The 71,239-nt window shown below is 45.7% G+C and overlaps 5 protein-coding genes and 1 pseudogene across 5 annotated transcripts; 2 read left to right on the forward strand and 4 right to left on the reverse strand.

Annotated features, from left to right (window-relative positions):
- The first annotated feature begins 7,178 nt into the window (after positions 1 to 7,178).
- LOC125133291 (olfactory receptor 10A4-like) lies at positions 7,179 to 8,171 on the forward strand. The gene has a single exon (XM_047791397.1). It carries the CDS (start codon positions 7,179 to 7,181, stop codon positions 8,169 to 8,171), a length of 993 nt encoding a protein of 330 aa, XP_047647353.1.
- A 10,836-nt stretch (positions 8,172 to 19,007) lies between these two features.
- On the forward strand, positions 19,008 to 19,946 carry LOC125133292 (olfactory receptor 5-like). The gene has a single exon (XM_047791400.1). It carries the CDS (start codon positions 19,008 to 19,010, stop codon positions 19,944 to 19,946), a length of 939 nt encoding a protein of 312 aa, XP_047647356.1.
- A 5,730-nt stretch (positions 19,947 to 25,676) lies between these two features.
- Positions 25,677 to 26,653, reverse strand: LOC125133293 (olfactory receptor 5-like; annotated as a pseudogene).
- An 8,542-nt stretch (positions 26,654 to 35,195) lies between these two features.
- Positions 35,196 to 36,134, reverse strand: LOC125132851 (olfactory receptor 5-like). Its single transcript, XM_047790650.1, has one exon. The coding sequence runs from the start codon at positions 36,132 to 36,134 to the stop codon at positions 35,196 to 35,198; it is 939 nt and encodes a 312-aa protein (XP_047646606.1).
- Positions 36,135 to 42,069: 5,935 nt separating this feature from the next.
- LOC125132852 (olfactory receptor 5-like) lies at positions 42,070 to 43,008 on the reverse strand. Its single transcript, XM_047790651.1, has one exon. It carries the CDS (start codon positions 43,006 to 43,008, stop codon positions 42,070 to 42,072), a length of 939 nt encoding a protein of 312 aa, XP_047646607.1.
- A 5,680-nt stretch (positions 43,009 to 48,688) lies between these two features.
- LOC125133294 (olfactory receptor 10A4-like) lies at positions 48,689 to 49,684 on the reverse strand. The gene has a single exon (XM_047791401.1). The coding sequence runs from the start codon at positions 49,682 to 49,684 to the stop codon at positions 48,689 to 48,691; it is 996 nt and encodes a 331-aa protein (XP_047647357.1).
- Positions 49,685 to 71,239: the final 21,555 nt, after the last annotated feature.

A 71,239-nucleotide genomic window follows, 5' to 3' on the forward strand; every position in this document is an offset into this window, starting at 1 on the left:
GTATAGATAACGACATGGATATGGCTGAAACGTCACCCATCCTTCAGTCCTGGGACACCGATATTCTCTGTTCTACTCCATTTTGTTTTGTTTGGTTTTTTGTTTTTTTGTTTTTGTTTTTGGCCTGTGCCTGTGGCATGCAGAAATTCCTGGGCCAGGGATTGAACCCAAGCACAGCAGTGACAATGCTGGGTTCTTAACCTGCTGAGCCACCCGGGAACTCATGGTCTATCCCATTTCTAATACTGTTTGTGACTTAGTAAACTGACTCACAGTTGGTAAAGCACTTAAATAGGCACCTGGCACATCCTGGGCAATCAACAAATGGTTAAGTTCACTCATTCATCCTACAAACACATATGGTGCCCTCTCAATATGATGGGGCTACTGCAGGGCCTGGAGAGGTGGCATTGTGGTCAGGCACGCAGTTATAACATACCGAGAACATTTCCAACTTTTTTTTTTTTTGAATGCATTCACTGGATGTGGAAATTCCTGGGCTAGGAATCAAACCTGCACCGCGACAGGTATCCAAGCCGCTGCAATGACAATACTGGATTCTCAACCCACTGAGCCACCAGGGAGCTCCTGGAGAATGTTTCTGGAGCCAGGCATTGTGCTAGTCCCTTAGAAGTAGGAGGTATATTGATCATTATCTCACACACACACACACACACACACACACACACACACACACACACACACCCCATTAGGAGGTAGGAACTATTTTATGCCCCTTTTATAGAAGGGAAAACTGTATGTCATGATGTTCAAACCCTTTGTCCAAGCAAGCAAGGCTGGGAAGACTGGTTGCAAAGGCCACACACCCAACCGCTGTCATCAACAGCTAGTACTTTCATTTTCTGTAATAAGGCCCTTAAAATGGGTATTTTTATGGTTGAAGTGTGGCAGCCCTAGAGGAAAGAGCATGAATCCTAAGCACGGAGTTCCTTTCAGCTCCCCTGACATAACCAGGAGTCATGGGGGTGTGGGGAAGGGTGGCATGGCCATGATGAGACATGAGGGTGGGGGTGTGGGGCGCTGGGGGAATTTGGGGGGCTCAAATGCCAGCGTGAAGAACGTGGGCTTCTTATGTGAGTGATAGGAGCAGACAGAATCCAGCTCCTCCGGGATATCCTGGAGGCGGGAGGTAGGAAGGACCATGGGATGGAGAAGCCCAGGAGGAGGGAAGAGGGACCACAGCCTCCAGGGAAGTGGAGGCTCCACGGTCCCCACTTCCCTCTGCCTGCACCTGGCACACCAGCATGGAGTTAGTAATGAATTCTCTGTGGGCTGAGTCCTCAGAGCCCTCATTCCGTGGCCAGAGCTGAAGACTGAAATCTCTGTTTCCTAGTCAGGCCCAGGAGCATCTGGATCAAGAGAGGTTGTTCCGTGCTCCAGACAGATCAAAAAGAAGGTGAGTGGGTCTTCAGCAAAGAGGAAGGGGTCCAGGGGGAGAGAGGACTGGGGCACCTCTGCCTACTTGTGTGATGCTGGGCCCATCACAGCCCCTCTCCCAACATTGGGGATAATTTGTAACAGTGCATCATGGCCTTGTCATTCTGCGATGGTGATGATGGTGGTGGTGGAGGTGACAGTGAGGGTGATGGTGATGGGGATGAGGATGAGGATGATGTTGATGGTGGTGGTGGTGCTGCTGATGGTGGTGGGGGTGGGGATGAAGATGGTGATGATGGTGGTGATGGTGGTGGGGTGGTGATGATGGTGATGGTGAGGATGATGGCGGGGGTGGTGAGGATGAGGGTGATGGAGATGAGGATGATGATGGTGGTGCTGATGGTGACGATGATAGTGGGGGTGGTGAGGATGAGGGTTGTGGAGATGAGGATGATGGGGACGAAAATGATGGTAATACTGTGATGAGGACATGGTGATGATAAGAAAGGGGTAACGGTGATGGACATAGTGGGGATGGAGCAGGGATGCTGATGGTGGTGATGAGATTGATGATCATGGTTATTGAATGTTCACTGTGTTCTCACGCTGGTACATGATCTCAATGGATTCTCATGACCATCTCATGGGGTGGACACCTTGGGTTTCTTTCCATCCAATTGGCTTTGCAGTCAGCTTCCTGAAACTTTGGGGGGCATGTACACTTTGCCTGGCCTTTCTCCTCCACCAGCCCAGAGCCATCAGTGTTGTTACCTCGCCTTCTCAGGTGAGGGATTGGAGGCTTCACCCAGGTTAATCCACTTGCCCAAGGTTGCATGCTTATCTGACTGGACTGTCCTCACCCTCACATGTGGTGGAAGAGTTAAGCTCTAACTCTAGCCTCCCCTACCAAGCATGCCCCCATTAATAGTGCTTCATTAAACCTCCATTTAGGAGAATAACTTCAAGGCAGAAGGTCCCTTTCCTGTCCAGAGGTGAGTGTCTTAGGTGCCTCTGGGGCTGCGTGGAATGAGGCGCTGGGTTAACAGAGGCTGTTGTCATTCTGCAGCCTGAATTTGGTTCACCTCTGCCATGGCCAGGGTAGGTTGTGGGAGGCTTCAGAGGGACATTAACAGCCAGTGTCTGGAAATCATATGGCAAGTGGAATTATTCCACGAGAGGGTGTCCTCAAATATAGACTTCACCTCGATGTGCCAGGAACTGAGGATTCAGTGGCAACCCAGGCAGAGAAGGTCCCTGCTTCAAAGGGGATAAGGTTTTGTAACCTCAGGAGTTCCTGCCATTGCTCAGCAGTTAAAGAACCAGACTAGTATCCATGAGGATGGGGGTTTGGTCCCTGGCCTCGCACAGTGGGTTAAGGATCCAGCGTTGCTGTGAGTTGTGGTGTCACGGCTTGGATCCCGAGTTGCTGTGGCTGTGGTGTAGGCTGGCAGCTGTAGCTCCAATTCGACCTGTAGCCTGGGAACTTCCATATGCCAAGAGTGCAGCCCAAAAAAGAAAAAAAAAAAAGCGGTTTGTAAGCTCTTCATATCTTGTGGACCCAGATGAAGAATTTGTGAGCCCTTTACTAGATAGAGAATATTTCTATTGGTCCAAGAGACCAGTGGTCAAAGCGCCGGATATACTTTTCCAGTTTTACCAGGATTTTAATGATTTCTGCCTCTAAATTTCTATTTCTCTCTCTTTGTTTCGCTCTGTCTCCTTTTTCCTCTCTGTTTCTCTTTCTCTCTGCCTGTCCCTCTGCCTCTGTCTTGCTGTCACTCTTTCTCTAAGAAACATGGAATTAATTACCTGAGGACCAGCAGCCGTTGTTTGTAAATGAGACCCCGCCCCCCACCCTGGGCGAAGTGTGGATCCTTTTCTCATTAAAAACACTGACACACAAGTGCAACCAATGAGAAGCAATGCAGCTGAGAGCACATGTGAAACATGACTGCCCTCTCAGCCAACCCAGACCTCCTGTTAAAAGGCAGATTCTTTTTTAAAATCAGATGAATTTATTAGGGTAGACGTAATTTACAATGTTAAGTCAATTTCTGCTGTACAGCATAGTGACCCAGTCGCATATATACACATATGTATGTACACAGACACACACACACACACACACACATTCTTTTTCTCCTATTATCTTCCATCATGGTCTCTCCCAAAAGACTGGATATAGGTCCCTGTGCTGCACACAAGGACCTCATTGCTTATCCACTCTAAATGCAAAAGGCTGTGTTTCTAAACAGCCTGCTGTCGAGCACAGCCTGAGGAGCCAAGATCTAGGAAATCCTGTTAGAGCCCTAGCAAAACCTCTTAAATCACCACCAGCCACTCCTGGCCAAAAGCAAGAATGAGGATGATCAGGAAAGACCTTGAACCCAGACCGAGGGTGTGGCTGTCCTCTTGGGCAGTCACCCAGGCCAAGGTCGGAATCAGCTGACCTCCCCGTGAGCTGCGGGGAGCTGGCAAGTTGCTTAACGTTTTGAGTCTCTGAACAGCCAAATGGGCCTGTGAGTACTTAGTTTGAAGGACTGTCACGAAGATTCCATAAAGGCGGTAAGTTGCCTAAAACAATGCCTGGGACAAAATAAGGCCCGTATAAGTGCTTGGTACATATAATATTGAGTCCTTCGCTTTCCCTCCGTGGGCATAACCGCCAGCCTGAAGGTTCATCCGTGTCATTCCCAGGAGGGCAAAGAAAATGATTTCACAGAAAGAACAGTAGATTTTGCTAAGTTTAGACAGGATGGGTGTTGGGCAGAGTTTGGAGGTGGGCCTGCTGTAGCAGTTGTTCAGGGGGTGAGTATTATAGGAGAAAGATTCTAAAAACTGTCAGACTGTCAGTATTGTATTAAAAATAACATCAGGGAGTTCCCATTGTGGCACAGCGGAAATGAATCCAACTAGTATCCATGAGGACTTGGGTTCCATTCCTGGCCCTGCTCAGTGGGTTGGGGATCCAGGGAGCTGTGGTGTAGGTCACAGATGAGGCTCGGATCCCGCGTTGCTGTGGCTGTGGTGGAGGCTGGCAGCTGTAGCTCTGACTTGACCCCTAGCCTGGGAACTTCTATATGCTGCAGGTGTGGCCCTAAAAAAAAAAAAAAAAAAAATCAATCAGTCAATCAAGGAGTTCCTGCGTGGTGCAGTGGGTTAGGTATCCAGCAGTGGCTTGGGTCATTGCTGTGGTGTGGATTCCATCCTGGCCTCGGGAACTTCTGCGTGCCATGGGTGTGGTAAAAAAAAAAAGAAAAGGGAAGAAAGAAAAGAAAATCAAGAGTCCAGTGGCAGCAGCAAGAGGCACAGTCAGTCCCTTGTTTCCTCCAGGAGTTACTTGCACTTTCCATAGATCTGACGATACTGCCCCAGACAGGGATTCATTAAATGGCTGAGTCCTTTATAAAACAGATGCAATTTATAAGCTGCCTTAGATTCACCACCAGCAGCCCCCCCCCCATGCTACTGTCTTGTTACTTTTTTGCAATATTCAGAGACAGTGTTTCTTAGCCTTAAGTGTAGCTCAAACAGGAGGTCCCAGCAGTGCATTTTCCCTTAAATAAAAAGCCATTTCCATGCTGGTGTTTCTCAAATTTCTTTTGATTATGAGAACTAGGTAGAAATAGTTTACTTCCTGGGTAAGTACACAGACATGCAGACACCTGAAAGGGAAGTTTCATGAACCAATTCTCACCCTTACTATGTACAGTCGACTTAAAAAAATATGCACAGCCTAAAAGTGGAGAGATAAATTTTTTATTTGGGGCAAAATGAGGATTGTAGCCTGGGAGGCAGCATTTCAGATAACTGAGAAACTGCTCTAAAGTGATGGGGGAAAACTCATCATAGACCTGATTTTGGTGGAGGCGGGGGTGGTACATGCATCGAAGCACACATTTGCTAAAGGCGGCTGCTGGTGGTCTCGTGAAGGTTATTGGTGGTCACGATGAGCCAAGGCCCCGTGAAGAATTTTAGTGCTTTTCTAGATACAAGGAGATGCAAGAATTGGGCTCATAAAATCTCCTGAAAAAATCTCACCTCAGAAGACTTGTTCTGCCTGTTTTCCCAGAGCACAGAGGGCTTCCCTCCTGGTCTCCACCCTGAGCTCCGTTCAGGGGTGCTGAGGGCCAGCAGCGGCCGTGGCTCAGGATTCAGTCCTTGTAGAGGCAGGTGGCAGGTGCCAAGCTCCAGCTCACAGTATCATGATCTCATTTTAAAAAATGTACCCTACTTCATCATAAGAACGCGGGCCACATCCTACTAAATTTATTTCATCATCTATTAGTGGATCACGACCCGGATTTTGGAAAGTACTGCTCTGTGGCACAGAAAGAATCCATGCCTTCTTTTCAGGTGCTGGGAAATTGGAGTGAGAAGGCATAGTAGGAGGCAGCAATGTGCCCTGATGTGCCACCTCTTCTTCATTTAATGGGTCCAACCAACATTAAAAAATTCAGATAGAATAGATAGATCCAAACCAAACAGAATAGAAAACACTGTGTGGGGAGAAAGACCATTATTTTTGTCTTCTGTTTACTGGAAAAGAGGCAACCATTTAAAGGACTAGATTTTATGGAGCACCTACTGCGACCCAGGCAGAAGTCCTCATGGATGTAACACTCCGTGGGGCAGACAGATGATAAACAGGTGAGCAAATAAACGGGCCACTTCAAAGGTGCTTTTATTTTATTTTTGTCATTTTCTTGGGCCGCTCTCGCAGCATATAGAGGTTCCCAGGCTAGGGGTTGAATCAGAGCTGTAGCCGCCAGACTATGCCAGAGTCACAGCGACGCGGGATCCGAGCCGCGTCTGCAACCTACACCACAGCTCACGGCAATGCCAGATCCTTAACCCACTGAGCAAGGCCAGGGATCGAACCGGCAACCTCGTGGTTCCTAGTCGGATTCGTTAATCACTGAGCCATGATGGGAACACTTCAAAGGTGCTTTTAGGAATGAGATGATGACACAGAGAGTGACTGGCGTATGTCCATGTTAGGGTGTGGGGAGGGGCTCCCTTAAACCAGATTATTGAGAAACAACTTCTCACAAGGAGGAGCATCCTAGCTGATATTTGAAGGAAGAGAAGGAAGCAGTTATACAAACATGCAGTAACCTGTGCGTCTCAAGAAGCAGTAGTAACAAGTGCAAAGGCCCTGGGGTGAGGGGAAAAGGCAGGTATTCGTGGATCGTGAGTAGGTCTTTGAAGCCGGACTTAGCAGGAAGCTCAGCAGAAGAGGATGGAGAGGTGGCCAGGAACCAGTCCACAGGACCCCATAAAGGGGAAACAGTGTCCTAACACCCAGGAGAGGGGATGGCAGTGCAAAAGCCCTGAGGCAGGACAAGGCCTTGAGGGTGGGCGGGGCTCCGTGGAGCGGAGTCGGAGGTGGGCGGGGCTCGGAGGAGTAGAGTCAGAGGTGGGCGGGGCTCCGTGGAGCGGAGTCAGAGGTGGGCGGGGCTCCGTGGAGCGGAGTCGGAGGTGGGCGGGGCTCCGTGGAGCGGAGTCGGAGGCGGGCAGGGCCAGGCCCGCCAGGGCCTAGAGGACTCCAGCAAGGCCTTTGGGGTCCCTGCCACGTCGACCGGGTCTGCAAGGCACGCCCTGCGTGTGGCCGGGTCTGACTTGCCTTCTAATAAGATCCTTCCCTGCTCTGCAGAGCGCGCCCTGTCGGGTCAGCGGCCAGGCAGGCGCCCCTTCCCTCTTCGTGGCTGCTCCTCACCTCTTCCCTCCTCCAGGCCGCCTCGCCCCGGGGGGCCGGGTCCCCACGCACCCCTGGGTCCATGCCTGCGGCCTGGGCTCCCCCGGGCGCCCCCGCTGCCCCGCCCTGGGCCAACCTGAGCTCGGCCGGCCAGTTCGTGCTGCTGGGCTTCGCGCACGTGCCCGCGCTGCGGCCGCTGCTCGCCGCGCTCTTCCTGCCCGCCTTCCTGCTCGCGCTGCTGGGCAACGCGCTCATCGTGCTGCTGCCCGCCCTGGACGCCGGCCTGCGCGCGCTCATGTACTTCTTCCTGCGCCAGCTGGCCCTGGTGAAGATGTGCTTCTCGCTGGACGTCGTGCCTCGGCTGCTGGGGACCCTGCTGCGGCCCGGGCGCGGCGTGTCGCCCGCGGGCTGCGCCCTGCAGCTGCTCCTGGTGCTGTCCTGTGTCTCGTCTGAGTGCTTCCTCCTGACGGCCATGGCCTGGGACCGCTACGTGGCCATCTGCAGGCCCCTGCGCTATGGCGCCATCGTGAGCCCGCGGCTCTGCCACCGGCTGGCCGCCGCGTGCTGGCTGGCTGGCGCGCCCGTGGCGCTGGTCTTCACCGTCTGGCTGTTCCGGTTCCCCTTCTGCGGGCCGCGTGGCATCCGCCACTTCTTCTGCGACATCGCCCCTCTGCTGAGCCTGGTGTGTGCCGACACCAGGGTTTTCGAGGACAACGTGTTGGCGGCCACGGTGCTGGTTATGATCGTTCCCTTCTGTCTGATAGCCACGTCCTACGCCCAGATTCTGGCCACCGTGCTGCGGATGCCGTCGGCCAGGGGGCGCCGCAAGGCCCTGTCCACCTGTGCCTCCCACCTCATCGTGGTGGTTCTGTTTTATGGCACCACGGGGGTCATCCACCTGCGACCCAAGGCCAGCTATTCCCCGGAGAGCAAGCAGGTGGTGTCCCTGTCCTACACTCTGGTGACCCCCATGCTCAACCCCCTCATCTACAGCCTGCGGAACAAGGAGGTGAAGGCTGCCCTGCGGCGGGTGTGTGTTCGAGGTAGAGGGACGCATATTCCAGGAGCAGTCTGATTCCAGAGCCTTTCATCCAACGCCTGGCTGGTCTTTAGACACCTCTCTGTGCATCATACTGAATTCTTTCTGTTTCTCCTCCTTGAATTCCCTGCTTTGGCACAGCACCAGCATCTCCCTAATGGCTGTCTGGAGCGGAGCCATCATTCACGCACTTGCCTTTGTTGAGTAGGGTAAGTTTCTGTTCCTGATAGTGGAGCATGATCCGTACTTGTGTTTAAAAGCACGGTAAGGAGTTCCTGTCGTGGCTCAGTGGAAACACATCTGACTGGCATCCATGAGGATGCAGGTTCGATCCCTGGCCTTGCTCAGTGGGTTGGGGATCCAGGGTTGCCATGAGCTGTGGTGCAGGTCCCGTGTTGCTGTAGCTGTGGCATAGGCCAGTGGATATAGCTCTGATTCTCGACTCCTAGCCATATGCCGTGGGTGTGCCCCCTCCAAAAAAAAAAAAAGTACAGTGAAAGCACAGTTCCTGTGGAAGTGGCAAATACAAATGCAGGACAACCAGTTAATGTGAATTGCTGATAAGTTTTGAGTACACCTGTGTCCCGTGCACTATTTTTTGCAGTTGCTTTTTAGTATATGTCCTTCTTCCTCATGGTCGAATGTTATTGTTTTGTGTGTGTGACATTTTCTTCATCCCTGTATTCGCTGATGGACATCCAGGTTGTTTCCATATTTTGGCTCTTGTGAATAATGCTGCTGTAAACATGGGAGTGGATATATCTCTTCAACTTTCTGTTTTCATTTCCTTTGGGTGTATAACAAGAGGTGGAATTCCTGGATCATACTATAGCTTCATTTTTATTTTCTGGAGGACTCTCCTACTGTTTTCCATGGTGGCTGTTGCACCCTCTGTAGCGATACTTGTATACAAATGTTCATTTTAGAATTTTTTAGAATGGTAACAAAAAAAAAGTGAAACAACCTAATTTTTTTTTGTCTTTTGTTGTTGTTATTGTTGTTGTTGTTGCTGCTGCTATTTCTTGGGCCGCTCCCACGGCATATGGAGGTTCCCAGGCTAGGGGTTGAATCGGAGCTGTAGCCACCGGCCTACGCCAGAGCCACAGCAACGCGGGATCCGAGCCACGTCTGCAATCTACACCACAGCTCACGGCAACGCCGGATCGTTAACCCACTGAGCAAGGGCGGAAGGGCAGGGACCGAACCCGCAACCTCATGGTTCCTAGTCGGATTCGTTAACCACTGCGCCATGACGCGAACTCCGAAACAACCTAATTTTATAACATTGGGATTGGTAAAATAAATTATGGTGCCTAATATACAGTGAAATACTAAGCAGCTGTTAAAAAGTTATGAGACAGACCTGTATGTAGAGATACGGAAGGATGAACCATGATTAGGAGTTAAACAAAGAAATCATAAAAGAACTTGCACAGTATGATCCCATTTGTTAAAAACAAAAGTATATATACAATAATACATATATAAATCAATAGCAGCTCTTTTCTATTTTACTTACAAAGAGCAGATTTGAAATGGGAAAGGGAATGTTTACTTCCATAAGATTCAAACTTCTTATAAAAAGAAAATATTTGTTTCCTAATTGAAACACGTAACAACTTCCTTCAAGTATTTTGATACCTCTCCAATCTTTTTCTTTTGGTAGAAAATCCATACCAAGCCCTTGACTTTTAAAAAAAAATTCTATTGGAATATAATTGATTTACAAAGTCGTGTTAATTTCAGGTGTGCGGCAAAGTAACTCAGTTTTACATAGACATACATTCAAGCCCTTGGCTGTGAAAGCATGAAGATATCACCTAAATTCAGCAGAAAATACATAGTTATAGGAGAAATATTTTCACACAGCTAGTACCTGACATTATTAGGATTTTAAACCCTGTCTGCCACTGAAGCTCTAAGTCTATGGTTACCTGATTTATATATGTGGTTTGCCGAACGAACATTCATTTTATCTTTCCTTCCTTCCTTCCTTTCTTCCTTCCTTCCTTCCTTTCCTTCCTTCCTTCCTTCCTTCCTTCCTTCCTTCCTTCCTTCCTTCCTTCCTTCTTTCCTTCTTTCTTTCTTTCTTTCTTTCTTCTTTCTTCTTTCTTTCTTTCTTTCTTTCTTTCTTTCTTTCTTTCCTTCCTTCCTTCCTTCCTTCCTTCCTTCCTTCCTTCCTTCCTTCCTTCCTTCCTTCTTTCTTCTTTCTTTCTGGAGCATATGGAAGTTCCTGGGCTAGCTGTTGAATCGGAGCTGCAGCTGCTAGTCTATGCCACAGCCACAGCAATGTGGGATCTGAGACACGACTGCAACCTACACTACAGCTCATGGCAATGCCAGATCCTTAACCTACTGAGTGGGGCCAGGGATGGAACCCATGTCCTCATGGATACTAGTTGGGTTCATTGCTGCTGAATCACAAAGAGAACTCCGAATATTTATTTTCTTGACCCACCTTGCTGAGCTGAGTCAGCCCTGTAAGCCCCTGATCTAAAGACATCCAACTAGCTCCAGGCAGCTTTAAACAAAGGGGGTTGGGATCCCAATGGGAAGTGGGGTCTCAGAGAGATACCTACACATCTGTGTTTATAGGAGTATTACTCACAATAGTTAAAAGGTGGAAACAAGTGACAGATGAAGGGATAAACAAAATGTGGTCTCTCCATACCATTGGATCTTAGTCACTTTAAAGAGAAAGGACAGGAGTTCCCGTCGTGGCGCAGTGGTTAATGCAGCTGACTGGGAACCATGAGGGTGCCTTGCTCAGTGGGTTAATGATCCGGCATTGCTGTGAGCTGTGGTGTGGGTCACAGATGTGGCTCGGATCCTGCGTTGCTGTGGCTCTGGCGTAGACTTGGCAGTTACAGCTCTGATTCGACCCCTAGCCTGGGGACCTCCATATGCCGCGGGAGCGGCTCAAGAAAAGGCAAAAAGACTAAATAAATAAATAAATAAATAAATGGAAAGGACATTTTGATCCAGGCTACAACCTGGATGAACCTTGAGGACATTAAGCTCAATGGAATAAGCCAGTTACAGAAAAAGATACTGTGTGATTCTGCTAATATGAGTCAGATCCATAGAGACAGAAGGTAGAACGGCGATGTCCATGGGAGGAGGGGATAGGGAGTTAGTGTTTAGTGGTCACAGAGTTTCAGTTTTGCAAGACGAGAAGCGTTCTGGAGGTGGACGGTGGTGATGGTTGCACCACAGTGTAAACGAAGCTCATATCACTGAGCTGTACACTTAGAACCTGACTAAAATGATGGTTTTTATGTTATGCATATTTTATCAATTAAAAATCCATAAAATAAAGAAGAGGGGATAAAGGGGGCTCTTGGTAGCTTTTCCAAACAATGCAACCTCAGAAGATGACTCATTTCTGCAGGAGAAAATGACACAAGGGAAGGTACTCTTGGCTGATGGATCGGAACAAGCCAAGAGACAGAAATATGAAAGGAAACTGGGTGTTACAGGCATGAGGAGGAGTCCACATAGTGTAGGGACATATAATGTAGACCCTGAAATGTCACACTAAGGAATTCTACATTCATACAGAAGACCCAGAGGAGAGCGTTTAAGAGAATCATGCAAACGACCTGGCATGTGCTTGTTGTACATGTGGAGTGTTTCTGGTGCTGAGTGAGGCTGATCTTCAGAGTCTGTCTCAACCTTCAATTCAGTTACTACATTCTCTTGAAAGTCTCCTGTAAGTCCCCATAACTAGACTAGTCTCCTTCCTCCGCTTCCTCAATTCCCAGTCCTCATCTAGTTCAATATTCACCTTGATGACAGACCTTGGACAGAAGTGAAGTCTGATTGGTTTTTGTGTTCCCAGCAGAACACATTCTAACACACAGTAGGGTATCAGTGCACGCTTATTGACAGGGCCTAAAGATGTATTCTAAATTAGGGGTGTCTTTGCCCTCTTCCCTCAAGCCCAATTGTAATTCAGAAAAAAAGAAAAGCCTTTCCCTTCTGTCAATTCCACAGAGATTAGGGGAGGGAGGCCTCAGAGATCCTTAGCTTTGTTGAAGCTGGTTTCTCTGCATGTTGGCATGGAGGACAGAGGTGGCGTGGCAGTGCCCAGACAACACCAGGTCAGAGTGTGTGCGGGGTGAAGACGTGAGGTGGGTCTGGTGGGAGCTCCTGCTCAGCACCATGGTCAGCGCCTTCCAGGTTGGTGTGAATTCAAGGAGCTCTCCCTGTCTTCAGACTACCGAACTCTCCAGTCCCATTCCCGAAAATTCTGTCCCTGAGTGCGAGCTCAGACCATCTGGTCACTGGCCAGAGACATGTAAGATTCCTCTTACATGAGCTATTCAGGTAAGGAGTCTGGGTCGTTCATCTGCAGGGGGCAAAGGAGGGACTTATCCAGATGAGAAGAGAGGAAATAGTACTGGCAGCAATCTACCCTATGACGGATGCTTTGTGAGTGTTTTCCTTGTATGACCTCCATTAAGTATCTCAATAATCCTATAATATCATTATAAATACAGTTCCTCTTTTATGGATGAAGAAACTGAGGGTCAGTAAGAGGAGTAAAATGCTAGATTTGATACAAGTAAGCAGTAGAGGATTTGGAATTGGAGTTCAGGTACCTTATATTCTAACGCCTGAATTCTCTCTGCCATACCGAGATGTCTCTGAGGAATGGTTCAAAAGGAATGGCTGGGAGTTCTGTTAGGGCTAAGTGGTTAAAAAAACCGACTAGGAACCATCAGTTTTGATCCCTGGTCTTGATCAGTGGGTTGATGATCCTGTGTTGCCCTGAGCTGTGGTGTAGGTTGCAAATGCAGCTTGGCTGGCATTGCTGTGGCTGTGGTGTAGGCTGGCAGCTGCAGCTCCGATTCGACCCCTAGTCTGGGAACCTCCATATGCCATGGGGTGCGGCCCTAAAAAAGGCAAAAAGACAAAAGAAAAGAAAAGAAAAGAAAAAAGAAAATGAATGGCTGGGATGGGAACTGAAAATCTGAGCAGAAGTTTTGAACTTGCAGAGTGACTTTGATTAAAGTGTAGTCACATCTTTGCACCTCCGCTGGTGAAGTTCCTTTCCCTAGGTGGCTCACACTCTCTCCTTTTTCTAACCTTAATAATTCTACAAATCCTTCAAGGCTCAGTTAAAACGTCATACCCTGTGCATGCAAACTATGGCATTTAGAATGGATAAGCAATGAGACCCTGCTGTACAGCACAGGGAAATACATCCAATCTTTGGGGGTAGGCCATGATGGGAGATAATATGAGAAAAAGCACACACATACGTATATATAGGTATGCCTGGGCCACTTTGCTGTACAGCAGAAACTGGCACAACATTGTTAATCAACTCTACATCAATAAAATAGATTTTAAAGTGTCAGACCCTGCATGAGGCTTTCCCAGTCCTTCCTTGTAGAAATAAATACCCCTTCATCAAACTCCTACTCTGCCTTGCTATCCTCACGACTGCCTGCTCTGTTAGCATGGATTATGCTAACTTGCCAGCCCTGAAATCCAGTTTGGAAGCCGGGTCAAAGGTTGGCTTTGTTGTTTAGACTCAAACATGAGCAACTTCTTCTTCATGGAGAGGCAGCCACGTCCGGAGAAATGATCCCTGGCTTCAGTATCAGGTAGACCTGCACTGGATAGCAGGATTTGCCAGGAACTATCTATGTGACTTGGTCAAGCTTCTTCCCCTCTCCAAGCTTTAGTTCCTCTTCTGTGATGTGCAGTGCATAATCTTCACTCACAGGATGGTGAAAACATCTATTAGTGAAGTAATGTGTACCTCTTGAAATTATTAATTACGTAATAAGTAGTCATTATTATGATAAAGGGTCATATATATTTTTTCATGCCATACTATTTATTTTTTTAAATGATTTTTATTTTTTCAATTACAGTTGGTTTACAGTGTTCTGTCAATTTCTACTGTACAGCAAAGTGACCCAGTCACACACACACACACACACACACACACACACACACACACACACCCCTATATACATTCTTTTTCTCACATTACCCTCCATCGCGTTCCATCATAAGTGACTAGATATCGGTCCCTGTGCTATACAGAAGGATCTCACTGCTTATCCACTCGGAATCCAACAGTTTGCATCTATTAACCTCAGGCTCCCAGTCCTTCCCACACCCTCCCCCCTTGGCCACCGCAAATCTGTTCTCCTAGACCGTGAGTTTCTTTTCTGTAGATAAGTTCATTTGTGCCAGATATTAGATTCCAGATATAAGTGATATCATGTGGGGTTTGTCTTTATCTCTCTGGCTTCTTCACTTAGTATGAGAGTCTTTAGTTCCATCCCATACAATTTAATAATAATAGATAACATTTATTGATTACCCCGTGTCAGAAACTTGGCACATGGCAACCCTTTTGAGTACCCTGTAAGTACTAAAATAATTCCCACCTTGCAAATAAAGAAACTGAAGTTCCACCAGGACTTTGCCCAAATCTTGCAGTTATTCGGTGGAAGAGTGACTATTCAGAGCCAGGTCTATTTGACTCTTATTTAATAGTGGAGTTATTACAGACGTTGTGATGAAGATAATTATATCCATCTTTTTTTTTTCCCAGAAAAGGCTATCAAGGGTGGGACAGGCTATGTAAGTGTGTCCAAGTTTAACCAATAAAGAAGAATAATATTGGAGTTCCCGTCATGGCTCGGTGGTTAACAAATCTGACCAGGAACCATGAGGCTGCAGGTTTGGTTGCTGGCCTTTGTTTTTTTTAAATTAAATTAAATTAAATTAAATTTTTTGCTTTTTAGGGCCTCACCCATGGCATATGGAAGTTCCCAGGCTAGGGGATGAATCAGAGCTACTGCTGCCAGCCTACACCACAGCCACAGTGATGTGGGATCTGAACCACATCTGAGACCAACACCACAGCTCACGACAACACCGGGTCCTTAACCCACTGAGCGAGGCCAGGGATCAAACCCACACCCTCATGGATCCTACTTGGGTTTGTTTCCACTGGGCACAGCAGGAACTGCCCACATCCATTCATCTCTGTATCACCACTGTGCTGAGTGCATGTTGATGCTACAGACACATGTGCCAAGTACATGTTGAGAAAGAGAATCATGGAAGAAAAAAGCCCCGTGGGAGACACCGAGGGAAGAGGGCTGTTGAGGGGTTCTTGTCTGGAACTAAGAGGCGCTCCATCATTCAGCGTCAAGGGGTTTGTCTGAAGAGCCCTCTTCAGGGCCACCGGCAGCTTTGACTTTGGTTTGGGGCAGATGTGACCTCTTTGCTTCCGGACTAGGGACAGCACCACCTGCTACTGGATCAAAGAGAACAGACATCAGTGGAGCATGAAAGTGTGTTAATTCTCTTGCTTCATTTAATCATCTCTGAGGTTAGGTGTATAATCAAGGGGATTGATGCCCAGAGCAGTGAAGTTACCAGGTAAATATGACCCTAGAATGCAGCTCTTTACCTGTAATTTTTTTTTTGTCTCTTAGGGCCATACCCTCAGCATATGGAGGTTCTCAGGCTAGGGACTGAATCAGAGCTACAGTTGCCAGCCTACACCACAGCTACAGCAATGCAGGATCTGAGCTGCATCTGTGACCTGCACCACAGCTCACAGCCATGCCAGATCCTTAACCCACTGAGTGAGGCCAGGAATCACATCCTCATGCATCCTGGTCAGGTTTGTTACCACTGAGCCACGACGGGAACTCCCCGTAAATCATATTTAATTGAGCACCAGCTTCATAATTTGCTGAGGGACCTTGAGCACAAGGCTTTTACTCTCCAAGTCTCTGGTTCTTCATCAGTAGAATGGGACTAAGAGGGCTGACTGTTTGGGTCATTGGGATGATGAAATAGGATCCTACCTATAAAGTCTTTGTCCAGGATCCCAAAGATGATATACTTGCAGGTACTTTGCATCTGGTATTTTGGGAAACTCAAATGCATTCTATGTAATCGTATCGTCAACTGCAACCATTGCGTCTGTGTAGGTATTTTCAATTTCCTCCTATAAAAACTGAGAATGTCAAACTGAGGGCCTTCAAGTGGCCCTTCTAGCCCTAACATTCCCTTCCTAGAGCAGAAGAATAAATTTCTTTTCCTCTTTGGCCAAAGTGCTTCAAAAAAATAAAATGAAAATTTTACCCCAGGAGTTCCTGTAGCAGCTCAGTGGAAATGAATCTGACTAGCATCCATGAGGATGCAGGTTCTAACCCTGGCCTCACTCAGTGAGTTAAGGATCCGGCATTGCTGTGAGCTGTGGTGTGCTGTGGTGTAGCTGTGGTGTAGGTCACAGATGTGGTTTGGATCCGGCATGGCTGTGGCTGTGGCGTAGGGTGGCAGCTACAGCTCCAATTTGACCCCAAGCCTGAGAACCTCCATATGCTGAAGGTCAAAAGACAAAAAAATCCTGCTTTTGTTTAGCATCCTAGGAAAAATTTACCCCAAATCCCAAGAGAAAAGGAAGAAAATAATGAATATGGATCCAGTCACACCTGGAATGTCAAATCTATATTTTCTACTTACTTTTGGGAGGTCTTATGGAAACTAACTGACTCTCTGATCCTTAGTTTCTAAATCTGTGAAATGGCAATATTAATGCTTACATCTCAGTGATGGGAGGGGGATGAAATGTGAATAAAAATCACCTGACACAGCATCTGGCATCTGGTGAATGCAGCTACATGGGAATTATTGTTATTCAATCTCCACTCTGGAGCTCAGGATGCCAGAATTTATTTATGAGCCAACGGGGATTCAGAGAGTTTAAGTGACGTTCTTGAAGCCCTCTTAAGGGGAACGTGGCATGTCGTGGATTGAGACATGCCTGTGTTATTCCAAAGAAGGTCCCTGTAAAAGGCAGAAGACAGACGAGGAGTAAACATCATCTGTGCTGTGTAGTTGGGACGGCCGTGGCTGCTAGGCTGTGCAAAGAAGGCTTTGTGGAGGAGGTGAGGCTTAAGGTAGCTCCCTAACAGACCAAGGGCAGGTTCCATGAACAATACCACCTCATTTGCACTGGCAGGTAGTAAAATCAGACAGAACCTACTTGAAAACCCCCAGTGCTCTTACTTCATATTGATAGCCTCTGGGAACCACAGTTTCTTCACCTTTACCAATAAGGGAAGTGACGCCTCCTTTGCTTGGTATGGAAAGTGAATGAAGTCTTTTGTTCCATGACCCTAACCTGGACGTAGGCACATGTAATACATGTTATCTCCATCTTTATAACAAGAGATTTGCGGGGGAGAAGGTTGGAGATAGCCTTCTCTAGAGGAAGTCAGGAATCAAATGTCTATGTGCTTGTTTTAGAAAATTACACAGCTAACTCTTTTCTCTAATAGATAGTAAATCCTATCAATACATGTCCTAAAAACAGTAGAGGAATCTCAGATTAGGGAGATGAGGAATATTCTCCACTCTAAGATACCCAGGAGAACCACTGAAATTCATGGGAAAATTGTTGCTTTTTCAGAAAATGTCCCCTAATTTTATCAAAAGTAATAACTCTTTTGCATATAACTTATGCTTCCATTTTCTTAAGCAATCTCCATAACATCTCACGGGAAGCAATATCATCCTTCCTATTTCACAGAGGAAAAAACCTAAGTCTTGCATAAATCAAGCAACATGCTAAAGATGGTAACAAGCAGACAGGCTAGGATTTCTGATCCCAAGATGGGTACCTTTCTAATCACCCTATATTGACTCCCTTCCAAATCACCAACCATCAGAAATTGAAGGGAAGGTCACCTAGGCAGAGTCCCACCGCTCCCAGCCAACTCCTCTGTCATTTGTTGCTGCATCTCCCAGAAAGTGTGAGGCCCGGAAATCCAACTTTGACGTACCATGCACTGAGTAAACATGCGTTGAGTAGCTGTAAGATACTGGAAACACACTCTTTTGCTAGATACCAAGAATAGAGCTGTGAGTAAGGCAGGTCCTGTTCCCTCCTCAGGGCTTACAATCCAGTTGGAGAGACCTGGAATGATGGAACAAACAGACAAGTAATTTTTTTTGTCTTTTTGCTATTTCTTGGGCCGCTCCCGTGGCATATGGAGGTTCCCAGGCTAGGGGTCGAATCGGAGCTGTAGCCGCCGGCCTACACCAGAGCCACAGCAACGCGGGATCCGAGCTGCGTCTGCGACCTACACCACAGCTCACGGCAACACTGGATCCTTAACCCACTGAGCAAGGCCAGGCATCGATCCCGCAACCTCACGGTTCCTAGTCGGATTTGTTAACCACTGCGCCATGACGGGAACTCCGAGTCAAGTAGTTTAAAAGAATAACAGTCTCTCTGTGATAGAGAGATAGAGAATGATGACACAGGGCTTGATAGCAGATTTTCAAGGAAGGCTTCTCTGAGGATGTGACATTGAAAAATGTATGCCAGGGCTGTCAGGGATTCCCAGAAGTGGGAAAAGCACAAACGGGGAGAAGAGTGTTCCAGACAGAAGGAATGTCACGTGGGAATTCTTCAAGGCTTGAAGAATCTTGGATCATTGGAAAGAGTGAAAGGGTACACATGGGGCTTAAATAGACAGGAGGAGAGGAACTATGGCATGGCTCGAACCTGAAGCAGCTTGCAATGCTCAGAAAATTGGGGGGCTTGGAGGGCGTGATAAGGAACATGATGTTTATTCTAAGAATAATGGAGAGAATGTCAAGTGTTCTAGGCAGAGGACTGACCCTGTATGATATATGATTTTCAACGACTCCACCAGCTGCTACATGGAGAAGGATTGCAGAGGCAAGAACAGACATAAGGAGATGAGATACGGGGTTATTTCATTTACTTAAGTGAGATAATGGCTTGGATCTGGGGTGAGGTAAGAGGTAAAGAGATAGATGTGTGAAGTCTTTGTAGACGTATTTTGTTCTTAGATGGAGAAGTCCCCGAAGGTGGGCAACATGACCAGAGTCCAGGAGTTTGTCTTGCTGGGCTTGTCCACAAGGTTGGACATAAGGGATGTCCTATTTGTCGTCTTCCTGGCCCTCTACCTGCTGACCCTCCTGGAGAACACGCTCATCATCTTCCTCATCTGCCGTCACACCGACCTCCACAAGCCCATGTACTTCTTCCTGGGCAACATGAGCTCCCTGGAGATGTGCTACATGTCAGTGACCATGCCCAGCCTGCTTGTGGGGCTGTGGACGGGACCCTTTCACATCTCCTTCACAGCCTGCATGACCCAGCTCTTCTTCTTCATCTCTCTCATCTGCACGGAGTGCACCCTCCTGGCCTCCATGGCCTATGACCGCTATGTGGCCATCTGCTGCCCACTCCACTACCCACTGCTCATGAGGCCCCAGGTCTGCCTGAACTTGGCCATGGCCTCATGGATTGGTGGGTTACTGGTCTCAGTGGCCAAGACAACATGCATCGCCAGCCTGTCCTACTGTGGCCCCAATGTCCTCAACCAATTTTTCTGTGATGTCTCCCCTCTGCTCAACCTGTCCTGCACACACGTGGCCCTAACGGAGCTGGTGGACTTCATCTCTGCCATCGTCATCCTCTGGGGTTCCCTCTTGGTGGCCATAGCCTCCTATGTGGCCATTGGGAGGGCGGTGCTCCGCATGCCTTCAGCTGCCGCCCGCGGCAAGGCCTTCTCCACCTGCGCGTCCCACCTGGTGGTGGTGGGCATCTTCTACTCAGCGGCCCTCTTCATCTACTGCCGTCCCAGCCGCATCGAAGCCATGGACCTCAACAAGGTTCTCTCCGTCATCTACACGGTGGCCACGCCCCTATGCAACCCCGTCATCTACTGCCTGCAGAACAAGGAGGTCCAGGCAGCGCTGCAGAAAATGCTCCGCTGGCGCTGAGGCTGCCTAGCGACAGGCATGGGAGAGGTCTCAAGTTACCATACTTTATGTTCACATACCAAACCTTTCATCTTTAAACATGTACAGTTCCATGGAGATTTAGTGCATTCACAGAGTTGTGCCACTGTCACCATTATCGAATTCCAGAATAGTTTCATCACCCCCGAAAGTAACCCCTACGCACTAGAAGTAACTTCCCATCCCCTGCCCCACCCCCCAGCGCTAAAAACCACCAATCTTCCTTCTGTCTCTATGGATTTGCCTGTTTGGACATTTCGCATAAGTTTAGTAATATATAGAATTTTGTGTGGTCTCTTTTGCTTAGCATCATATTTTCAAGGTTCATGCATGGTGTAGCCTGTGTCAGTATGGCATTCCTTTTTATGGTTGGATAATATTCCATTATATGGGGAGTTTCCATTGTGGCTCAGCAGTGAAGAATCCGACATGGTGTCTGTGAGGATGCGGGTTCGATCCCTGGCCTCATTCAGTGGGTTAAGGACCTGGCGTTGTTGTGTGCTGTGGTGCAGGTCTCAGATGTGGCCTGGATCCCAAGTTGCTGTGGCTGTGGAACAGGCCATCAGCTACAGATCTGTTTGACCCCTAGCCTGGGAGCCTTCATATGCCACAAGCCTAAAAAGAAAATAAATTTCCATTTTATGGTTACACCATATTTAGTTGCCTATTTGCCAGTTGATAGATGTTTGAGTTGTTTCTACTTTATAGCTATTAGGGATAATGCTGCTGTAGACATTTGCATATAACTATTTGTGTGGTGAACAGTTCTTTTCCCTTGAGTATGTACCTAGGAGTGGAATTTCTGGGTCATATGCTTGTGCTATACTTCATGCTTTAAAGAACTATCAAACTGTTTTCAAAGCAATCAGTATCTTACTTCAACAATATAGGTATGTCAGGGTAAGGAGCTCCATTATAAATGGCCATTTATGGATGAAATAACACAAACGATTCTAATAAATCCCCTTAATGCTCAGGAAAAAATGGTAGTTACAATCTTGCACCATCCCTGTATCAGATCAGGAAAAATTCAAATGATTGTTAATAGCCAGAATTGATGTGGCTTTGAAAAAATAGGGACTCTCTTATATGGCTGGTGGTGGAATAAATTGTTAAAACATTCTTGGAAGACAATCTGGTATCCCCTATTAAGATTCGAATTGTGCCTACATTTTGACCCTGAATCTCCACATCTGCAGATATCTCACAGGGAAATTAAAGCACTGATCTGTAAAAATACATGATAAAGATGTTTATTGTAGCATTGTTTTAAGTGGGCCAATCTGGAAAGAACGTGACTGTTCATCAATAGCATAATGACTGAGTAAATTACGATGCCCACATATTATGAAACTTTATGAAGCCGTTTAAAAAAATTATATCTCTATATTGGCATGGAGACCTAATATAGTTATGGATCAAAATGTAAAACATTAGAGTAAATTCTCAATAGAAATTTAAATTCAAAAATGTGAAATATAAAAATTCTAGATATGTCTTCATATGTTTGCTTAGATTTATTTTGAGAATGCACACTGCAAAATTTTTTTTTTTTGCAATTTTCAGTAATCATGAAAAGTTATTATCTGATATCAGTACAATGTTTCTGGAGGGCAATTTGTTATTATGCAGTAAAACCTGAATGTCCCTGGCCTTTGAAAGAGTATCATTTTAAGGATTTTTTTCCCAAGGAAATAACGGGATGCCTACAACAACACAACTGTGAGAATATTTATTGCATTTTGCTCTTTCACTGGAGCACTGTTGGGAGAAACCTCCATTCAACAATAGAGGAGTCAGTAAAACAAACTGCAGGGAGTTCCCTTCATGGCTCAGCTGTCAATGAGCCCGAGCAGGAGCCACGAGGATGTGGCTTTGATCCCTGGCCTTGCTCAGTGGGTTAAGGATCCGGTGTTGCCCTGGGCTGTGGTGTAGGCCCAGATGCGGCTCAGATCTGGCGTTGCTGTGGCTGTGGTGTAGGCCGGCTGCTGTAGCTCCAATTGGTTCCCTAGCCTGGGAACCTCCATATGCCACAGGCGGGTGTAGCCCTAAAAAGGCAAAAGACAAAACAAACAAACAAAAACAAAAAACTGCATCACAGCTATGCAATAGAATCCTACCATGCCACAAAAAGTGAATTTTGTAAGTATATTTACTTCCATGAAATGTGTCAATTATATATCATGATGTGGAAAATTCAGGTTATAAAACAGCATGGACAGTGTAATTACATTTTGACTTTTTTTCATTTTTTAGTTTTATCGAAGTATAGTTGACTTACAATGTTATGATGTTTTGATTTTTATTGCACTGTGTATATACGTATATACACATTGAAAGAATATGAGAGAATTTGAAAACCAGCACTATAAAATGCTAATGGTGAAGACTTTGCTTTCATTTTCGTGTCATTATATTTTGTCAAAAATTTTTGGTGGCAAGTATATATTGCTTTTAAAATGAAATTATTGTTCAATATTAAAAAATCACTTTAATCTCTCCCTTCTGTCCATGAGATAGAGCCAAACGTGACCCCCATTCTGCTTTGTGTTCAGTTTCCTTCTGCCCCACTGACTGACACAGTGCCCAGAAACACTGGGAGCTGTTGGGTTTCCAGTTTTCTTTTTTGTTGTTAAAGTGTAGCTGATTTACAGTGTCCTCTATGTATCAGTGTCCTCTATGTAGTTGCTCTATATAGCAAAGTGACTCAGTCATATATATACATACTTTCTGTATTTTTTCATACTCTCTTCCATCATGTTCTACTCCAAGAGACTGGATATAGTTCCCTGTGCTATAATATAGGATCTCATTGCTTATCCATTCTAAGTGTCATAGTTTGCATCTGCTAACTCCAAACTCCCCGTCCATCCCACGCCCTCCCCCTGTCCCCTTGGCAACCCTGAGTCTGTTCTCTACGTGTGTGAATCTGTTTCTGTTCTGTGGAAAGGTTCATTTGTACCAAATTTTTAGATTCCACACAAAAGTGATGTCATAGGGTATTTGCCTTTCTCTTTCTGACTTACTTCACTTAGTGTAAGAGTCTCTAGTTGCATCCATATTGCTGCAAGTGGCATTATTTTGTCCTTTTTTATGGCTGAGTAGTATTCCATTGTATACGTGTACCATGATTACTGTCAATAGCACTGCCCAATAGCGCTGCAATGAACATAGGGGTGCATGTATCTTTTTGAATGAAACTTTTGTCTCGATATATGCCGGAGAGTGGGCTTGCTGGATCATATGGTAGTTCTATATTTAGTTTTCTGAGCACCCTCCATACTGTTTTCCATAGCCATTGTACCAATTTGTGTTTCGTACAGCTTTCTTCTTTCCGCCTCCTTCTCTGTTCTGTGATCCATTTCCTTCATGGAATCACAGCTGCCTGATATTTTCTTGACACCACATCACCTAAAGAGGTGTCTTTTGTGACACACCCTAATGTTCCTAGGGAGAAACACTACCCCACCCTCCATCCTTATGGCTTGAGTGAGCTGGCAGCCTCTCCTCTTAGCTCTAGGGGAAGGCAGGTGACACCAGCTGGCCAATCAGAGCCTCCTCGCTGCCCTCCCCCCAAAACACGTGACACCACACCAGCTGGCCAATCAGAACATTGCCCAGAACATTGCTCTCCTCACAGCCCTCTACCCCAATGGGAACTCGTAGTGAATTTTTGTGACCATTTTAAAGGGTATTCTGCTAACCATGGTCAGGTGGAAGGGGCCAGTTTTGAACTTTGCGTGGCACCTCATTTCTTTGCAGGGACAGAGAAATGAGGTCTGGAGAGTCTCACCCTAGGAATTAAATAATTTGGTCCGGAAGTGACACAATGACTTGGTGGCCAGGAGCACTCAGGTGATCCTACCCATGTAGCAAAGAGCCCAGAAAGTGCAATCATCTGTGTGCCTGGAAGGCAAAGGGCTGGAAACATCAGCAAAGATAACTAAAGACTATCTCAAGATCAATAGCATGAAAATAAAATGATAATTGTTGTGTGTCCAACGTGTATGTGACTATAAAATTTGGCAAATATTGGCAAATTGTTTCCCAAAAACACTGCTCAGTCTGCATTCCCACAGCAGTCCTAGAGGGTATCTTTCCCCCACATCCAACCGACACTAGGTTTTCTCAAAGGATTTCTTTCTTTCTTTCTTTTTTTTTTTAATTTGCTATGTGGAGGTGCATTTATTGAGCTCCATTTCTTTAGTAGTCATGGACATTGGACATTATTCTATAGTTTATTGGCCATTTCTATTGCATTTTTGGGGGACGAACTTTGGGTTATTTGTACAAATAGTCTGGAATGGATATCATTGTATGTCAGCTTTTGCCCGCATCTTTCACTTTCTTCTCCAGGACAAATTTCCAAAGAAGAACTGGTGGATGTAAGGCCATTCAGATCTCAAGGCTTTTTGCATGTATATCAAACAGCCCTTCTAAAATGTACTAACATATACTCTCACCAACAACCCCAGAATATGCTCATTGCCCTTGAGGCTCTGTCAGCATGAGTTTTTATTACTTAAAATAAACATGAAAAATATCCTGTTACAATAAGTCATTCCATTGAATGTAATTCTTTGAATTTCAGTTTTCCCTTGTAACATGCTCATTTACTCAGTTATAAAGGTAATACATGCTTATTGCAAAATATTCAAAGATATAAAATAGGAAATATGGTCTCATGCCTCCAAACATAGCTAATAACTCTTTGATACGTACCTTTTCAGATTCCTTTCTAGGCACAGGTTAACACAAATAACCACTGCAATTAGTTTATTTATTACTCTCATTTTACAAATCTTTGACATACTTTCATAGTGCTTCTTTCGTTTTTAACTCAACAACATACTGTCTCCTCATGACAGTACCTGCGGGTCTGGTTTGTTGTTGTTGTTTCGGCGGTGCCCTCGGCATGCGGAAGTTTCTAGGCCGGAGATCAAACCCAAGCTGCAGCTGTAACCAGAGCCACAGCAGCGACAAGGCTAAATCCTTAGTTCATTGAGCCACGAGGGAAATCCCTGCAGGTCTGGTTTAATCGCTTTAATGAATGTGTGTGATTTCATACTATGCACATAACATATTTAAATAATTTCGTATCAGTGGACATTAGTGTTACTTGCAAAATTTTCCAATAAAATGTTTATTCCAAATTACAATGTTGCAATAAAAATTCTTGCGCTTACACTTTGCATTACACACACACACACACACACACACACATACACACACATATATTTTGTCTTTTTGTCCTTTTAGGGCCACACCCATGGCATATGGAGGTTCCCAGGCTAGGGGTCTAATCAGAGCTGTAGCCCCGGCGGCCACAGCCACAGCAATGCAGGATCCGAGCTGCGTCTGTGACCTACATACATCACAGCTCACGACAACACTGGATCCCCAACCCAGGGATTGAACGCTCAATCGGATTCATTAACCACTGAGCCACGACGGGAACGCCACATTTTTTTTTTTCAGTAGGCAAGGAGTAAATTTGCATGTCTTGGGTTACTGGAGAATCTTTTTGTAGGTTATCGGCCACTTAAATTTTTCCTTCAATAACTTCCTATTCATGACCATTTTTCTTCTGAGGTGCTCATATTATTCTCTTTATTTTAAAAAGTCTTTTTACATTATGGCGCGAATATCTTCTTCTGGGTTTCTATTTGCCTTTGAAAGTCGTGTATACATTTGGCCATGAACGTTTTAAAATCAGGAGCAGGAAACGTGAGCGCTCGCTGAGGAGACTCGGGGCGGGTGGAGGGTTTTCCGGAGCGCTGCGTGGACCTCCCTGTTCCGCAGGCAGTAGACAATTGGGCTGCATATGGGCGTGGCCACCGTGTAGATGATGGACAGCACCTTGTTGAGGTTGGTGGGTTCCACCCGGCTGGGGCGGGAATACACAAAGAGGACCACTGAGTAGAAGATGCCCATCACCACAAGGTGGGAGGCGCAGGTGGAGAAAGCTTTGCAGCGGGCGGTGGCCGAAGGCATGCGGAGCACAGCCCTCCCAATGGCCGCGTATGCGCCCAGAGCCACCAGCAGTGTCCCACAGAAAGTGAGGATGGCAGAGATGAAGTCCACCAGCTCCGTCAGGGCCACGTGGGTGCAGGACAGGTCGAGCAGGGGCGAGACATCACAGAAGAAGTGGTTGAGGATGTTGGGGCCACAGTAGGACAGGCTGGCAATGCATGTTTCGTCTTGACCACCGAGACCAGCAGCCCCCCAAGCCACGACGCCATGGCCAAGCTCAGGCAGACCTGGGGCCTCATGAGCAGTGGGTAGTGGAGTGGGCGGCAGATAGCCACATAGCGGTCATAGGCCATGGAGGCCAGGAGGGTGCACTTGGTGCCGATGAGCGATATGAATAAAAAAAACTGAATTATGCAGACGGCGAAAGGCACGTGGCATGGACTGGCTCTCAGGCCCACGAGCAGGCTGGGCATGGTCACTGACACGTAGCACATCTCCAAGCAGCTCAGGTTGCCCAGGAAGAAGTACATGGGCTTGTGGAGGTCGGTGTGACTGCAGATGAGGAAGACGATGAGCGTGTTCTTCAGGAGGGTCAGCAGGTAGAGGCCCAGGAAGACGACAAACAGGATGTCCCTTATGCCTTGCCTGGCAGACAAGCCCAGCAAGACAAACTCCTGGACTCTGGACATATTGGCTAAATCTAGAGACCTCTCCATCTACGTCAGAAAGAGAAAGATTGACAGAGTCATGGTCCATGAAAAAAATAAATGGGTAAAGGGGAAGAGCATATTTGGTTAGGGCTCCTAGAGCCAGCGTAGCTTTGCTGAAGCCTGATGGTTGGACTGTTGTCAGAAGCACCATGGGGAGCAACTGGGAAACTGAAAAACTGGAAATGGAAAACTCTACACTGTACTTACTACATCTGTGATCATTGGCAAGATGCTCAGCCTTTATGTCCCTCCTCCCCCTTATCTATCTGTTAGATGGAGGTGAAGCCTATATCCAGGCGGTCCTTAGCCCTTACGGATATTAAATATGGCAATAGATGGAAAGTGCTTTATAAAGCAAGGTGTAATTGTTCTGTTACTTTTTATGACTTTAAGTGATGTCTTCCTTCTTTTCTTTTCCTTTCCTTTCCTTTTCTTTCTTTCTTTCTTTTCCTTTCCTTTCCCTTTCTTCTTTCTTCTTTCTTTCTTTCTTTCTTTCTTTCTTCTTTCTTTTTTTCTTTCTTTCTTTCTTTCTTTCTTTCTTTCTTTCTTTCTTTCTTTCTTTCTTTTCTTTCTCTCTTTCCTTCCCTCTCTCGCTCTCTTTCTTTCTGAAAATTGTCCCAGGACCCCAGAAGTTGTCAGCACTATTTTCAATAAAGGTAGACTCACAATTCCCTTATTCTGAGACATATCCCTCTTTTAATTGGGTTGAATTTCTGGAGGCAATTTACTACTGTGTCTTAGAGAGAAGACCAGCTATAATGGTGTCTCTAAAGAGACCAGTGAGAAATGTCTTCCCTGAATCCTTCTAAAGACAACCCCTTCCAGAAAGAGAACATTTTTTTTAAGGAAAGAAACTGCATATACTTAGCATCACATATGTGCCCCTACCCTGTACTGCACTTTTTGAACCCACTTTTTGAATCAGGCGATTGACTGATTTTCACAACCTACAAAAATCAGCGTTATTTTACCAGTTCATACACAAGACGGTCCTGAAGCTCGCAGGCAGTAAGTGACTTTTCCAAAAGGATGGAGTTGTAGAAATTGGGGTCCTTTGCCTTTGGTGCTAGTATTGGGGATTCATCTTGCATTTTAGGTGATTAAGACATGGAGATTATTCTGTTTGGACCTACATCTGACTTATCACTTATATATATTCAAATATACTCCATATTTTCAGGTGCCTGAAATCAACCAGTGAGCAGAACTCATGTCCGTGAGCTTTTGAAATTTATATTCTAGGTAGTAAGGGATAGAGAAGGCAAATGAAAGATAAATAATGAATTTCAGCAGGTAAGTGCTGAGGAGAACGCAAAACAGGATGGTTGGCATCTTCTGAAGGAGGCCATTTTAGGGTGGGCACTCAGGGAAAGAGCTTCTTTCAGGAGGGTAGTGACGTTTGAGTGTATTTTCAACTAATGAGAAAGATAAGTGAATGTTGAGCTGGTGGAAGAGCATTCTGAGTGGAACAAGCAAAAGCAACTGCAAAAATCTTGTCAAGAAGGAGTTTAGCATCTTCCAGGAAAATAAAAGCCAGTGTAGCTGAAGGGTAAAGACGTAAGAGGAAGGGAAGAAATCAGCGTTCTTCCATCCATATGAGCAAAATCTATTTTTATGTGGCTTCGTCGCTCTTCAATTCATTCTGAGTCTCTCCTAGTGCTCCAGTCTCTTTCGACATTCCCAGTGCAAATTAACTTTCAGAGATTATTGGAATAATAGAATGGAATAAAGCCCAGAAACCGATCAAGCATAGACATAAACTTGATTCATGACATAAATTGTATTGTAGACAGGTGGGGAAGAGGACAGCCTTTGGAAGGAATGGTTCTTGAATAATTAGTTATCAGTATAGACAAATAAAAAGAGGATGAAACCCTACATCACATAGCATGCACACACAAAAAAAATCAATTTCCACTGAGCTAAAAACATACATGCAAAGTGCAAATCTCTGAGATTTTAGAAAAAAATACAGAAGCATGTCTTTTCAACATTGGACAGTTTAGAATACAATGACAATAACGGGAAAGAATAAAAAACTTTTCCACTTTAAAATGTAAAAATTAGAGTGGATAAGCAATGAGATCCCGCTGTACGGCACAGGGAACTATATCTGTCACTTATGATGGAACATGATGGGAGATAATGTGAGAAAAAGAATGTATATATGTATGTATGACTGGGTCACTTTGCTCTACAGTAGAAATTGATAGAACCCTGTAAACCAACTATAATGGAAAAATAAAACTCATTAAAAATAAAAATAAATGAATAAAATTTTGAAAATTAAGATCATTAAACAATTCTGATCACCACAAAATATTAGAAGAAAACTAACAAACCGGAAAAAATACACTTGCCATATGTATAAGTGAAGAGGAATTCTTGGGTGGGAATTGCAGAGAAATGGGTCAATTGATATGCAAAAATTTTTAGCAGAAAAATGGGCAAAGTTCTGAATGTGTATCTTACCAAAGAATGTTAGTCACTAGAAATGTAAAAATATGCCCATCTTATTGGGAACCAAGGAAATGGAAATTAAAACCAAAATTAAACACAATTTTACAGCTGTGGAATTGGGGCAAATATAAGCTTCTGAAAACATAAAGTTTAACAATGAGAACTTTCATACACCACTGCAAGGAGCCTGAACTGATTCGATAACTTCAGAAGACAATTTGTCATTATCGAGTAAATCTGTCCTAGAAATTCTATGTTCAAGCATATCTCTATCCATAGTAATGTTCATAGCAGCACAGTTTTCCTGGCAAAAATAAAAACACATAATGTAAACATCCCAAGTGTCCCATAATAGGATTGATATGTGAATTGTGATCTCTTTGTAGAATGGGGTACTCTTCTGTAAGTAAACAAATGGATCAGAACCACATCTAACATCATTAATGAATCAATCTCAGAAACCTAATGAGAAAAAAAAAGATGTTCATCTCAGTGGGCAAAGAGTGGTAATTCCGTTTATACGAAATGAACCCATGCAAAAGCTTAAGGAATACGTTGTTTAGAGATAAAAAGCCGTGTGGCAAAATAAAGTAGGCAAATGTTGGGTCTGAAATTCAAGATAGTGGGGAGGAATGGGCTGAGGAGGGCATGCAGAGACGATAAATGGTCGTGTCCTTCTTCAAATGGTGAGTGAATACAGGGCATTCACAGCTCTGTTATTTTTATACGCTCCTCCTGTGTTGCATATTTTCTTTTGCACCTGCTGTTTATATAAAAGCCATGCTCAAAAGGACCTTGTGTATGTGTTAAAATGCACGTACCTGTACACCAAAAGTCAATTTTATGCATGTTAATTTTTAAAATGAAATTTAAACAAACTTTTCTCATGCCAACATCCTTTCTCTAGAGGTAACGACTCTTAACGGTTTCCTGTGAGTCCTTCCAGAAATAGTGCCAGCATATTCCTGCACTTGTATTTTTATGTACCCATCCTTAAAAACATAGCCCAACTCACACATCAAGTATGAGTTCCAAGATCTCTCCGAATCAAATACTGTGTAATTTCTCCCTTGCTTTAGTGCCGTTTCCCTCATTCGTTTTAGTAAAAAATGCCCCTGGAAGAGTCTCGCCATGTCCAAATTAAGGAAAAATCATCATGCTTCCAAGTGTGTTGGTTTATGCAAAGATAGATGAGATCGCTAAAATAGTCCCCTTCAAGTAACAGATGGAAAAAATGTTAAATAATATGACGGCAGTAAATTATTTGTAGTTATTGTTAATGTTGTTTTTTAATTACAGGGATGCAGTTTTGCCCAAGAGGGGAGATATGTTCTTGGTGGAAATTTTCATCTTGGTATTTTGGCACAGTGCTTCATTTTTCAGAGGAGCATAGGGTTGAGGGTGGGCGTCCTCGCTCTGAGTGGCTCAGGTTGGGCTGCCCTTGGACTTGAATAAGTATTGAGCCGGGTGGACAGGGCACTGTCCTTGGTCCTGAAAACGAATGCCTGCCACCACTTCCTGCCACGGACTTGATGTCCTTCTTTTCCCGGGTTTATCTCTGTTCCTTCTTCTGCCTTTCTTTCCTGTCTATGTACCCCTGTTCAGGACTTAACATCTTCGTGAAGGCTTTGCCCCTCTGATAAATTCAGATGCCTTAGAATGTCCCTGATTAAACTGCTGAAGAATGGATACATGTACCGAAAAAAGCACTGGGCTCTATGCGGATGATTCAAAAATTGGGAGCCGATTCCACAAACACTTGTCATAAGACCTGGCATGTGGTTATCACCCACCTGGGTTTATCATCCACCTGGGTTTTGCCCCACAAGGAAGCTTATGACGGACTTGCTAGCTGGGTAACTGAAAGATTCTTAATTTCTTGTAGCCTGAGTTACCTATTACTGAAATGATAATACTTCCACTAGGAACAAAAAGATACTGTCTGATGATAGCTTTCATATTACCTGTGTTCTGTGTATGAAAGAATTTAGATGCAGTATAATCTAGTGTATTTCCCATGGCCCACAGTAAGAAATACGTTTTACATTGTGACCTAGTCACAATCACACACACACCCCATATAAATCTAGAAACTTAACAAAAACTACTTACCCTTATTTTGAGTCCTTTCAATATTTTCTCCCATGTTCTATGCCACGTGATTTTTAAGGCTAGTGTGGACCTAAGACATGTATTTCATGAGCCTTGGTGAAATACTGGCATGCAGGTTAAGAGAAGGTCTTTGGAGTCAGACAGAATTCGTTGTAACCTGGACTCTCTCTGACTTAGACAAAGACTGAACCTCTGAGCCTCATGTCTTTGTCTTCAGTATGGAGGTAACAACTCTGACTTCTTCAGACTGCCATGGGGATTAAGTCCAAAATAGCCTTTGTGGCACCTAAGTAGTGTCTGGCACCCTTTGGGGTGCCTTTGGGCACCTTAAAAGGGGTGGGGCTTTTCCTGATGCTCTGCCTTTTCTGTTCCAAATTAAATGATGCTATTTTCTTACCTCTTGGTTAAGGGAGACAGATCCTGCTTGTCCTTCCTCAAGGAGACTCTGGGGATAACAAACATTCAGCGTCTGCCCCTGGACGCAAGTGAAGACAAAGCGTTGTCTAGTGTAGTCGAGGATCTCAGGACTGTTTGGAAGATGTTGTCTTTGGTCCTGATTGACGAGCTCACTGCCTCTCCTCATTTCTCCATCTGTGTGTTCTAGGCGCTGCCAGGAGCACGCTGCTCCTTCAGCCAGCTGAAGAAAAAGGACAAGTTTAAATCCAAGGGACGGACCTTAGAGGACTGTCCTAATCTCTGTGGATTTAGAGACAACTTTGAAGGGAAAACTTTTCGCAAAATTGTACTGGGGCTTGGGAAGGTGACTAAGAACTAACAATGGCTCCGGGGCTGTACTCATGCAGCTTGGAACCTCTCAGCCATGACAGGACTTATGATGGATGCTGGGATTGCAAAACTGAATGAAATTAATTCCTGCTCTCGAGGTCCTCCCAGAACACGGGGAGGTGCTGAGCCTGAAGCAGACCTTTGTACCATATTATAATATCATAAGAGGCGAAGAACCCATGGGTTTTAAGAAGAGGGGAAGCTGGAGGTCTGGGAAAACTTATCGTAGGAGGAATATAAGAGTTCTGTCTCTCAGAAGTATTACAACATAGCCTGTTTGATACAAGAAACAGATAAATAGAACACTCTTCCAGCTCACATAGAAAATTAAAAATTCCTTTACCCAGTGCCTTCTGGATACCTTAGCTCCCTAAGCTGGCATCCAACATTCAGCATTCTGTATATGTGACATAGCTTTTCTTCTCTATGCTTTGGGCTTCACACCAAACAGCTCTTCTATCTATTCCTGGAATTCCCAATGAATATTTGGAGGGAACCCTATCCATGTATTATTTTTCATTATTTCTCTCTTTCGTGCAACCAAATCAAATAGATAGGCTTAGAAGTAAAGTGCCCATAACTCTAGTGTAGAGTTTTTTTCAGGACCAGCAAAACCATCTGTTCACATTATGCCGTGTTCAGAAAACAATGAAAGATATTTTGAGCAAATGATATGGCCCACATCCTCACCAGTATGTACTCTTTTCTCCCATCTTTTGAGAGAATCAAAGTTAAAAATACTTTCATACGCTCATGAATGTACCTCGTGTCTCTTCCCTATTCTCATACGCGCACACCCCAAACAGTGCATTTTGCACATCTCTGCCCATGCTGGTCCTTCTACCCAGCCTGTCTTTTCCGTTCCCCTCCACGTGAAATCTAATTCGTCCTTCAGGCTTATTTCCACTGACTTAGAGATGTGTTCCCCGACTTCCTCCTTTGGCAGACACCAAGAATTAACCCTTTGCCCCCAGTCAGAGAGCAGTGTTATGGAGTGAAAATGTCATGATCCCCAGCAGTTACCCAGAAACGTGGTGGAATGCCTGGGCTCCAAACCAAGGAAGAGAAATGCTCTGGGAGTTTGGAGCATGAATACCTGATCTAGAATTCCTGGTCTGTCATTCAAAGGTGGTGGGACTTTGCCTCCACCCCTCAGCCTCTGTGTCTCCCTCTGTCATGGGGTGATGACACATAGTGAAGAGTCGTCTTGAAGATTAAACTACCTAGTGCCTGTAAATCGCCCACTTGTCACTGTCCCTAGACCCGGTAGATGGTTAGTGAGGGGTAACTACTGCTGACACTAACACAGGTACAATGGAGATCACCTGCACATCTCAGAGATGAAGGAAAAGTTAAATTAACAGGGATGGGTACCCATCTATCACAGTGACAGACACACAGTAGGCAGTCATGAACGCAAATTCTTTTTTCACTTATGTCTAAAAACTGCTTAGTTCTGGAAACATAATTATGACTACCTTGATTCTCTCACAACTAACCTGTGATTCATTCAGAGAAGGGTCTTCATATTTTATTTCTGTCTTCTTTCTTCCTTTTCCTGCCCGTGGCATGAGGAAGTTCCCAGGTTAGGGATTGAACCCAAGCCACAGCAGTGACAACACCGAGTCCTTAATTGCTGGGCCACCAGGGAACTCCTATTTCTGTATTCTTTCCAATGTAATGTTTGTTGATTGAAGGGGAATAAGACTAAGACTTGGACCTTGACTCCTAGAAAGTTTTCCTTAATGTGACTTGTTTTAACTTTGAAATACTTGACCGTGAACCATATAGGGATGTCTGGTGCAAAGGTGGTGAGGGTGGAAGAAGAGTCTATTAGAGGTATGGCCTGAAGTCAGGTCTCCAAGGAATGGACCATAATATGTTTAACAAGTCCTTTATTTACAAACATTTGTATAGTTTCCTAGCTTTTGCCAGAACAAACACTGCCGGTCAAAAAAAGTCATACACAAATGAGCATATACTCTGGAACAGATAAGAGCAAATCTGTGGTGAAAAAAGTCAGAAAACTGATTACCTCTGGCAGAACTAAGAGAAAAGGAGTAAGAGAGAACTTTCTAGAAAAAAATAAATGTGCTGCATATTTATGGGGGTGTTGATATACACATTCCTCAAAAAATGTTGACTGACGTCTAAGATTTGTGCATTTCATTATAAATAAATTTTATGTACAAAGAGTGGAAAACAAATATTATGCTCTAGTTAGTAGAGTTGCTTTTCAAAGAGGTATGGGTTAGAAATTCTTCAGTTATTTTCCTCTGTTCCAAATTGTAAAGTAATGTCCTTGCTTTTAGGAAACAAACACTAAAGCATATACAAATAAATGGGCACAATATCTCTAAATCACTTTCAAATAATTTTGAAAAAATGGACGTGAGAGGAAGAAAGAGAGAGAAAATAAGAAAATGGAGAAAAACTAAACAATTTGTGACAATACATAAAATATATCAGAGTTTTAAGTACTCTTGCAACTTTTCTGTAAGTCTGAAATTGTATAAAAATTAAAAGACAACAAACAAAAAAATAAAACTAAAGGAATCCATAGTTGGTCATGATTTTTCTTTAATACATAAATCTCTACGTTTCCATGTGACACTAAAAATCTGCTTCTTTTCATTTCATAGCCAGATGTTCCTCTCAGATGAAGGTAATATGACATATTGTATCCATTCATTTGTTTGATGGACACTTTGGTTATTTCATAGCCGGATGTTCCTTTCAGATGAAGGTATTAAAATGTATTGTATCCATTCAATTTTTTGATGGACACTTAGGTTACTTCTGATTTTTTTCATTACAAAGATACAAGGAGTATCATTGCACATATTATCTCTCTTCACTTGTAGGGACAAATAGAGACACTTGGGAAATATTTGTCCGTCTTCTAGGAATTGAATGTGGGATTGTTATATTTGTGTGTCTCCAATTGCTAGCAAACGAGCATCTGGTCGTGTGTACTAATGACGTAGTTATGACTCATCTGTGAGGAGTTGCTTTCTCCTGGACATTGCCCACTTTTCTCAAGGGTAATTCAGCATTTGCTATTGATGGATATAAACTCATGCCTACTAGATGGGAAATACATTTCTCCTACATTTCCTTTGCCTTCAATATCATTATGGTGTTTGGGACCATGAAAAATTCAAGTCAGACTAACGTCCCAAGGCCAGGATCAAGGCCAGTGGAGGGTTTTCTGCAGCGCTGCATGGACCTCCTTGTTCCTCAGGCAGTAGATGACGGGGTTGCACAGGGGCGTGGCCACCGTGTAGACGACGGAGAGAACCTTGTTGAGGTCCATGGATTTGATGCGGCTGGGACGGCAGTAGATGAAGAGGGCCGCTGAGTAGAAGATGCCCACCACCACCAGGTGGGACGCGCAGGTGGAGAAGGCTTTGTGCCGGGCAGCAGCCGAAGGCATGCGGAGCACGGTCAGCCCAATGGCTGAGTAGGAGGCCAGAGCAACGAGCAGTGTCCCACAGAAGATGACGATGGCAGAGATGAAGTCCACCAGCTCCGTCAGGGCCACGTGGGTGCAGGACAGGTTGAGCAGAGGGGAGACATCACAGAAAAATTGGTTGAGGACATTGGGGCCACAGTAGGACAGGCTGGCGATGCATGCTGTTTTGACCACCGAGACCAACAGCCCCCCAATCCACGACGTCATGGCCAGGCTCAGGCAGACCTGGGGCCTCATGAGCAGTGGGTAGTGGAGTGGGCAGCAGATGGCCACATAGCGGTCATAGGCCATGGAGGCCAGGAGGGTGCACTCTATGCAGATGAGAGAGACGAAGAAGAAGAGTTGAGTCATGCAGGCTGTGAAGGAGATGAGATAGGGTCCCGTCCACAGCCCCACGAGCAGGCTGGGCATGGTCACTGACACGTAGCACATCTCCAGGGAGCTCATGTTGCCCAGGAAGAAGTACATGGGCTTGTGGAGGTCGGTGTGACGGCAGATGAGGAAGATGATGAGCGTGTTCTCCAGGAGGGTCAGCAGGTAGAGGGCCAGGAAGATGACAAACAGGATGTCCCTTATGTCCAACCTTGTGGACAAGCCCAGCAAGACAAACTCCTGGACTCTGGTCATGTTGCCCACCTTCAAGGACCTCTCCATCTGTGGAGAGACAAAATTTGTTGACATTCTAGTTTCTATGGAGGCACAGTAGTAAAAAAAATTGAGAAAATATTCACGGCGCCTGTAGAACCCAGGCACCGAACACCCAGCTTCTCTTGGAAATGGGCTGTTACAGAGAAAGATGCTTTTGTTACATGAGATAAAGGCTGAGCGTGAGAGAAGATAATCTTGGATACTCTAATTGTTCTTCTTAGTAGTCTAGGTCTTTAACCAAACAACTGGACTGACTGAAAACTGGGATACCACTTGCCTCCCAAGGTTGTTACAACAAATTAAATGAAGCATTTGATGGCAAGTTGCTCTACAGAATAAATTAGAATGGTTGTCATTTCTATTCTGAAAGAGGTTCTTTCTGAATTAACTTTTCCCTCTTTTCTACATGCTACGCAGGAATTTAGGCGTATTCTATAAATCCAAGACAGGAAGCTCTCTCTTTCTGTGAAAATGCTTCTCTTCCCGTAATGCAATCTTATATTCTAGATTATATTATGCTCAGTTACCATGTTCAGTAAGGACGAAGGGGCAGCTTCCTTCCTGCGTTGGATTCCCACAAACATGCACACACCTTTCAGCAGAGGGTTGAAAATGTAATTTATGTACCCAATCTGTGTAATCACATACAGACATAAGCATTATTTCTCCACTGTTATGCTTAAGGAACTTGAGGCTCACAGAGGAAATTGTTACGTAAACTGGGGCACACAAACTATTCTTGAAAACTTCTATAATTCCACTGAGTCCACAAGCCAGTAACATGCCAGAAATCCTAGTTATATTTTTATTCTATGCCAAAACACAGCTATGAGACTCAGACAGGTAAAATCACTTGCCCGAGATCACACAGCCAGGAAGCGCCAGGGTCAAACACAGCCGAGTCGCACTTCAGTGCTATGCCAATTCCACTGCACCACATTGCCACGATCAAGGCTGTGGAGCCCCAAAGCCTTTTTCTCCTGAGATACAGAGAGCAGAGAGCTGGCAGATAACTCAGCGACAGAGTCCTTCTGTCCATAGGATATAAATTACAGAAGCCAATCAGTGACATTCACTGGGCTTCCATTTCTATGCTAGGAACATGGAATACACAGGTGACTGGAATGGAATTGGTCTCTGTGCAGGGGGAGCTGACTTCTTGTGAGAAAGAGAGAGAACAGTTTCTTGCGGACCCAGCCTTTCAGGCCCCTCTCTGTAATGACCACGTGCTGTGACCACGCGCTGATGCATCCTCTCATTTGGCATCACACTCTGTCTTTTTCGCCAAAATTTATTCCTTCGCTAAGAGAGGCATCAGTTTCCAAACATTTGTAAGTGAGCTCTGGATCGTCTTGTGAAAACCTACAGTATCATTTGTTCTTGGCATGTTGTCACATGTCTGTTGGAGAAAGTTTCAAAGTTGTGCAAGAAATCACCAAATCATCAAAGGATTTACAAACCAATACTCTCATTTTCCAGTATACTGTGCAACCTGGTCTTACATGCTCTTATTTCACACTTCTGGTAAGTTTTATCACCAAATTTCTATCAAGTCGCTATAGGTAATTGTTAACATCCATTTTTTTCTTTCTTTTTTTTTTTGCCTTTTCTAGGGCCGCTCCTGTGGCATAGGGAGGTTCCCAGGCTAGGGGTCTAATAGGGAGCTGTTGCTGCCAGCCTACACCACAGCCATAGCAATGGGGGATCTAAGCTGCATTTGCAAACTACACCACAGCTCACGGAAATGCCGGATCCTTAACCCACTGACCAAGGCCAGGGATCGAACCCGCAACCTCATGGTTCCTAGTCGGATTTGTTAACCGCTGAGCCACGACGGGAACTCCTGTTAACATCCACTTTTAAAAGACTGTCATGTCTGCTTGTCATTGTATAGATCATTATAAGGACTAAGATTTATGTAATATAAAAATAGCGGTATAGGATCAATGGGGGAAATGAATCCAAAGCCTCAACTAGTTTAAACCAAAGTGTCAGGCAGTTCTTTGATCTTTTATGGGAAAACTGCCAATTAGGTATGCAGTGACCATGTTTGTGGCAAAAGTGCTTGGGCAAAGATGTCTATGGCAAGGCTTGTATGGCAAACCCATGCATTGAAGCTGGGTTTAGAAGCACAAAAAGCAGAGAGAGATGAGGATGGAGAGGTGGTCAAGGATCAGTCCATAGAAAACCTTGGGAATGTCATTTCCCCCAGTTATTTGCCACAATTAACAATGCAACAAAAGTTCGAGTGTTTCTTAAGACCCTTCTTCAAAATAGTATTCCAGGCGCTGTGCCAAGAATTTTCCATGTTATTTTATTGAGTTGTCTCAAAGAACTTTAAAAAATGATATCATTATCGTTATTTTTCAAGGAGGATGACTGAGTTTCAGAAAATAAAATGTCTCGCCTCCTTAATATTTCAGAGACTCAATGTTTGAATCAGTACTATGTGAGAATTGCCATCTTACCTCATAGGGTTACTGAGAGGACTGAATAAAAATATAGCCACATATATAGTTGCTGACTGTACAACTTCAGACTTTTTACCAAAGTTCATACCAAAGTCAGCCCTGGTTGGGTGGATATGCCTTTATTTTTTCCCCTTTTTAAGGCCTCACCCATGGCATACGGAAGTTCCCAAGCTAGGGGTTGAATCAGAGCTGCAGTTGCCAGCCACATCTCCAGCCATGTGAGATCTGAGCTGCATCTTTGACCTACACCCAGCTCGCGGCAATGCCAGATCCCCAACCCACTGAGCGAGGCCAGGGATGGAACCCACCTCCTCATGGATACTAGTCGAATTTGTTTCCGCTGTGCCCCAAGGGGAGCTCCTTGGATCTATCTTTTGTCCCTGTAAAGGTCTAAGCATCAGTCCTGGCTGATGGGGGGCTGTCCATCGTGCTGAACATGAGCTTCCCAGGAAACTGGGTTTCCGTTCTTTGTATTAGGATGTTCTGACACTTTAAGAAACTGTTTTGGCTGAGGAGAGACTGCCTTCCCTGGGCTAGCCAACTTTGAGAGATAGCAAAGAACCCAGCTAAGAGCATGCCTTCCTTATGCAAACCAACTCATCCAGGCCATACCTCTTCTATCTGGTCCTTGAACCCCAGGGGGCTATTCCTCTGCCCGAGTCATCCCAGGTCCAGGCACCAGGCAATGAGGGGCTACCTCTCCAGTCCAAAGCCTGCCAAAATTATGCAAACCAGCTCATGCTAAGTTCTCTTCTTGGTCCTGCCTTTAACCCCAGTGACAGTGGTGGCCTAAGTTCTTCCCTCACTCTCGTCTCATGACACCCCTCTCTTTCCCAAGCGGCCCTGTACAGTGAGCCTCTTGTCTCTAGGACCTGGGAGTATAAAACTTCCTTTTTTCTGAGTCTCTCCTCTCTCCCCTCCTATGGCCACACCTGAATGACCATCTCATTAAGGCAAACAAAACCCTAGTTCTGTGGTCCTAGTTAGGATTCGACGTAACCTCTTCATGTTCCAGTTGTATGTTCATCAAGAATAGGGGAAGCAACTCTACCTTGAAAAGTGTAACTTCTGTGAATGAGGGACAGCAGAATATTATCGTTAAATCTTGGGCCCAGAGGTACACAGAAGGGGATTTGAACCCTGTTGTCCTAATGACGCTCCCAACTTCTCTCATAAGAAGGCAGATTCTGGTCTTGGAGAAGTCTGCTTCCACTCCAGTCCACAAACATCATCAAGTAAAGGCTTTGCTCAAAGAGGCAGTGCACCAGGAGAGGCGGGGTCTGGCCTCCAGGTGTTTGGACACTGAAAACTTTCCATCGGCATGACTGAAAGAAGCATAAGTAATCCATTAGCCTCTATTCCTAATTTGTAACGTAGGAGTCATTTTCCTTCCCTTAGAATTAATCAATTCCGTGTAATAGTAGCTACTATATACCAAATCCCTTGGGATGGTATAACATAGTGGTTAGAAGCCACTTTGAAGCCAGATGTACATGTGTTTCAGGATATCTCTCCCTTATTAATAGATTGTCTTCAAGAAGCCACTTGACCTACTTACCTAGAGAAGAAATGTCCAGTAGAGCATGTTCATATGCTCTATAGAGATAGGTCTAAAGTAGTTAGAGTTGGTACAGAGAATGCCTTGGGTGTTCTAACAAGAATGGTTCTTTCTATTGTTCCTCGTCTGCACCCACAGAGAACGTGTCCCCTCACTGGATAGCTGAGCGACAACAGGTGCAGACGCCTTCGTGCTGATGCTGCACCTGCAGAAGGCGCCGATGTCCAGGTGGATCTGACTCCTGCCCAGAGGAGGAGAGTCCAGGGAATGGAGGACTTGCCTTTCAGTCCATCTGGAAAGGACCTGCCCCTGGTCTTGAATGAGGCATTCACTCTAACGAACCCCCTCACTCTTGTTTTTGTCTGCAGTTCAGGATGCTCTGCATTGCTGAGCTGACTAGCCTCACAGTGAGAAGGAGGCAGGGAGGCAGGCTTAAACTGGAGCCCTGGACCTCAGGGACCCCCGCTGGTCTCTGTGGATTAGGAGAAGAGGTGGAGTGGAAGATGTTTTTCCTCATGTGCTGCAGAGGCTTGAAGGGAGGGGAAGCCGAGGAAAGTCAGTCTCAGAGCCACACGTAGTGGGGGTCATGCTGTGTTTTCTGGTTTCTTCCCAAATGCCTGTCCTTGTGCTCAGAGCCTGGAGTATAAAGATGAGAAGCTGTTCTGCCCTTCCTTTATCAGATCCTGGGTTCTGGGGAGCACAAGAACATGGAGCCCCATGTTCATAACCTGCTCTGAGAAGCACTAATTCATCTGAAGACCACAGGAGAAGGTCTTTTGGGTCTATGTACACTCGTAAAATTAAAAGTTAATAAAGAATATAAAAGTATTTCATACTGTATTTTACTGAGTATTTTATTTAGCATACACATACCAGCCAAATTTCCAGGTCAAAATATACAAATCTATTTATTTTTAGTAGCCCAAATGCTCTTCTTAGAATGAATGAGTTATGTTGAATTCATGCACAGGATGGACAGGTAGGTTGCTTCTGATTTTTTTTTTAATCTTTTTAGGGCCGCACCTGTGGCATAGGGAGGTTCCCAGGCCAGGGGTCTACTTGGAGCTGTAGCTGCTGGCCTGCACCACAGCCACAGCATCAGGGGTCTGAACCACATCTGGACCTACACCATAGCTCACAGCAAGGCCACATCCTTAACCCACTGAACGAGGCCAGGGATTGAACCGGCAACCTCATGGTTACTAGTTGGGTTCATTAACCACTGAGCCATGATGGGAACTCCTGTTTCTGATTTTTTATTACAAACAAAGATGCAAAGAATGTCTTTGTACATATCAATCTCTACTTCTGGGGGCAACAGACACATTTGTGAAATATCTACCAATCTTCTAGTGATAAAAAAGGTGGGATGGTTAAATGTACATTTCCTGTTTTACTAATGAAGTCAAGCAACTTGTCGTAGGAATTACCAGTCAGTTATCATTCATCTTCAATGATTTGATTTCTCATAGACATTATTCACAATTCTCTTTGGTAGATAAGATTTTTGCTATTTCTTGTTACAAAACTCACTATATATTAGGTGAGAAACATATTCCTTTAGTATTTAACTTGTTTTTCTTTTCTATTTTTAAGGCCACACCTGCAGCATATGGACGTTCCCAGGCTAGGGGTTGAATCGAGCTGTAGCTGTGCTGGCCTATACCACAGCCACAGCAATGCCAGATCTGAGCCACAGCTGCAACCAACACCACAGCTCATGGCAGTGCCAGATTCTTAACCCTTTGAGTGAGGCAAGGGATCGAACCCATGTCCTCATGGATGTTAGTCAGGTTAGTTACCATCATGCCACCAGCAGAAGTCCTAACTTGTTTTTCAACATTGCTTATGGTGTTTTAATCCATGAAACGTTTTATTTAGGAGATGTGGGGTTACTGTCCCAAGACCAGGATCAAGGCCAGTGGAGGGTTTTCTGCAGCGCTGCATGGACCTCCTTGTTCCTCAGGCAGTAGATGACGGGGTTGCACAGGGGTGTGGCCACCGTGTAGACGACAGAGAGAACCTTGTTGAGGTCCATGGATTTGATGCGGCTGGGACGGCAGTAGATGAAGAGGGCCGCTGAGTAGAAGATGCCCACCACCACCAGGTGGGACGCGCAGGTGGAGAAGGCTTTGTGCCGGGCAGCAGCCGAAGGCATGCGGAGCACGGTCAGCCCAATGGCTGAGTAGGAGGCCAGAGCAACGAGCAGTGTCCCACAGAAGATGACGATGGCAGAGATGAAGTCCACCAGCTCCGTCAGGGCCACGTGGGTGCAGGACAGGTTGAGCAGAGGGGAGACATCACAGAAAAATTGGTTGAGGACATTGGGGCCACAGTAGGACAGGCTGGCGATGCATGCTGTCTTGGCCACTGAGACCAGTAACCCACCAATCCATGAGGCCATGGCCAAGTTCAGGCAGACCTGGGGCCTCATGAGCAGTGGGTAGTGGAGTGGGCAGCAGATGGCCACATAGCGGTCATAGGCCATGGAGGCCAAGAGGGTGCACTCCGTGCAGATGAGAGAGATGAAGAAGAAGAGCTGGGTCATGCAGGCTGTGAAGGAGATGAGATAGGGTCCCGTCCACAGCCCCACGAGCAGGCTGGGCATGGTCACTGACACGTAGCACATCTCCAGGGAGCTCATGTTGCCCAGGAAGAAGTACATGGGCTTGTGGAGGTCGGTGTGACGGCAGATGAGGAAGATGATGAGCGTGTTCTCCAGGAGGGTCAGCAGGTAGAGGGCCAGGAAGATGACAAACAGGATGTCCCTTATGTCCAACCTTGTGGACAAGCCCAGCAAGACAAACTCCTGGACTCTGGTCATGTTGGCCAACTCTGGAGACTTCTCCATCTGTGGAGAGACAAATAAGTTTGTTGACATCCTTGTTTCTGCAAAGACACAGTAAACAGGAAAAATGTTCACGGCACCTGTAGAACCTAGGCACTGAACACCCAGCTTCTCTTGGAAATGGACTGTCATACAGAGTGATGCTATAGATTTATGAGTCAAACTCTGGACAGGTGATCATTGTTTTACTCTGGTCACTCTTCTTACTAAATCTGTGTCCTTACAGAGTGAATTTTCACAGCAAACAGAAGGAAGAATAACACTGGCCTCCCATGAATTTGATACAATAAACAAGGCATTGGATGGAAATTGCTTCAGATAAGAAATAAGAATGGTTATTTGGGTTCTGAAAAAAAAAACCAAACAGTTTTGAGACCAGTCTTTCCCTTTCTTTTTACACTCTGCACAGGAATTTAGGAGTTGTCTATCCATCTGAAGAAGAGGAAGACTCTCAGCTCTCTTGCTCAAAAACGTCATTCTTGTCTTAGTGCGAGTTTACTTTGAGAATTGTATTAGACTGTAGGTCATCATGACATTGATCATGCAGGGCAAAGAGGGAGGAGTTCCTGCAAAAATTGACGTGTCCTTGAGCCAAAGGTTGGTCATGTCATTTGCTGTGTCCATATGCGTGATCACGTAGTCCCATAGGCAGTATTTCCTCAGTGATACATTTCAGGAAGGACGGAGTTTATGTAAATTGGGGTGCAGAGTCTCATAACTAACACATCTATGATTTGTCAGTACCTATGATGCATCAGGAAGCTGCCACACAGCCTAGTTACATTCTCTTGTTCTATGTATAGGGCATGTATGGAGATCACACAGGTAAATTCACTTTCCCAAGACCACACAGTCAGGAAGCAACAGAACAGGAGGAAAACACAGCTGGGCTTGACCTCAAGTCAATTGCACCACATGGTTACAATCAAGTGTGAACAGTTTTTGATACTGTGACATGGAGAATAAAGAGCTGGCAAATAACCAAACTAGAGTCCTTTGGACTGTAGGGTTTTGGTTACAGAATTCACTCAGTGACCGTTGTTGTGCTTCCCTTTATGTGACAGGCAATGGGAATACCTGGGATTGCAAGGCAGATACATCCCTGTCGGCAGTGTGCCAGTTTCTTGTGAGAAAGAGACGATGAACAAGAGAGCCAATGTAATGGCAAGGCCATCTGGAAGGTATTAGAGTTATGATGAAATATGTGCAGGACCCTGTGACAGGGCATGGAAGACAACAGAAGCTAAATGCCTGAGGATGTAAGATAAGACCTGAGGGACCCCCAATGTGGAAAGCAACGGGGAAGGCATTCAGGACAAATGAACAACCGTTGCTGGTGTGAAATATCCCCAAACCCTTCAACCGCTTGTCATAGACCAAGTTTTCCAGGCCCTTCTCCATAATGATCACTGTTTTGCACAACGGTAAGAGGTCCCATCAACATGCCTCTGCCTGCCCATTTCTTCCTCAACCCACTTAAGTGGGTGATGTTCAAAATTTCATCCACCGCACTTGATCCCGAGGCCCCAAGATGATCTGACAGCTGTCGGGTCAATGTTTATACCTGTGAAAAGAGGCAGTAGGCATCTCTCTCTCTCTGTATTCTCGTTAGTAATAGGCATTCTATTTTAAGCCTTATCCTTTTTTCAGCCACACCCACAGCATGCAGAAGTTCCTGGGCCGGGGACATACTTTCTGCACCACCAAGCTTCACTAACAACGTATCTTGAAATGAATCCCGTTTGAGCATGGAGTTGACCTCATCCCTTTAATAGAGGAAGAATATTTTCTTACGTGGATGCTTCATGTCCTAAAGGGTCTCCCCAGCTCTCCCAAGGTCACAGGGTAGGTCTGATCCGTCCGTTAAGCCCCAGACACCAGCACAGAGCCTGGGGTAATGACTACGTTTCAGTGAAAATAAAGGAGTCAATGGAGAAGCAGTAACAGGGAGGCATGTGAACGCAAAGACTACAACGCATTTTGGGCTTCTCCCTGGGTGTAATGGGGACACAGGGAGGGTGTGATGACGGTTTAGGATTCACTTAACAAGCACCAACGGCTGAGGGCACATTCTCAACACTGACTGAGCACTTACCACACACCACCTCCGGTACTGAGAACATCTGTGTGTTAACCCATTTATTCTTCACAAACCCTCTTGGGATTGAGAACTTCTAGCACCAGCTCATGGGAAAAGGTCTGCCTTGGGCACTAGATGGGGACGTGTCTGTTCCAGTGAGGCTCAGAGTTACAGGTGGAAAGAGCCTTTATCAAGCCAAGTCTAAATGTCAATATAATTCCAAATTATTTTTTATCCGTGAGTTATTTTTTAACATGTATATTAGTTTAGAAGGAGATACAGTGTTGAATAAGAATCAATTCTCGGAGTTCCCATTGTGCCTCATTGGATTAAGAACCCATGAAGATTTGGGTTCAACCCCTGGCCTCGCCCAGTGGGTTAAGGATCCAGCGTTGCCACAAGCTGTGCTGTGGGTCACAGATGCAGCTTGGATCAGGTGTTGCTGTGGCTGTAGCTGTGGCCAGCCGCTGCAGTTGTGATTCTACCCCTAGCGTGGGAACTTCCATATTCTGCGAGTGCAGCCCCCAAAAGACCAAAAAAAAAAAAAATCCATTGTTGTCCTCCAGAGAAAGTTGGGTCACGATGTTTTATGTCTCTGTTGCTTTGCATATTCTGTTTAACCTCTTCATGCCTCAGTTTGATGTTATTCAAATTTTAGGTAACCATCAATCCCTTGAACAACCTAATTTCTCTGCTGTTGTAACAGCGACGATAGTGGTTAAGCTTAGCCTCAGAGTCATACAGAACTGGGTTTAGATCCCCTTGTCCTGAATGACACTCAGAATTTCTCTCCTTAGAAAACTGACTCTTGATGGGTAGAAATCTTTAATACTACTTAATTCCACTTCACCTCACTAATATTTATCATGTAAAGGCTTTGTGCAAAGAAGCAGTGCACCAGGAGGGGAGGGCAGACAGACATGAACGACCCTGGGTTTCAGCCTCAAAGCGTTGGAGAACTCTGAAGCAGGGTAGCTCCAGGAGAGTCATGTGATCCAGTTAAGCTTCCTTGGCCTCCTTTGCAGTTCAGGAGCCATTGTTTTCCCCCTATAATTAATGCATTCTGGGGGGGATAAATTAGGAGTTTGGCATTAGCAGACACACATCACTGTATACAAAATAATAACCCACAAGGATCTATGGTACAGCCCAGGAAAATCTGCTCAATAGTCTGTAATAACCTATGCAGGAAAAGAATCTGAAAAGGAACAGCTATATGTGTACATAGAACTTAATCACTTTGCTGGACAGTCGAAATGAACATAGCACTGTACATAAACCACACTATAACATAAAATACGACTTAAATAAAACCTTAATGAATGCCATGCTCTGGGAGCTACTGCGTGCGGGTCCTCTTTGGGACGGTAGGACGTACTGGTTAAAAGCAAGAACTTTGAATGAAGACAGACACAAAGGATCCCTTTCCATACTAATTGCATGGACCTCAGCAAGCCAGGTGTCCTATCCGTGCCTTGTAAACGACCAGGCAATCTGGGGTAACTGCTAAGTGAGAGGTAAATCAGCTGCTTTATCTAAAGTTTTTAGTGTCAGTACCTGGAATGCCTTAGGTGTTCTAGAAAAGAAAGTTCCTTTCTGTTGCTGCTTCTCGTCACCTTCGCCGAATAGCAGTTGACCTCCTCATTTGATGGCAGAGGGACAGCAGGCACAGACCCCTTCTTCCTGACACTGCACCTGGAGCAGGCTCTGATGTCCAGGTGGACTGGGCTCCTGCCCAGAGGAGGAGAGACCAAGCAATGGGTGACTTGCCTGTCAGTCCATCTTGGAAGGACCTGCTCCTGGTCCTGAACAAGGCACCCACCCCTCCCACCCTTGTTTATCTTTATAGCTCTGGTAGCTCTGTCTTGCTGAGCTGACTAGCCTCACAGTGAGAAGGAAGCAGAGAGGCAGCCTTAAACGGGATCTCCGGACCTCAGAGACCTCCCCTGGTCTCTGTGGATTGGGAGAAGAGGTGGAGTGGAAGATGGTTTTTTACTGATGCTCTGTGGAGGCTTGAAGGGAGGGGGAGCCAAGGAAAGTCAGTCTAAGAGCCATGCTTAGTTCAACTATCAGGCATTGACAGATCTCTTCCCTAATGCCGGGCCCTGTGCTTGGATCCTGGGGCATGGAGATGGGTGAGAAACTGTTCCTACAAGTAAAACTAGATCCCTTCAAGTGTAGTCTCTATGCTGAAGTGAAGGAACTTTTCTGAATTATCTACTTAGAGTTTAAAAACTTCTTAAGGAGCTTGAGAGAAGTAATAAAGTAACACATGTTCGAGGTGAGCTATTGGAGGTGAAACCAGTAAATCAGTCACTAAAGGAGACAGAACGCCAACCCAAAGTGGCTTAAGTAAAAAGTGAATGTATTGGTTCACGTAAGAGGAATTCCCGAGGGCAGAACAGACTCTAAGCATTCCTGGAATCAAAAACTCAGCAAAGTCATTAGAAACACATCCCTGCCGTTGGTTCTGATTTTCTGTGCACTGACTCTATCATCCAGCAGGAATTTCCCTGTTAAACCAGACACTCACGGGCGTCTACAAGCCTGTATCTTCATGGCCCCAAGTCTCCGGACGAAGATGTTTGAGCAAAAATCTCAGTGCCTGGCTCTCTGAGGTAGATTCTGACGTTCTAAATTCCTTACTCTTTTCTGTATTGATGTTGTTGGTTCCTCCCACAAATAGAGGGTGTACGTCCTTGCCCCGAGACTTTGGATTTGGCCATGTAACTTGCATGGGCCAACAACATTTTATCAGGTGTGACGTCACCAAAGCTTGGAAAATCCATCGCACAGTTGGGTCTTCTCATGCAGCTATTATAATGAGAAAACTCATGCTGGATCTAGGCCTCTGGTCCTAGGAGAAGAAGGGGAAACGTGGGAGCCAGTGTTCTCTAGCTAAGCCAAGCCCACATCAGTCAGCACTCAGTGGCATAAGCAATGCTAGCCAAGATAAGAAGAATCCGCCCAACGACCCCAGCCTAGACTAGCTAACCCTCAGCCGGCTGAAGATTCAGGAGGGTAAATACACGTTTGAAGACACCGCATTTCAGGAGTTCCCGTCGTGGCACAGTGGTTAACGAATCTGATTAGGAACCATGAGGACGCAGGTTCGATCCCTGGCCTCGCTCAGTGGGTGAAGGATCCGGCGTTGCGGTGAGCGGTGGTGTAGGTCACAGGCTTGGCTCTGATTCCTCGTTGCTGTGGTTCTGGCATAGGCTGGCGGCTACAGCTCCGATTGGACCCCTAGCCTGGGAACCTCCATATGCCGAGGGAGCAGCCCTAGAAAAGGCAAAAAGACAAAAACAAACAAACAAACAAAACCCGACACCGCATTTCAGGATGGTATTTATGCCATATTTTTGTGCAAGTCACAGACTCTTGTTGACCCACATTAGTTCCATTTGTCCACCACTCCCAGATACTTGTGGTCAGGGACTGAGCACTCTGTCAAGGGCCTTTTCTTAGAAGGGTGGAACTGGCCCCAACACGACTGAAAGAGGGAGCATTGTGGTTCCCAGGGTAAAGAAAAAGTCAGAGTGCACTGTATGCTTGTACATAGAGCCTCTGCAAACACTGACACCAACAACTCTGAAAGCGGTCCTAAGGAGGTCCCTCACAGGGTCCAGACCCCAGGTGATGGCAGCACACCCGCCGCAGGGCAGCCTTCACCTCCTTGTTCCGCAGGCTGTAGATGAGGGGGTTGAGCATGGGGGTCACCAGAGTGTAGGACAGGGACACCACCTGCTTGCTCTCCGGGGAATAGCTGGCCTTGGGTCGCAGGTGGATGACCCCCGTGGTGCCATAAAACAGAACCACCACGATGAGGTGGGAGGCACAGGTGGACAGGGCCTTGCGGCGCCCCCTGGCCGACGGCATCCGCAGCACGGTGGCCAGAATCTGGGCGTAGGACGTGGCTATCAGACAGAAGGGAACGATCATAACCAGCACCGTGGCCGCCAACACGTTGTCCTCGAAAACCCTGGTGTCGGCACACACCAGGCTCAGCAGAGGGGCGATGTCGCAGAAGAAGTGGCGGATGCCACGCGGCCCGCAGAAGGGGAACCGGAACAGCCAGACGGTGAAGACCAGCGCCACGGGCGCGCCAGCCAGCCAGCACGCGGCGGCCAGCCGGTGGCAGAGCCGCGGGCTCACGATGGCGCCATAGCGCAGGGGCCTGCAGATGGCCACGTAGCGGTCCCAGGCCATGGCCGTCAGGAGGAAGCACTCAGACGAGACACAGGACAGCACCAGGAGCAGCTGCAGGGCGCAGCCCGCGGGCGACACGCCGCGCCCGGGCCGCAGCAGGGTCCCCAGCAGCCGAGGCACGACGTCCAGCGAGAAGCACATCTTCACCAGGGCCAGCTGGCGCAGGAAGAAGTACATGGGCGCGCGCAGGCCGGCGTCCAGGGCGGGCAGCAGCACGATGAGCGCGTTGCCCAGCAGCGCGAGCAGGAAGGCGGGCAGGAAGAGCGCGGCGAGCAGCGGCCGCAGCGCGGGCACGTGCGCGAAGCCCAGCAGCACGAACTGGCCGGCCGAGCTCAGGTTGGCCCAGGGCGGGGCAGCGGGGGCGCCCGGGGGAGCCCAGGCCGCAGGCATGGACCCAGGGGTGCGTGGGGACCCGGCCCCCCGGGGCGAGGCGGCCTGGAGGAGGGAAGAGGTGAGGAGCAGCCACGAAGAGGGAAGGGGCGCCTGCCTGGCCGCTGACCCGACAGGGCGCGCTCTGCAGAGCAGGGAAGGATCTTATTAGAAGGCAAGTCAGACCCGGCCACACGCAGGGCGTGCCTTGCAGACCCGGTCGACGTGGCAGGGACCCCAAAGGCCTTGCTGGAGTCCTCTAGGCCCTGGCGGGCCTGGCCCCGCCCGCCTCCGACTCCGCTCCACGGAGCCCCGCCCACCTCTGACTCCGCTCCACGGAGCCCCGCCCACCTCTGACTCTACTCCTCCGAGCCCCGCCCACCTCCGACTCCGCTCCACGGAGCCCCGCCCACCTCCGACTCCGCTCCACGGAGCCCCGCCCACCTCTGACTCCGCTCCACGGAGCCCCGCCCACCTCTGACTCTACTCCTCCGAGCCCCGCCCACCTCTGACTCCGCTCCACAGAGCCCCGCCCACCCTCAAGCCTTGTCCTGCCTCAGGGCTTTTGCACTGCCATCCCCTCTCCTGGGTGTTAGGACACTGTTTCCCCTTTATGGGGTCCTGTGGACTGGTTCCTGGCCACCTCTCCATCCTCTTCTGCTGAGCTTCCTGCTAAGTCCGGCTTCAAAGACCTACTCACGATCCACGAATACCTGCCTTTTCCCCTCACCCCAGGGCCTTTGCACTTGCACAGTTCTATCCCTCACCCCCAGCCGTTGGCACTGTTGGACTTTCTCATCCTCCGGGTCTCCACTGAAATATCCCCCTTTCGGGGTACTGGCCCTGATGACTAGAAACAATGTAAGGTGCCACCTCGTGCACCATCTACACAGTCTGGAGTTAGGTGGACTTTAGTTTGTCTTCCATGAGGTCTCTCTTTCTCGGGTACCCCATGCAAGTGGACATCTTCCCACCGGATGCCCAGTATGACCTGTTTTTCCTTATGTGATGCTGTAACTTCTCTCTCCCAAGAGTTTTCACAAAGGATGAGTGAAGTGGCATGCAGCAATTCTCAGCCCTGGGGCTGGCACGCAGGAGGAGCTCAGTAAGCATGGCTGAACACGTCCACGGGCCTCCATGTGTGTGGAAGGAACCCCACCCCCTACCGTGTCGTGTTTCTACTCCTATGGCATACAGGGTAAAGCTTAGCCACGCTGTCAGGGTATCCAGCCCCCCTTTAGGTATGGCTGCCCTGTTCATTCATTTATTTCAGGCAGAGGGTACCCACTCCACCGGGCACTGTGGCAGGCGGTGAGCTGGGATTTGGAGATGAATAGCAAAATCAGACCTGTTTCTGGACCTCAGGGTGCTTTGGGTGAACAGAGGAGTGGCTTCCTCAGGAGGGGAGCAACAAGGTTTTTGTATAAAAGCCTCCCAACCCTGGTCTCATGTCTAGGTCATATTAGCTGCTCCATCAACAGTTAACTGCACGCATCACCTCCTGTCCATGATTTTAGCCCCAGCACCTAATATAATTTTCAGCCCATAGCAGGTGCTGAACAGATATTTATAGACTGGTGAACATCTATAGGCAGTTACATTCCTCATGATCTAGATCATGTCTGGCACAATAGAACTCGCTCAAAAATACCTGTTGAGTGGAATGGACGTTCCTTTGTGCAGCAAGGTGAGGACCCAGCGTTGCCGTAGCTGTGGCATGGGCTGCAGCTGCGGTGAGGGTTCAGTCCCTGACCCAGGAACTTCCACATGCTGTGGGTGCAGGCAAAAATAAATTGTTGAATATGTAAGGAGCAGATTTTTCTCATTTCTTGCTGTGCCCTTCCGCGTAGATGCATCCTTCTCATAATTTCCCCAGGTCCTCACTTCCTGCTCCTTCCTGCCTCACTCTGGCTGTTCCCACTCTTTTCCACAGAGCCCTAAAACCATGCCAGTCTTGGCAGACAATATGGTACCTGGCTACGCCACAGAACAGTGGGAGCTGGAGTCAGGGTTGAAACTCCACATCTGCCCCATTTATTAACCCTCCCGTGCCTGCAAGAAGACTGTCCCTTCAATGCCTGCCTTCTGATCTGTAAGTAGTTTACATAGTTTTTTTAAAAAAACCTCTCTATCTCAGGATTGTGGATGAAGAAAATTAAGCCCAGGGGATCAGTGTCTTCTTTCAAGTCAAGGGGAAACTGGCACTCTCACAATGAATAACTTTCCCAAAGTTGTCATCTGGTAAACAGTAGCCTGAGAGTCATGCCTAGTCTTTTCACATGTCAGGTTCACACCCTCAGTTCTTTCTCTTTTTTCTTTTGGTTGTGCCCACGGTGTGCAGAAATTCCCAGGCCAGGGATCGAACCCGAGCCACAGCTGCAACCTGAGCCATAGCAGTGACAATAGCAGGTCCTTAGCACACTGAGCCACCAGGGAACTCCCTCACACCCCTACTTCTTGAAGTTGGGGATGTGTTTAAAAGAACAACCGTGTACACTGATCGGTGGTCTTACATTGTGCCGTCTCCATGACCAACACCCTGGCCTAGGCCATGATCGTCTTCCACGTAAAGGATGTCCTGGGCTCCTAGGTGGCCCTTCTGCTTCCATTCTCACCAGCCCCAGCCCTTCTCCACCAGAGCCTGTGACTACAGTTCTCCCGAGGAGCACAGAACATCGTTCCTGCACCAGACTGGAGACTCTGTACCCATCTCCTGGTGGACACATTTTGGATTCTTCGTCTGGTATCTGAACCAGCAAGCATCCCCATCACCTCTCCAGGCACCTGGATCTGCCTCCACGCTTCTGAAGATTTCTCCCTCATCTTGTTTATTCAGCTGATACTTATTGACTATTCTGGTCTCAGCGAAGTAACGAGGCTTCTCTGTAGGGACCTTTGGGGCCAAGGGAGGAACCAGAGAAGGGCGGTCAGCTGCAGTAATCCTGGAGAGGAATGAGAGTGTCTGGGGCTGGAGCGGTGAAGACGTGGGTAAAATCTGGGGGTGAGTCCGTAGCATCCCTGGTGCCTTGGGCAGGAGGGGTCTGAGGGGTGGAGGATGGGGCAGAGCCAAGGTAAACCCTAGCTGTTTGCCCACAGCAATGGGATACCGCCGTTTATGGAGGTGGAAAGACTCGGACATGGTCAGATTTGGGGTGGGGGTAAGAAGAAGGAGGTTTCGGCTCAGGATGTGAGGTCCCCCCAAGCTGGGTTGCTGTGGAGAGGGTGGGTGGACAGGACTTGGGTTCAGATGCAAGCTTCGGGATGGGGATGAGCACTCGGGCACCGTGAGTGGAGAGAGGTCTTTCCGTCACGGATTGGATGCGCTCCCTCAGAGGGACGTCGATGGTGTAACGTCTCCAGATTTCCGCTTCCTCCTCAGTGGGGGGTGGGGGGAGAGTCTGAGAACCTACTGGCACCAGTGCTGTCATTGTGCCCTCAGTGCCACTGGGTGAAGTGCTGTGATTGTCACCCTCCTTTCGCGTATGAGGAAACTGGGTCACGGACGTTGAGTAACTTGGCTCAAGCGGATGAGGGGGTTGGGATCTCAATCCCCAGCGTCCATCACCAGGATCAGCTCTATGCTGTGTGGCCGCTGCACATTGCAGGTAACAGATCAGCGGGTAATGCATTAGCTCCCTCCCAGACGCCCATCCGACTTACCCCAAACCCACACAGCACCCCCTCCTCCTGCCTCCCTCAGTCCTGGCGGATGTGGCCATCCATGGACCCCTCAGATTTGCACTTACCCAGTGAGACGTACCTTGTCTACTTCCTCTGAGTCCCGGGGGTCGTGAGCGAAGCTCACACAGCACTGGGTTCAAACTCTTTCCTGATTATGAGCAAGGACTTTTGACCCTCTGAACTCCCATTGCCTATGAAAGAATAATATGTATGGAAAAAAAAATCAAAGAAAAAAAGCAAACCAAAAAAGAAAAAAAAAAACAAAAAACGAATAGTATGTAGGTATTGGATCTTTCAATACATCCAATCCACAGGGTCTGAAGAATCCAATGAGTTTGCTTGGAAGACGCTAAACAATATCCAGAATCCCGTGGAAATCCCGGCTTGGAAAAACTAACCACTGGGCAATAGCCAAGAAGACATGTGTGGGCTTTAGATAAATGAGATGCTGGCTCTTCCATAAAATGTTAATATTTTTTTGTCCCCAGAAGTTCCCAGGCCATGGACGGAACCCTCACCACGGCAGTAACCAAAGCCACAGCAGTGACAGCGCTACCCCGCTGAGCCATCAGGGGACTCCACAGTTTTAATGTTTTTAAGGAAAATGGGATCCTCTGCTATTGATATGCTACTCAGTTTCATCCCCTGTCGAATGGGTCAGACCTTGGTACCTTCCTCATGATGGTGATTAAGAGTCAACCCAGGAGTTCCCGTCGTGGCGCAGTGGTTAACGAATCCGACTAGGAACCATGAGGTTGCGGGTTCGGTCCCTGCCCTTGCTCAGTGGGTTAACGATCCGGCGTTGCCGTGAGCTGTGGTGTAGGTCGCAGACGCGGCTCGGATCCTGCGTTGCTGTGGCTCTGGCATAGGCCGGTGGCTACAGCTCCGATTCGACCCCTAGCCTGGGAACCTCCATATGCCACGGAAGCGGCCCAAAGAAATAGCAAAAAGACAAAAAAAAAAAAGTGTCAACCCAGATGATCTGATAGAACAAGCTAGAGTTCCCATGTGGCTCAGCCAGTTAAGAACTTGACACAGTGTCTGAGAGGATGCGGGTTCAGTCCCTGGCTTCACTCAGCAGGTTGAGGATCCAGTGGTGCCACAAGCTACGATGTAGGTCACAGATGTGTCTCAGATCCAGTGTTGCTGTGACTGTGGTGTAGGCTGGCAGCCATAGCTCTGATTCAACCCATAGCCTGGGAATGTCTATGTGCCATGGGTGTGGCCATTAGAAAAAAAAAAATGAAGAACAGGCTGGCATCTAGTAAGAGCTCAATGGTAGTTACTGTTATTACTCACCATTAAAAATAAATAATTCCAGACATGCCTCACTGGCTGTGTGACCTTGGGGCAATTTTGTCCCCACTCAAGCCTTCACTTCCACACAAGCGAATTGCAACTAGGAAGACTGACCCCCCTTGTTGTGAGGCAGATTTTAGTCTCTGGTGATATCTGGGCACGTCTCAGATATGGCTCCTGCACTGCTCTCACCATGGGGAAATCAGAGCGGAATCAGAGCGGCACGGAGTCAGGGCTCTTGACTTCCATGCACAAAGGTGTTAAGGCAGGGAACTCAATACACATTTGATGAGCTTCCCGCTACCCCCCTCATGGTCATCCCACTTTAGAAGGTTTGGTTTCCGCAGGTGACCTCGCCCGCTTCCCTTCTGTGATTCTGGAGCCAAGACCAAGGCATCATCCCCACTGAGTAGCTTTTAAACCCTTACTTGCCTGTCTTTCATGACAGGAAGCTTATCACCCCATGTGACAGCCCCTCCGTCCTCAGATCTTCAGAATGACCACGAAGACCTTCCCACCAGCATTCGCACACATGATTGACAGGACTGTAAACTGGAGTAGAGTCTTTGGAGGGCGTGGTGGTAATATCTGCCCACTCAAACCCTCAGGAAAGTCTCTTGGCCCTGCGGTTCTCCTAGAGGACTTTATCCTTCTCATAGACTTGCATGTGCACTCAAAGGCTAATTCAAACAGAGCAGTATTTCTAAGAATATAAGACTGGAAGGAACCCGATGTCTGCCGGGCCTGGGGAAGCACATTACGGTGTATTCCTACAGTGGAAAACTCGACTGTGCCGTAGAAAAGGGTAAAAGAACAGTGTTCACACACAAGATGCAATTGCATTTTGAAAACAAAATTGCAATTGGCTTTTAATCACAATTTGCATTTTAGCGTCTTTCATCCATGGGATGTTTTTCCATGTTAATAAAAATGTTCAGGAGTTTCCGTCATGGCTCAGTGGGAACAAATCTGACTAGCATCCATGAGGACGCAGGCTTGATCCCCGGCCTCGCTCAGTGGGTCCGGCGTTGCTGTGAGCTGTGGTGCAAGTCGCAGACATGGCTCAGATCCAGCATTGCTATGGCTGTGGCATACGCCACCAGCTGCAGGTCTGATTCGACTCCTAGCATGGGAGCCTCCATAGGCCATGTGTGCAGCCTTAAAAAGACAACTAAATAAATAAGAAAATAAATACATTGAATACATTAAATAAAAAGTCTTAACTCAGGTCCTGCCAAGTAGCAAGCACTGAATTAGGGCTGTCTTGCTGTCATCATTAGCACGACCAAGTCGTATTCAATTTTTTAGAATCTTAAAGAATGATGCAGTGGGCATCTTTGTAGACAAATGGGTTTGTTTTATCTTTTTGAATGAGTTTTGGTAAAAAAGAATTAAGAGAATGAGAAGGAGGAAGTGAGGAATGAAAGAAGGAAAAAGGGCGTGAGCGAGAGAGAGAGGGAAGGAAGGAAGGAAGTAGAGAGGGAATTAGTTTATGGTTATCGAATATAGAGCTTTTGAAGAACAGCCAATGCTCTTCATTTTCAGACCAGAAAAGTGAAGCTCAAAGAGGGTCAGTCTGCCCACATGACCCAACCGTCTTTCTCCTACCTTCCTCCTCCTACCATCACTCCGTTCTGCAAGGTTACCTTCCAACAATGGATGAGGCAGGAAATGAAGCCCAGTCAGTGAAACTCACCGACTCACACAGCAAAGCGTCCTGCCCCTGGTTAGATCCTCAGAAGACCTACCCTTTTCTCCCTGAACAACCAAAGATGCTCTGATGCCAAAGAGGATGAAGTTGACATCCCAGCTCCCAGTGCGTCCACAGCTCAGGGGCTTGCTTGGCTGGAGGCGGGGCTCCATGAGATATCAACCTCTGGCCAGGGACCTCGAGGCTGTCATTCTCCCTGAGGGTCTCAGCATCAGGGTGGATTATTCACCTGTGTGCCCAGCTCCAGGGAGTGGTGAGACACTGCTATTCTCTCCCGCAGCCCCTCGCCTGACACAGCTGGAGAGGATCCACCTCCCCATGGTGCAAAAGCCTAGTTCCAGCCCACACCGGCTTGATGTTAGCAAGCATTGGGTCCTCTCCTCCTCTTCTGGTGGGAGTGCAGATGGATACGGCCACCCCAGTGGGAGAGCTGATAGAAGCAGGTTAAAATTAAAACCTGTCAACACCCACCCCCCACCAATCCTTGCCTTCCCTAATGCAAATCAAACCCTCAAAGAGATACCATCTGTCAACAGAACCACCACTGTCCGGGTGGGTTTTCTTTTTCTTTCTTTCTTTCTTTCTTTTTTTTATCAAAAATACAAGGGATAACAAATGCTGGTAATGGTGTGGAAAATGTTATTACTATCATGATTTTTCCAGGAAGAGAAATGAGTGGGCACAAAGATCCTGAGGCAGGAGGGCCTTTGCAGGAGATGAGGAAAACATCAGATACAAGTTATAACACCTTGGAGGCCGTGGCGAAGCATCTGAACTTGGGGGTACCATATTTCTGTTATAACGGGGAGTAGTGCAGAATTCTAACCCAGCGAATGATATAATCTGATGTTAGTTCCAGCCGAGTTATTTTTGTGACGTGGATTATGAGAATTGAATGAATTATGTATGTGAAACATGTATCCCTGGTGTTGGCACATGGGGGTGCTCAGTCAGCTGCAGTGGACGTGTTACTGTCTAGCTCCCTCTCCAGGCTGGGGGCTCCTTGAAAATAGGGAATAGGGTCTGTGTCGGATTTACCTCCATGTTCCCAGTGTCCGGGAGAGCCTGGCACAGTGTAGGATCTGTGTGTTACAGTCTTGGGTTGCAGAGTTCCCATCATGGCTCAGCAGAAATGAATCCTGTTGGTATCCATGAGGCTGCGGGTTTGATCCCTGGCCTCACTCAATGGGTTGGGGTTCCAGCATTGCTGTGAGCTGTCATGTAGGTCACAGAGGCAGCTCGGATCCAACATTGCTGTGGCTGTGGCTGTGGCTGTGGCTGGCAGCTGTAATTCTGATTTGACCCCTAGCTGGGGAACTTCCATATGCCATGAGTGAGGCCCTAAAAAAAAAAAAAAAAAAAGGTCTTTGTTAAACAGACACAGACTCTGTCAGGAGCAGAGGGCGCCTGGGCCTCCATATTTCTACTGGCAGAGGTCTCAAGGGGCCCCTAAAACCCGCATACTCCTTTTGAGAACTCCGTGTTCACTCCCTCTCTGCCTCCAGACTGCCTTGAAACTTTCAGGACGCAACTTCTTGGGTCCTTTGCCACTCAGCAGATAAAATCAGGTCTCCTGGGTCGTTCCTCATTCTTCGGACTCTAAGCCCCTCCCAGATCCATGGGCGGAGAGGCGGAACCAGGCATTTCCTCTCCTCCTTTACAGCCTTGGCAAGTGGGTAGAGTTGAAGCTGCGGTTTTAGCCATGCCTGTAGCCGGCCATGCCTCCTTCACACTCATCACCACTGAACCTGCCATGGGCTTCATGCAACTTGTTTATTGTCTTTCTGACCAGAGTGTGAGCTCCATGAGGACGGGGCTTTGGTCCATTTTGTTCACTACTGTAACCCCAGTGCTCAGAGGAGTGCTTAGCACATAGTAAGCCCTCAATAAAGATTTGCTGATGGAATTGGTCAATAGCTAACTTAAGCCAAAGTATTGGCTCTATTCAAAGTCTCTGCAGTGGCCGGTAGAATCCATGGAAAAGCCAATTACGCTTCAGAAAACACAGAATTGAGGCAATTCAAGGACCCTTAGACCACAAGACTTTCTGTTGGAATTTTCACAATGAATTGGCTCCAAGCATTTTCCATGCTTGAGCCACAGGAGGGGACAATGGATTGGACACCTCTTGGCCAAAGAAGGACAGGGTGCCATGGTTGGGTTATCTCACTGACAGAGCACAGTCCCCTGTACCCTTAAGAATACGTTCAGCTGCAAGATGTCAGGGGTCTTTGAAAGTGGCCTAAGTCATAGCATGAGAAGATAAGCCACAGGTCAAAAGGAAACACCAAAAGACACATCTGATACAGCACTGCTATTCAAAATATACAAAGAACTCTTCTAACTCAATCATAAGAAAAAACAACCGCCCAATTTATTTTTTAATTTTTTTATTTTCCCTTTTTAAATTTTTATTTTTTATTTTTTATATATTCTTTATTACTCAAATGAATTGATCACATTTGTAGTTGTATAATGATCATAAAAATCCAGTTTCACAGGATTTCCATCGCACAACCCAAGCACATCCCTCCACCCCCCAAACTGTCTCCTCCAGGGACCATAAGTTTTTCAATGTCTGTGAGTCAGTATCTGTTCTGTAAAGAAGTTCAGTCTGTCCTTTTCAGATTCCACATGTCAGCGAAAGCATTTGATGTTGGTGTCTCATTGTATGGCTGACTTCACTTAGCATGATAATTTCTAGGTCCATCCATGTTGCTAAAAATGCTGGTATTTCGTTCCTTTTGATGGCTGAGTAATATTCCATAGTGTATATGTACCACATCTTCTGGATCTACTCCTCTGTCGATGGACATTTAGGTTGTTTCCACGTTTTGGCTATTGTATATAGTGCTGCAATGAACATTGGAGTACATGTGTCTTTGCAAGTCATGGTTTTCTCTGGATAGATGCCCAGGAATGGGATTGCTGGATCCAATGGTAGTTTTATTTTTAGTTTTCTGAGGCATCTCCATACTGTTTTCCACAGTGGTTGCACCAGTTGACAATCCCACCAACAGTGTACTAGGGTTCCTTTTTCTCCACACCCTCTCCAGCACTTACTGTTTGTAGACTTTTTGATGATGGCCCTTCTGACTGGTGTAAGGTGGTACCTCATAGTGGTTTTGATACGCATTTCTCTAAGAATGAGTGATGTTGAACATCTTTTCATGTATTTCTCGGCCATCTGTATGTCTTCTTCGAAGAACTGTCTGTTTAGATCTTCTGCCCATTTTTTGATGGGGTTTGTTTTTTTGGTATGGAGCTGCAGAAGTTGTTTATAAATTTTGGAGTATAATCCCTTGTCAGTTGATTCACTTTTAAAGATTTTCTCCCATTCTGTGGGGTGTCTTTTTGTTTCGTTTAGGGTTTCCTTTGCTGTGCAGAAACTTTCAAGTTTGATTAGGTCCCATTTGTTTATTTTTGTTTTTATTGTCAACTCTCTAAGAGGTACAACCACCCAATTTAAAAATGGGCAAAAGACCTTAATAGACACCTTACCAAAGAAAATATACAGATGCCAAATAAGCATGTGAAAATGTCTTGCATCATATGTCTCAGGGAAACACGTGTTAAAACAACAGCAAGACACCACTGCACACATATTAGAATGACAAAAATCCAGGACACTGACAACAGGAGGTCAATGGATAAGGAAACCATGAGAGCCAGCACTTAAATTGTGCACAGGTGGGCCAGGTACATTGTACATGCTGTATGCATGTTGCTTTAGTTCTGATAACACCACTGTGGTCTGGTTATAATCATCGTTACCATTTTGCAGACAGTAAAAACTGAGTCATGGAGAGGATAAGAACTGGATCAATGCCATCACCTGGCGAAAGGGGAACCAGGGTTTGGACTCTTATAGTCTTGTTTCAGAGACCGTGTAACCGTACTATCCTCCTGATTCTTGAAACAATAATGAGTTTATTGCTTCTTAGGGTTGCCAGATAAAATATAGGACACTCACATTTAAGTTGCATATCAACAGACTTTCCTTGAAGTAGAATTATATGAATATTTTAAAGCATGTCCCCAATATTGCACGGGCCATACTTAGACTTTCTAAAAGTTTATTTACCTGAAACTCCAATTTAACTGGGTATCCTGCACTTTTTTTATTTATTTGGTGTGGGGAAGGAAGATATTTATTTATTTGTTTATTTATTTATTTACAAGGTCTTATTGAAGTATAATTGATTTACAAGGTTGTGATAATTTCTGCTGTATAACAGAGTAATTCAGTTACACATGTACACACAGCCATTCTCTTTCAGACTCTTTTCCCACATAGGTTATCATAGAATATTGGGTAGAGTTCTCTGAGCTATACAGCAGGTCCCAATTGACCAATCATTCCATATACCTTAGTGTGCCTATGCCAATTCCAACCCCCCAGTCCATCCCTTCCCCTCCTCGACAATCCTTTGGTAACCATATGTTTTTTCAAAGCCTGGGAGTCTGTTTCTGTTGTGCAAATAAGTTCATTTGTATCTATTTTTAGAATCCACATATAAGTGATACCATATATTTGTCATTCACAGTCTGACTTACTTCACTTAGTATGATAATTTCTAGATCCAGCCGTGTTGCTTCAAATGGCATTATTTCAGTTCTTTTCATGGCTGAGTAATATTCCATTATCTATATGTACCACCTCTTTATCCATTTTTCTGTTGAGGGATATGTAGGTTGCTTCCATGCCTTGGCTATTGTAAACCGTGCTGCGATGAACGTTGGGGTGTATGTATCTTTTCAAATTATGCTTTTCTCCAGATAGATGCCCAGGAGTGGGATTTCTGGATCATACGTTTATTCTATTTTTAGTTTTTTGAGGCACCTCCATACTGTTTTCATAGTGATTGCACCAACTTACATTCCCACCAACAGCTGCACTTTTATTTGAGAAATCTGGCAACTCTACTTCCTCGAGGTTGCTATAGAGAGGTTGTTCCAGATTCGTTAATTCAGTGTAGCCATGATATCAGTGCTTCGCATTCACTTCTCTAGGTTTCTCCCCATGGTAATGAAACGGCTGCCAGTGCCCTCACGTACCCCGTCGTCACAGAAAACACCCATAAAACATCAGGAAAGAAAAAAGGAAGGGAGGGAGGGGGATATTGTGGACTCTAGTTTCTCTTCCTGCCTCTTCATACAGGGGAAAATCTTTCCAGTGGAGCAGCATCGGACTTCCCCTTCTATCTCATTGGCCGGACAGGACCACACCCTCACCCCTAAACCAATAGCACTGGCTTCAGCTAATACAATTCTGATTGACTTCCCAGAGCTGAGCACGCCGGCCCCGTGAGTACCTTGCTTCCTAGCAAAGCACTCGATCAGGGCTCTCTTGGCAAAGAAGCACCTGCCACTGCTTCAGTTATAATTGCTGCCTAATAGACCACCCCAGACTTAGAGGCATAAAACAACCCCTTTAACATCCTCCTGATTCTTTGGGTCAGTAATTAAGACAGAGCAGAGCAGGTTGGGCTTGTCTCTGCTCCTCAATGCCTGTGGCCTCAGCTGAGAAGGCTGAAGTCTAAAGAGTGGTGTCTCCTCATAAAGCAGGAATGATCTAGAAGTGTCTGTACGCATGTTTGGGTTGTCATTTGATTGTCAGGCAGAGCTCCTACATATGGCCTCGATATGTCTTGTATCCATGTGAACTAGTTTGGAGAGTCTCACAGAAGGACAGCTAGGCTAGGAGCGAGGAGCAGAGGAGACCAAGCACAAAGCAGGAGCGGTATCAAATTGTGTGACCTTGGACAGTCATGGGGTCACGTCCTCTGCAGTCACAATCCCTCTCAGATTCAAGGGAAGGAAGCAAACATAAAAAGCAATTGTCTACCACTGCGTGCTAAGCAAACACCTGTCGAAGGAGAAGCGGAGGAAGAGAGGAAGGCAGATGCGACCAGTTATTCTCTCTGCTTTCTAAGGAGAAGCATCCAGCTTGAGCCCCTATCCTAGAAGAAACCCCTTCCAGTTCTCTCTTACTGGGCCACCCCATAGTTTCCCTTCCCTGGCACCTGCTCTCTCAAGTTGCAGCAAGTTCCGTAAACTTAACTCCTTTTTTTTTTTTTTTTGGACAGCAGGTTGTTTCTGGTGGCCTTTGTTTGGTGGAGTTGAACAGTCCCTGTGTCTTGGGATGGCATGATCACTTGTGAAGGCTGGGGTTCTATGGTCCTGTTTCTCAAGCCTTAGCGCTCACACACTACACAAAACCATCTTCCTTGTGGATGGTTAAAAACAGAGGACCTCACTTTCCTGCTGGTACCTTGTGGTAGATAGAATAAGGGGCCCCACAGAGACGTCCACCTGCCAATCCCAAACCCAGGGATATGTTACACTGCATGGCCAACGGGACGTGGCAGTTGTGGTTAATGATCTCCAGATGGGGCGCGGACGCTCTGTTACCCAGGTGGGCCCAATCAATCCTGAGGGTCCTTGTATAGGAGAGCAGGGGGGATGGGACGGGGAGGGTAGGAGAGACAGAAAATAGGATGACAGCTGCAGAGGTCTGAGTGAGGCAATTTCTGCCTTTGAAGGTGGAGGAAGGAACCAGGAATAAAGGAATTTGTGGGTCTCGAAAAGCTGGGAAAGACAAGGAAGTGGACTTTCTTGCAGAACCTCCTCTAGAAGGAACGGAACCCTGCCAACGTCTGTGAAACAGCTTTTCAGATTTCTGACCACCTGAACTGTAAGGTAATAAATTTGCTTTGCTTTATGCCACCAAGTTTGTGGTAATTTGTTACAGCAGCGATAGGCAGTTAATGCACTCTCCCTAGTAAGCAGGACTTGGGGCAGAATGCTTTCATTTGGCTTGGGAAGCTTGCATATTGTTCTCCAGAGGCGAGAACAGTGGGTTGTGTTTTAAATGATAAAGAATTTGCCCAAGAGGCAGGTGGAACAGTGTCGGCTTGGGAGAATTCCTGTTTGGGAAGGTGAGATGGATGTAAAGAAAGGAACAGATGTTAGGAGGTGTTGAAGGTTAAAGATGGTGAATTTTTGAGCCGTTTATTGAGACCAGGATTTGCAGGGCACCTGGGACAGCAAAATGAATATAGAGCTGCAGTGAGTGAACAAGCTAAGAAATGGGGGCCTGGAGGCCTGGATAAGGAGTTTGAGTGTTGTCCCTAGGGCAGAGGGGAGTCGAAGTACATCAATGATAAAATATAATTGTTGGAAATTTTTTTTCACAGTGACCAACGTTAGTAATTGACCGTGAAAGAGTCACTATTTCTTTTAACTAATGTTTGGTTTTAAAGGTTTTGAATTTGAAAATACTTGAAAGAATAGTTCGGTGAACACCGACACATCTCTCAGTGATTCGCCAATTGTTAACACTGTACTTCATTTCTATTTATTTTCCTTTTTTTTTTTTTTAGGACCACACCTGAGGCATATGGAGGTTCCCAGGCTAGGGGTCGAATTGGAGCTACAGCTGCCAGCCCACACCACAGCCACAGCAATGCAGGATCCAAGCCGCATCTGCAACCTACACCACAGTTCATAGCAATGCCAGATCCTTAACCCAATGAGTGAGGCCAGGGATCGAACCCACCACCTCATGGTTCCTAGTCGGGTTCATTTCTGCTGCACCGTGACAGGAACTCCAGTAGGACTTTTTTAATCCACTCTAAATGTATGGGCTGCATCTATTTTCATTTTTAATTTAATTTTTATTTATGTTGGGGTGTAGTTGATACATGTTTTTGTTTTGTACAGCAAGGTGATTCAGTAATACGTATACATATGTCCATTATTTTTCATATTCTTTTCCAATAGAGATTATTACATAGTATTGAGTAGAGTTCCCTGTGCCATTCTGTAGGTCCTTGTTGATTATCTATTTCATATATAGTAGTGTGTATATGTCTACTAAACTCCTAATTTACCCTATCTTTCCCCTTCGGTAACCGGAAGTTTTGTTTTTGAAGTCTGTGAGTCTCTATCTGTTTCATAGGTAAGTTCATTCATGTCATATTTTAGATTCCACGCATAAGTGATATCATATGATATTTGTCTTTCTCTGTCTGACTTACTTGGTATAATAATCTATGTTGCTGTAAATGGCATTGTTTCTTTCCTTTTTATGGCTAATATTCCTGTGTGTGTGTATGTGTGTGTGTGTGTGACATATTCTTTATCCATTCTGTTGATGGACATTCAGGTTACTTCCATGTCTTGGCTATTGTAAATAGCGCTGCAATAAACATTGGGATGCGTTATCTATTGGAATTAGGATTTATTACAGATAATGCCCAGGAGTGGAATTTCTGGATCATATGGTAGTTCTATTTTTAGTCTTTTAGGGAACCTCTGTACTGTTCGTGGTGTGTGTACCAGTTTACATTCCCACCAGCAGTGTTGGAGCTTCCCTTTTCTCCACACCTTCTACAGTATTTATTGTTTGTAGATTTTTGATGATGGCCCTTCTGACCTGTGTGAAGTGATTGCTCATTGTTATTTTGACATGCAGTTCTCTAATAATTACCAATGTTGAGCATCTTTTCATGTGGTTTTTGGCCAACTGTATATCTTCTTTGGGGAAATGTCTATTTAGATCTTCTGCCCAGTTTTTTTTTTTTTTAATATTGAGCTGCATGGTCTGTTTGTTTATTTTGGAGATTAATGGCGGTCACTTCATTTGGGAATATTTTCTCCCATTCTGTAGGTTGTCTGTCTGTTTTGTTCATGGTTTCCTTTGCCATGCAAAAGATTTTAAGTTTAACTAAGTCCTATTTGTTTGTTTGTTTTAACATTAGTATAGAAGGTGAATCCAAAAATATGTTGCTGGGATTTATGTCAAAGAGTGTTCTACCTATATTTTCCTCTAAGAATTTTAGAGTATCCAGTCTTACATTTAGATCCTTAACCTGTTTTGAGTTAATTTTTGTGTATAGTGTTAGAGGATGTTCTAATTTCATTTTTTTTACATGTAGCTCTCCAGTTCTTCCAGCACCACTTATTGAAGGGACTGTTTTTTCTCTGTTGTATATTCTTGACTCCTTTCTTGTAGATTAATTGACCATAGGTGTGTGGGTTTATTTCAGGGCTTTCTATCCTGTTCTATTGATCTATATTTGTGCCAGTACCATACTGTTTTGATTACTGTAGCTTTATAGTTTAGTCTGAAATCAGGGAGCTTGATTCTTCTAGCTCCATTTTTCTTGCTCAGGATTGCTTTGGCTGTTCAGTGTCTTTTGTGTTTCCATACAAAACTTAAATTTTTTTTGTGCTAGCTCTGTGAAAAATGCCATTGGTAATTTAATAGAGATTATGTTGAATCTGTAGATTGCTCTGGGTAGTGTAGTCATTTTGTCAATATTGAGTCTTCCAATCCAAGAACATTATGTATCTTTCCATTTATTTGTGTCATCTTTGATTTCTTTCATCAATATCTTATAGTCTTCAGAGTACAAGTCTTTTGCCTCCTTAGGTAGGTTTATTCCTAGATATTTTTTTTGCCTTTTGATGTGATGGTAAATGTGACTGTTTCCTTAATTTCTCTTTCTGATCTTTTGTTGTCAGTGTATAGAAATGTAAGAGATTTCTGTGTATTAATTTTGTATCCTGCAAGTCTACTGAATTTATCGATGAGTTCTAGTAGTTTTCTGATAGCATCTTTAGGATTTTCTATGTATAGTGTCACATAATCTGCAAACAATGACAGTTTTACCTCTTCTTTTCCAATTTGGGTTACTTTTGTTTCTTTTTATTCTCATATTGCCATGGCTAGAACTTCCAAATCTATGTTGGGTAAAAGTGGACAGCCTTGTCTCATTCCTGATCTTAGAGGAAATTCTTTCAGTTTTTCATCATTGAGTATAGTGTTAGCTGTGGGTTTGTCATATATGGCCTTTATTATGTTGAAGTATGTTCCTTCTATGTCCACTTTCTGGAGAGTTTTATCATAAATTGTGTTGAATTTTGTCAAAAGCTTTTTTGCATCTATCAAGATGTTCATATGATTTTTATTCTTCAGTTTGTTAATGTGGTATATCACACTGATTTGCAGATAATGAAAAATCTTGCATCCCTGGAATTAATCCCACTTGAGCATGGAGTATGATTCTTTTAATGTATTGTTGGATTGGGTTTGTGAGTATTTTGTTGGGGATTTTTGAATCTATGTTCATCAGTGATATTGATTTGTAATTTTGCTTTTAAAAAAATATGGCCACCCCTGTGATTTATGGAAGTTCCTGGGCCAAGGATTGAATTTGAGCTACAGCTGCAGCATGCTTCAGCAATGCCAGATCCTTTAATCCATTGCATGGGGCTGGGGATCAAACTGACACCTCTGCATTGACCAGAGCTTCTTAACCCACTGTGCCACAGCAGGAACTCCTGTAATTTTCTTTTTTTGTGATGTCTTTGTCTGGTTTGGGAGCAGGGTGATTGTAGCCTCATAGAATGAATGTGGAATTTTTCTTTCCTCTGCAATTTTTTTGGAAGAGTTTCAGAAGAAAGGTAGTAACTCTTCTCTAACGTTCGGTAGATTTCACCTACGAAGCCATCTGGTCTTGGACTCTGCTTATCGGGCGTTTTAAATCACAGACTTGATTTTAGTGCTTGTGAATGGTTTGTTCATGTTTTCCCCTCTTCTTTGTTCAGTCTTGGGAGATGGCACCTTTGTAAGAATTTGTCTACTTCTTTTAAGTTGTCCATTTTATTGGCATATGGTTGCTTGTAGCAGTCTCTTACAAGCCTTTGTATTTCTATGGTGTCAGTTGTACATTTTTCTTTTTCATTTCTAATTTTGTTGATTTAAGCCCTTTCCCTTTTTTCTTTTTTTTAAAGTACTTTAAAAAAAAAAAAGCATTTTTTTCCATCATGGTCTGTCTCAGGAGATTGGATATAATTCCCTATGCTATGCAGCAGGACCATATTGATTTCAGCTTTTTTTAGTTTAGTGAGTCTTGCTTTTTTGCCCAGCATGTGATCCATCCTGGAGAATGTTCCATGTGTACTTGGGAAGACTATGTATCCTGCTGCTTTAGGATGGAATGTTCTAAAAGTATCAATTAAGCCTATATGTTCTAATATGTCACTTAAGGCTCATGTTTCCTTATTGCTTTTCTGCCTGGATGATCTGCTCATTGATGTGAGTGGGGAAGAAACATCTTACTGTCATGAGTTGGCTAGGGGTGTGACTTGCATTTAGTGGATGGTGGCCAGGGATGCTGCTGTATATCCTACAGTGCACAGGAAAGTCCCCCACAACAAAAAATTGTCCAGCTCCAAATGTCAGTAATGCCATGGTTGAGAAACTCTGCTCTCATATACAGTCCACTTCTGTTAAACCAGCTGAAATTTAGAAAACTACTCACCTCTAAATACTTCAGCAGGCTTCCCTAAGAACAAGGGCATTCTACATCATAACCACAGTAATATTTTTTTTTATGTCCACACCCACATCATATGGAGGTTCCCAGGCTAGGGGTCGAATTGGAGCTGTAGCCTACACCACAGCCACAGCAATGTCAGAGCTGAGCCGTGTCTGTGACCTACACCACAGCTCATGGTAATGTTGGATTCCTTAACCCACTGAGCAAGGCCTGGGATCGAACCTGCATTCTCATGGATGCTAGTCACATTCATTTCCACTGAGCCACATTGGGAACTCTACACAGTAATCTTTCTTAATATTTGTACAAGTCTATACAAGCTGGTTTGTATAAAAATTTCTTTATTCCAATAATGCTTTTTAACTGTTTCTTCCAGTCATCCAGAATGTAATCAAGGATCCACATTGCATTTAACTGTCACGTTTGTTTAGTTTCTTCCAATCTAGGATCATTTTTGTTTCATGATAATTTAGTTTTTTAAAGAATTTAGTTTATTTTTTAAAAGAATTTAGTCAATTTTGTTAGATTCAGGATAAATATTTTTGGCAATAATAGTACATCGGTAATATTGGGTCTTTTTTTTGGTATAGCTCATTTGGAGACACCAGATGCCATTTTAAAGGGATCATCTCTTGATTCCCTGGAAATCCCATTCCATGCTCCATCAGATAACTCTCTCCTCCCGTGTCTCTCCTGCTTCTAACTCCTCATTTTATCTCCCTCTCCGCACCACTGTTGGTCTCTCAGCCCGTTATGTAAAATAACCTCCTCTCCTTCTTCCCTATGTTCTCTTCCATCAGCTGCATCCTCCGTTCTTTATCCATGCCTCTTTTCTCCTCCTGTTGTCTGTCATCCCCACTCTTCCTTGTTTTCCTTACTTGTCTCCTCATGTCCCCATTTCTCCTTCTCCTCAATTATTTTTCCTCCCTCTTCTCCATGTCCCTTCTCTTTCCCACCTTGTTCATCCTCTCTGCCCTTCCCCCTCTGCTCTTTTACCTTCCTCCCTTGGGCTCCCGTCAGCTTCTGGCTTACAGAGAACATTCCTAGTTACCTGCCCAATATCCATTTCCCCCTTCTCCCTTCCTAACCAGCCCCACTTTTGCTCAGCCAGTTATGCATCCAGCCCCTAAGGTGGATTTAGATTCAAACCTATCCTGGAAATCTCATTGTCCATTAACCAGTTCATTTAGGGATCATCATGTGATCCAGTAACGGCCAATGAGACATAAGGGAAAGTTTGCTGGGAGCTCTTGGGAAAGCTTTGCTCTCCAACATGTGGTGAGAAAGATTTCTTGCCTCCTTGCCTGCTTCTGTCTTGCTTCTTTTTTTTTTGTCTTTTTGTCTTTTGTCTGTTGTTGTTGTTGTTGTTGTTGTTGTTGCTATTTCTTGGGCCGCTCCCACGGCATATGGAGGTTCCCAGGCTAGGGGTCGAATCGGAGCTGTAGCCACCAGCCTACGCCAGAGCCACAGCAACGCAGGATCCGAGCCACGTCTGCAACCTACACCACAGCTCACGGCAACGCCGGATCGTTAACCCACTGAGCAAGGGCAGGGACCGAACCCGCAACCTCATGGTTCCTAGTCGGATTCGTTAACCACTGCGCCACGACGGGAACTCCTGTCTTGCTTCTGATAGTTGTCATGAGCTTTGGCACCACAGCAGCCTCAAAGGAAAACCAGAAAGAGATCCCTGAAGATGGAAGACTGGAAAAAGGGGCTCCAGGGTCCTGGATGGCTTTGATGTGTTACACTTGAAAGGAAATTTAAGGGAGTTTCCATTGTGGTTCACTGGCTTATGAACCCGACTGGTATCCGTGTAGATGTGAGTTCGATCCCTGGCCTCACCCAGTGGGTTAAGCATCCAGCATTGCTCTGAGATGTGGTGTAGGTTGGCAGCTACAGTTCTGATTCAGTCCCTAGCCTGGAAACTTCCATATGCTGCAGGTGTAGCCCTAAAAAAAGAAAAAAATAAAGAAGTTTAGGAGACAGGTAAACTATATGCTGTGTTTGGGTCTTATTAGAACACATTCAGAAGAGTGTTTAACCAGCTATCAGAGCATCCCATGGCCCAGATTAACTGACACTATTTTATTCAGGTTTGTTAAGTTTTTACCTAATGTCCTTTTTCTATAGCAGGATCCCACCCAGGATCCTCCATGACATTCAGTCCCTAAGGCTTCTCCGGCTCCTCTTGGCAGTGACACTTTCTCAGACTTTCTTTGTTTTGAGTGAGCTTGACAGTTTTGGAGATGACTGCTCAGGCATATTGTAGGACGCCCCTCTGCTGAGATTCTTCTCGTGATTGGACTGGGGTTATCGAATTTGCGAGGAAGACCAGAGAGCTAAAGCACCGTTTTCACCACGTCACATTCGTGGTACCTATTCTCCCACGTGGCAGGACTGCTGCAATGGTCTGACCAGGTTGTGTTTTCAGATTTCTCCACTGCACATTACTCCCCTCGAGGAATTTGTAGACTACTCCCCAACTGGGATTTGTCTCATATTTTTCTCATGACTAGACTGTTTCTGTCTTTTGGAGGAGGAACCTCTCAGAGGTAAAATGCCATATTCATCACATCCCAATGTATTTTAATCTCCAGTTCTGTTTCTCTAAAAGGAGGTATGTCCATTGTTACAAAGAGACAGCTCATCGTGGGACAGGGGTGTGTGGTTAGGTCTTTCCCCATCCGAAGGAGCCCTTCATGCCGGCAGGGGCCTCGGTCAGCTCATCTGCAAATCTCCACGGCATAGCCGGGGCCTGCAAGGAAATGCTCCAGGAATGTGTGAAAAGCGGAGGAGCAAGGGTGACGCCATGAAGCAGATGAGCAGAGCTTTTGTTTGTTTGTTTGTTTGTTTGTTTACATTTAAAAGTTTTTTACTTTGAAATGAGTATAGAATCTCCTGTGTTTTCATGCCAACATTTTGCATAAATGTAATACAGTAACAAGACCAGGACGTTGACACTGGGCCCCATTTCATCACGTTCAAGTACAGTGACATTTTAGTCTTGGGGGACCTGAGAAGAAAGAGAATAAATTAACAGTAGATGTGGAAGGCAGCGAATGCAGTCACAATCACCTGAGGTTACTTCGAAATTTGCCTTTGTAGGCACAGCCAGGAGAAAAAGATAAATGTTAAGCACATAAATTGTACAAGACTCTCTCTGAAAGGAATAACATTAAAAACATTTTTTTCCAGAGACTGAGCTTAACAATAATAACCAGATTAACCTGTTTTCCAAGTCATATATATATATATGTGAACCCTTATATATAAGGTGAAGCCACATAGCCTCTTTTATTTTTTTTTTTTAATTTTTTAATGGCTGAACCCACAGCATGTGGACATTCCCAGGCCAGGGATTGAATCCACACCACAGCTGCTGTCTACACTGGATCCTTTAACCCACTCTGCCTGGGTAGGGATTGAACGGAGCCACTGCATTCCTGTCCTTAACCATGGTGCCACAGCAGGAACTCCTAACCAAGTGGAGCTTATTATCATTCATTCATCCCATTCAGTGTAAGTTTATGG

This window comes from Phacochoerus africanus, chromosome 8, assembly GCF_016906955.1.
Source record: "Phacochoerus africanus isolate WHEZ1 chromosome 8, ROS_Pafr_v1, whole genome shotgun sequence".
NCBI lineage: Eukaryota > Metazoa > Chordata > Mammalia > Artiodactyla > Suidae > Phacochoerus > Phacochoerus africanus.

Bases quoted from the DNA above. Each gene is read 5' to 3' on its own strand.
- LOC125133292 (XM_047791400.1), top strand. From the start codon at position 19,008: ATGGAGAAGTCCCCGAAGGTGGGCAACATGACCAGAGTCCAGGAGTTT.
- LOC125132852 (XM_047790651.1), bottom strand. From the start codon at position 43,008: ATGGAGAAGTCTCCAGAGTTGGCCAACATGACCAGAGTCCAGGAGTTT.
- LOC125132851 (XM_047790650.1), bottom strand. From the start codon at position 36,134: ATGGAGAGGTCCTTGAAGGTGGGCAACATGACCAGAGTCCAGGAGTTT.
- LOC125133294 (XM_047791401.1), bottom strand. From the start codon at position 49,684: ATGCCTGCGGCCTGGGCTCCCCCGGGCGCCCCCGCTGCCCCGCCCTGG.
- LOC125133291 (XM_047791397.1), top strand. From the start codon at position 7,179: ATGCCTGCGGCCTGGGCTCCCCCGGGCGCCCCCGCTGCCCCGCCCTGG.